This window comes from Poromitra crassiceps (assembly GCF_964638095.1).
Source record: "Poromitra crassiceps genome assembly, chromosome: 21".
Classification (NCBI taxonomy): Eukaryota; Metazoa; Chordata; class Actinopteri; order Beryciformes; family Melamphaidae; genus Poromitra; species Poromitra crassiceps.
The window spans coordinates 5,742,405-5,814,493 of record NC_139638.1 but is presented as its reverse complement, the minus strand read 5'-3'; positions in this window follow the sequence as shown (position 1 = coordinate 5,814,493).

Here is a 72,089-nt window from a genome sequence, read left to right as displayed (position 1 = left end):
GCTAGATAGATAGATAGATGGAGAGAGAGAGAGAAGCAGAGAGAGAGAAGCTTGTACAATACTGTTGTTTGTCTCACCTGTGTCAATGTGACAGGCTCCACTCTCTGCTCTTCTCTTTGGATGGGGTCTTCATCACTTTCCTGAGAGGAACACAAGTCCATTATTCATCAAAGATAGGAGAAAGAGGGGGAGAGATGGGGCAGACCGAGAGATAGTAGTTGGCCAAGTTGGGACCCAAACTAATGTTACAAGTGCAGTTTCATGCTTTATAGAACATTATTTCCACATTGCCTGTACCATGATTTATTATTGTATGGCTGGCATATATATGATGCTAGTCAGCTAACATAAACTTAGAAGACTATAAAAATGGGACCCATTACCTCCCTGCTTGGCACTCAGGAACAAAGGTTTGGAATTGGGGGGTTAGATCCCCATAATCCCTTTAGCGCGGCGCTGCTGCCTCACCGCTCCCCCAGGGGATGGGTCAAATGCGGATAACAAATTTCACACATTGTGTGACAATCAGTGGGTCTTTACCTTTACTTTTATATTGCCGTTAACGCAACACTTAACAGTGCTACACTAACGTTTAACTGTTTCTGTTTGTTAATATTAGCTGATAAGGCAGAGAGCCTACACTTAACGTAATGTAACCTGACCTTACCTGTATTTGCGCAGTGTGTTCTTCCATGTCAGACAAAGTTCTGTTGATTTTCCTAAGAAAACAGTGGACAAACTGGTTAGAAACAATCATTGTTGCATTAGCATTCGGCTAATTGTTGCATAAGGAAATTGATTTAGCATTAAGTTTCGTTAGCACCAACCTTGTTTTCCATCTGGTTCTTGTACGTTTGGGGACATTTTCCCTGAACCAATCACTTCCTTTAAGGTTTACATTGCGTTTTCTTTTAGACATAACGTTAACTAGCGTTAGCTGTTGTAGGGGAGCAACAAGTCAAGCGGGGAAATTATTTAGCTCAAGGAATTAGCTCAAGGCTAAACCACGCAGACCAGACTGATATGGACCCAGAATGCCTTGCGGTCTGAAAAAACTGCCATGGTAACGCGAGCTTTGGAGAAAGCGGCTTCTTTCATGTCGAGCGGCTTCTTTCATGTCGAGCGTCCATCTCGCGAGATCTCATCTCATCAAGCTGTGTTCTCGAATCTGAAGGGACAAGTTGAGGCAAGCGCCTGATAATATCTTGATGGATATTGGTAATATTATGGATTCTGCTACCGCGAAGGTGGACGGAGGTAAGTAAAATAACTCATGCTTCAGCTTAAATTTGACATGGTACAAATAATTACCGTGTGTAACAATAGATTTGATGTCTGGCTAAACTCTTTAAGGACGAACACTTTTAGCTAACTAATGCTGCATGTTACGTTTTAGCGGGATAGCTAACGTTACCTCAACGAGATAACAATAACACAATAACAATTGGACAAGTAACGTGAGGTTTGCATTCGGACCGTTTACATTTGCCATGTTTCTGGTTGTGGAAAATGCACCGAATGATTCGGTGCATTTTCCACAACCAGAAACATGGCCAACGTAAACTTAGGCTCCAACATTAGCTACCATGTGTTTAGGAAATATTAGCACCATCAGAAATATTTGCATCATCAGAAACTATGAACTGAGGGGATTTTACTTCGAAGTGCCGGGGGTAACACGCTACAAATGTAACTCGTTACAAATATAACGCGTTATATTACCTGCAACGCGTTACAAATGTAACGTTATGGGTCATATATTACTTTTCAGCAGTAACGCTAGTAAAACGTTACCCGGAAACAGACGCCGTTTGAATGCAGTTTATTAGCCTGGCCCTAGCTGCTAAGCAGTAGGCTAACTATGATGTTCTTTTGAGATTTTTATGTTCTAGATGAGGCTAGGAGTTGTTGATTATTTGTGTTCAAGAGAATATGGCTGAATTTAATTTGTCTTAGTACTTTCACCTGTAGAACATGAAACCCTGACTTACCCTGATTAAAGGAGAAAAAATAAATGCTTAAAATTAAATATTGTCACTGCTGGTCCCTGTGTTCTTATGCTATTTGCTCAAGACCGTTGCTTTCCCGCTAAACACACTATTTATTAAATTGGTCTTATATTTCTTTGTGTGTGGCATACCAAAAAGTTACTTGCCTAAACCAGTGTAGGAGATTAGTCAGGGGCAAGGGCAAAAATGCCCCAAGAAATCTCTGAATGCCCCTAAAAACTCTGACTGAAGGTCAAAATAGTCCCCCCCCCCCCCCCCCGCCAGATTCAGATAATTGTATATTCATTTAATCCATTTAATTTATATTCCCCTCTCAAACACACACTAGTCATCTGGAAAGTGGTTGCCAGAAGAAGACGTGGAATACACACATAGCCTATTCATATTACGCTTTAGCAACTTTATGCATTAATCACTTTTTTAAGTGCCCCCAAAACTGTTAGACAGTGGGGCAAAAGTTGCACCCCAAAATATTTTCGAATTTTCTACATTAACTGTTAACAAGCTGAATATACACTTCCTGGTATTCCGGACTCAACTTCCCACCATGCAGCACTCACTCACCTCTGACCTCTGTTTCTCTTTGGACCACACTCAGCTGCCCACAATCACTCCTAATCATTCTACACACTGCCTTTAAGAACCCTCTCATTTCACACAATGTTTAGAGCTGGGCTGTAGGCCTTTGGTTAGCATTTGTGCGTGACTAAAGCAAGTAGTAATTTGCCCTTGTGATACTTTGCTTGTTTCTACTAAATCCCAAGATATTTACGGTATGTGTATTTTTAAGTGACCTGTTAATGAGCTCTTTTTGGTGCAGCTGCAGCTGCAGCATGACTTTGGTTGTGTTAGAACCACACACAGTGGATTCCTTTGTGTTACCACGCATCTTTTCTTAAGTCATCCATCCATCCTTCATGCCTGTTTCCAATAAATTGTGAAATGGTCCGTGGCTCTATGATCCACACCTTCCATAAAAAATAATATACTAGTCACTTTATTACATTCAATATAGTTTTTTCGCTGACCTATACCTGCAGATGCCCAGTGTAGTAATGTATTTTTGTTGTCTGATGTTTAGCTTAACATTTTCTATTAACTGGTCATTTATTGATTGCTTGTTTTATTTGATCACTTCCGTATCAGAACCGAGGAAGTTTGCTCTCGTGCGTTGGAGTGAAGGGGAGGATATGGGGACGCTCAGCGACGTAAAGACTGATGCCATAAAGAGGTATGATGATTCCAAGATGGACCAGGATGGGAATCCAATCTCTGAATACCTAGCCCTTATCGAATGGCGCCATGGGAAGAAACCACGAGGAGGGTGGCCGTACTACAGTGGCACTATCATCTTTGTTAATGGTAAGTTTTGTGTGTGTGTGTGTGTGTGTGGGGTGACTTTTACTGATTTTTGAATCGATCCTTTTATGCCTGAATTGATATAATTCGATTGGTTCATTTTTCATTTAAGTCTAGATTTGGAGATATGATGATACAATATTTTGTAATGTTCTTCGTGGAATGTGTTCATCACGATAGCTGTTTGATTGACATCGCTTAACCCTAGTAGTGGGAGAGAAAAAGCCACCACTCCAAATGTCCTTTCACAGGTTTTAATGGCTCCTCAAAACTGGGCAACAACGAACCTTTCAGCCAAAGGACCCAACGCTGAGGAAGGCCTTTGGCTGAAATGTTCCTTGTTGCTGCTGCCTGGTTTTGAGAAACTATTAAAACCTGTGAAAGGACATTTGGAGTGCTGGCTTTTTCTCTCACTACTGAACTTTCTTCCGGGGCAATGACGTCACAAAAAAGTTGACTGTTGAGCTCTATAGTACACTCTCACTCATGCATGTTCTTCGCGCCGCAAACAAAACACTGGCAGCGGCGGCCACAAACATACAGTAAATCCATACTTAATATATTTTTCAATTAATTGCCGGTTCCCCCCCCAAAGTAGGCAATGCAAGCAGTACTTGCGCGCACATAGAACACAACACCAACTCAAAGTTGTAATCTGATCAGTGGAGTATAACTGTCTCCTTTTTGTTCTAGCTTCTCGTTTTGAAGTAACACGTAAAATGAAGTCACTGCTGAAGGAAGATCATCCTGGATCTTCAGGGCTGACAAAGAGGGTGTCGGTGCTCCCACAAAAATATCGGGAGGATTCGAGTGGCTCGAATGAAGAGACTCAGATTCTGACTCAGTCATTGGAAGTCAAGGTGACATGAATTTACTTTTAGCGCCTTTAACATTTGACCATATTTCTCAGTAGTACAGTATATCATGAACAATATAAGCAGAATGTGTAACAGGTGGATTCCACCAGGAATGGCAGCATTTCATTCTGGCAGCTAGAGCTGGTTGCAGCCTCTGGTGAATGCCTGTGAGACTGTCTCCCACTCCTTAAGCATCCCAGAAACGGCTCTCTGCTCAGCTAAAAATAAGCATGGAGTCTGTTTTTGACGCATCCTCTTCGAGTCGCGTAGCACAGAGCAGACTGAGCTGTGTAGGAATTCAGACTGAGGAATAAAATAAAACATCCGGTCAATTTTCAAAATAAAATGCCCCGTGCAGACTTACAATTGTATATCACAAGTATGAGATTACAGGGTTCCCACGGACATGGAAAACCTGGGAAAGTCATGACATTTCAAAATCTAATTTTACAGGCCTGGGCAATTCATGGAAGTGATAAAATCTTAGTTTTGGAAGTCATGGAATTTTGTTTTGTTGTTCGCTATCTTCCATGGATAACCTTCCATGTTGTAACATACATCCAATGTATTTTATGTAGCTGTTGACTTAAAAAAGAAGCCTTACTGTAGAATTTACTATACAGAGAACATCAGACACACCTATTCATATTGGATTTTAGTGCTTCTATTAAGTTTTGCTATTTTTATATTGTCTTCTATTTGTACTAATTTGGTATTTTTTCAGAGTCAACGCCTGACATTACGCTGCTCAATTCCAGCAACAGCTCTTATTGTTTTGTATCAGTGAATTCTCTGTTTCTAATGCCCTTTCTCTTGGCCCACAGAAGTCGGATGCTCCCTCAAGGAAAGATCCTGCACAAGATTTCCTTGTGATGTACGGTTCATCTCAGCCTTCCTCAGATAATCCTAAAAGTCCAAAAGAGAATGTAGGTGAACTTCAACGGGAGATCAAGGAGCTGAAGGAGGAGAACACAAAATTGAAGGACATGGTTTTGCAAGGTATAATTGATTCATATCACTCAATCATCAACTAAAACATTTTTTTCTTTCTAAACGACTGTGTGACTGTTGTAGGCTACTTTGTCATAAAGCTGAGTGATAACAAATTTGTTTGCGGTACTGTCTAGATGTGCCAAAACTCCTACAGAGCATGAAGGAGTTCATTCATGTGGCTCAACAATCTTCATCTCCGAAGAGACCCAGGCTTACCACAACACCGCAGCGCCCCCCAGGGTCACCGCAGCGCCCCTCAGAGTCACCGCAGTCCTCTTCTCGATCTGCGATCTCAACTCCATCCCTCCCCAGATCTACAGTGTCCAGCTGCAGTGTCCAGCTGCATGTCTGCGTCTCCACACACTGCCTCCACATCCTCTAAGGTAGCCTAATTGTTTTTAATTAATAAATACAGCACAAGAAATAGATCTACAGCTTGTCAGACTTGCATTTAATGACTATGGAAGATCAAAATTTCATACAATTCACGAAAAACCTTTAACATGGTCTGAGTGAATATTCTTTTCTGATTGGCCGGCAGGTGTGTATTAAAACAGTTGAATGCACACAGACTGGCTCAAGTCTAATCACGTGTTCTAAATTCATCCACTACCCAGCCTGCACAGCTGTTTAATGAGACTGCACAGCTAACGTTGTTCAACTCACTCTCACTGAGCTGAGCGGACTAGATTCCCTGCATCATACCAGCTCGTATCCAAGGCTCGTCTTATTTACTGGAACTGCGAACAACAACATTCCATTGCATGAGAAGCTGGCGGGATTGTAATGATTGTTCTAGGTATTAATCGGTTTCCCAGGTGTTGACACGGTTATGGCTTGTGAAGAACTTTTGGATAGCTGAACTTGCACAAAAAATAGTGAATGCTTTTTTTATATTGTTGGCAAATGACTGTTATAAGCGGGGTAATCAACTGTGGTGTGCATTAAATGATTGTAATGCAGTTTGTGGGGGCAACGGTTCTTTGCCTCCAGCCCTCCACGTCGTGCATTAACATGGTTCAACGCTCACATAGGAGTTGATTATACATTATTTGACACGTATCCAAAAAGTATGTTTTGCAGACATTCATTCAGGTTGACAGTTGAGTTTTTAGTTAAATGTAGACCAGTGATGTCATCAGAAGGCACTGAATCAACACATATAGTCTTGTGTGATGGCATCACTGATCCACATTTAACCAAAAAACTCCTGTCAAACTAATGGAATGTCTGTCAAAGGTTTACAGTTTAAGGATATGTTAGATTTCTGTCTGTTGGGCTGAACAAATCATACTGTCTAACTTTAATGGTCACCTTGTGTCCTTGTCTAAACAGAAGGAGATCCATCCTGGGACTGGCGTATTGGTAGATAAATTGGCGTGGGCGTATGCCCAAAATGCGGCTACGGCCACAGTGTTTGTAAGGCATCTTCTCACGGCAGTTTTCCCGGTCGAAATACTAGTGGTGAGCAATCTTCGAGGAGGCAACCGAGGTGGAGGAGATTCTCGTCTACCTCTGGACAAAAACAAACTGGATGCCATTTACAGTACGTTTTCAGCTTTTGAATGGGTGTTCCACCTTTGGGCATTTCCTGAAGTCAGGCTACTGTATTGACTTTTTGCATTTTCTTTGTGTTCTTTTGTTCATTTGTAGGCGCAACTCTGAGAAGTGGCCAGCCACTGCGCTTTCCAGCATCGGATGCACAATCAACGCAAAGATTACAGAGCTCCGGAACAAAAGTAAAAATGTTGCAGGGTCTACTCTGCAGTAAACTGTTCTCGTTTTGTTAGAAATCTTGTTATTATACCAGTACCCTTTAATTGATACAGTCCTACTTTTTTAATTTGAGGTCATACTTTTGAATGTTTTGGTGGCATGCCAAACTGCCAACTGGCACATAATACACCATGCTCGACTTCACCAACAGACTGCATGGGTTGTAGGTGCTGCAGCAGTAAGCCACTCACTCACACATTGCATAAAAGGAGAATGTTAGTATTTTTCAACCTGGATCATATGTATAACTAAAATGTGAACACATCTTTGAAATTGTTGCAGTATTGACCAAGATTGCTTCAGTTGGTAGCTGCTTTTCCCACATGTTCCTACTGCACTACCCTGGTTGGAGGCACCAGGGTAGTGCAGTATGGCCATGTAGGAAAAGCAGCTACTAACTGAAGCAATCTTAACAGACTGCATGGATTGTTGGTGCTGCAGCAGTAAGCCACTCACTCACACATTGAATAAAAGGAGAATGTTAGTCATTTTCAACCTGGATCATATATGTATAACTAAAATGTGAACACATCTTTGAAATTGTTGCAGTATTGACCAAGATTGCTTCAGTTGGTAGCTGCTTTTCCCACATGTTCCTACTGCACTACCCTGGTTGGAGGCACCAGGGTAGTGCAGTATGGCCATGTAGGAAAAGCAGCTACCAACTGAAGTGATCTGGGTCAATACTGCACCAATTTCACAGATGCTGCGAACATTAGTTAAACATGAAAATAAGGTCCAGGGTGAAAGATAGACTTTCCAGGTTGAAAAATAGACTTTCTCCTCACTTGCGGTAATTTGCTAGTAAACTAAATCTTTTATTCGTTTTTCCTAGTTCTGTGTACACAAATATTCAATGCTCATCATTTGCCAGAAATTGTACTTGGTTACTGGGTTGTATTCGGTCAATGCCTGACTGTTCAGTTAATAGCACTTTAATAAAGAGCACTTTACTTTAATAAAGAGACTGTTACTCAAAGGTTTACCTAATGCCCATGTTTTCAGTATTACAGATCTATAGACTGCATTTGCTATCACTCTGGTGAAAATGAGTAACCCATGGCCTTCCAGTTTTAAACTCAGCCCCCCCCCCCACCCACCCCCAAGTCTTGAGCATGTATCTGTTTTTTGCCTAATTGATGTGCTCCTGTTTCATTTCAGCTCAGTTTGGGGGTTTCTGTTGTATTTTGCTGTCATGCTAGTTTCTCTCCACTAAGGACAGGCAAGATTATTTTTGCCCCTCCACTGCCCCCCCAAAAGCAACAAACCTAGGGTTAGCGCTGTATGTTTTTTGACTATAGACACATATATGAAATGGTACAAATTCATACATATTAGTATTTTTTTTATACTGCTATGGTAACTTTAATTTGCTGACGTGTAAGGATCATATAAAGAAAGCACAGTTATCATACACTTCACATACAAAAACTTATATATAATCATATATATTATATATAATCATATATAAAATGTATGTTTTTTTTATACCTGTAAGGTTGGCTGACATATAACAATCTTATAAAAATCATCTAAAGAAAGCATACTTCTCTTATAAATTGAATGCACTTTACATACAAAATACATAAATATAATGGTAGTTATTCATGTATGAAAGGATACATCTCATGTAATGAAAAACTACAAACATTATAGGATTCATGTAAGAAACATATGATTCATGTAAGGAAAATATAATTTGCTATGCACTTTACTTATACACTACATACATGTTTTGTACTTTATTCATACATAATTTGCTTAATTTTCTTATATGAAGAGAATATGAAAGGGGCCACTTTCAAGAGTTCACATATAAGACATACAATACATATACAATGTAAAGACTTACTATTGGATGCAATGGGACATCATATATGTTTCTTCTATATATTTTTCCATATGGGCACACAGGACCTCTCAGGGCCTCTCCGTTTCTCACTCAGACAGAAACTGAGAAAATGTCAACATAAAAATAGCCTTCTAAACACACAGCAGCAGCACCCCCCCCCCCCCAAAACTAGAACAAAATAAAGTATTTTAGTAGCTAACACACTGCACTCCCGCATCCCATTAAAGCAATAGCCTATAATAGCGTATAGTTTCATTTGAAACACACAGACAACGAACCAGCTCAGCTCAAATTTAAGGTTATTTATTTATCTATTTGTCTATTTATTTGTTCTTGTTTTTAACTGTTGTGTTTAGCTGTGTGAAAACCTGTGTGAAACCTGTGTAAATCAAAGTCCATTGTCTCACATTTTCGCACGTGCCCCGCCCGTGTGTGGACTGCTACCTACTGTAATCACTGTACTAATTGCTCCTTGAGATTAAGTGCATGTGGCTTGAGATGGGGGTGGAATGTTTCATGGAGGCTTTGTCTGTGAAACAGACAAAGCCTGTGATAAACCTGGGGGGGAAGTGCGGGTTGGTTTTTCAACAGTGCAATGAATAGAGAGGCCTTTGTAGCGGTTGTTCCTGTGTTAGTAGCTCTGAATCTTCTCCCGGATGGTAGCAACTCAAATTCCGAAAATAAAATGTGGGAATTTATTTATTTTGTTATTTATTTTGTTTATAATACTCATTCGAGTTAAAAATAGCCTTCTAAACACACAGCAGCAGCACCCCCCCCCAAAAAAAAAAAACTAGAACAGAATAAAGTATTTTAGTAGCTAACACACTGCACTCCCGCATCCCATTAAAGCAATAGCCTATAATAGCGTATAGTTTCATTTGAAACACACAGACAACGAACCAGCTCAGCTCAAATTTAAGGTTATTTATTTATTTATTTATTTATCTATTTATTTGTCTATTTATGTGTTCTTGTTTTTAACTGTTGTGTTTAGCTGTGTGAAAACCTGTGTGAAACCTGTGTGAAACCTGTGTGAATCAAAGTCCATTGTCTCACATTTGTGTGTGGACTGCTACCTACTGTAATCACTGTACTAATTGCTGGGATGGGGGTGGAATGTTTCATGGAGGCTTTGTCTGTGAAACAGACAAAGCCTGTGATAAACCTGGGGGGGAAGTGCGGGTTGGTTTTTCAACAGTGCAATGAATAGAGAGGCCTTTGTAGCGGTTGTTCCTGTGTTAGTAGCTCTGAATCTTCTCCCGGATGGTAGCAACTCATATTCCGAAAATAAAATGTGGGAATTTATTTATTTTGTTATTTATTTTGTTTATAATACTCATTCGAGTTAAAAATAGCCTTCTAAACACACAGCAGCAGCACCCCCCCCCCCCCCCCAAAAAAAAACTAGAACAGAATAAAGTATTTTAGTAGCTAACACACTGCACTTCCGCATCCCATTAAAGCAATAGCCTATAATAGCGTATAGTTTCATTTGAAACACACAGACAACGAACCAGCTCAGCTCAAATTTAAGGTTATTTATTTATTTATCTATTTATTTGTCTATTTATTTGTCTATTTATGTGTTCTTGTTTTTAACTGTTGTGTTTAGCTGTGTGAAAACCTGTGTGAAACCTGTGTGAAACCTGTGTGAATCAAAGTCCATTGTCTCACATTTGTGTGTGGACTGCTACCTACTGTAATCACTGTACTAATTGCTGGGATGGGGGTGGAATGTTTCATGGAGGCTTTGTCTGTGAAACAGACAAAGCCTGTGATAAACCTGGGGGGGAAGTGCGGGTTGGTTTTTCAACAGTGCAATGAATAGAGAGGCCTTGTAGCGGTTGTTCCTGTGTTAGTAGCTCTGAATCTTCTCCCGGATGGTAGCAACTCATATTCCGAAAATAAAATGTGGGAATTTATTTATTTTGTTATTTATTTTGTTTATAATACTCATTCGAGTTAAAAATAGCCTTCTAAACACACAGCAGCAGCACCCCCCCCCCCAAAAAAAAAACTAGAACAGAATAAAGTATTTTAGTAGCTAACACACTGCACTCCCGCATCCCATTAAAGCAATAGCCTATAATAGCGTATAGTTTCATTTGAAACACACAGACAACGAACCAGCTCAGCTCAAATTTAAGGTTATTTATTTATTTATCTATTTATTTGTCTATTTATGTGTTCTTGTTTTTAACTGTTGTGTTTAGCTGTGTGAAAACCTGTGTGAAACCTGTGTGAAACCTGTGTGAATCAAAGTCCATTGTCTCACATTTGTGTGTGGACTGCTACCTACTGTAATCACTGTACTAATTGCTGGGATGGGGGTGGAATGTTTCATGGAGGCTTTGTCTGTGAAACAGACAAAGCCTGTGATAAACCTGGGGGGGAAGTGCGGGTTGGTTTTTCAACATTGCAATGAATAGAGAGGCCTTGTAGCGGTTGTTCCTGTGTTAGCTCTGAATCTTCTCCCGGATGGTAGCAACTCATATTCCGAAAATAAAATGTGGGAATTTATTTATTTTGTTATTTATTTTGTTTATAATACTCATTCGAGAGAGATAAAATGCAGGACACTTAGTAAAGTGTATAGTGTACAAATATTGGCTTGACACACAGCAGTCTCAATGCAAACACGTTTATTATAAGAAAATGCACGTGAAATACAGTCAAAATATGGCAAAATATAAAAGTGAAAAAAAGGCCTATTAACAAGAAATGTTAATTCTCCATCTGTCCGTTCTCAGTCCGTTTATCTTGTCCGTTTATCTTCCTGTTGCTTCCCCGCCGAGTTCAACCACCAAGGGCAGAACTGTGTCGAGGTGGTCGATGTAACGGTTGCAGTTTTCTCTGGTGAGTTTTGTGGCCCAAAACTCGGTGATAGCCTGCATGAGGGCGTCTTTGGTCTTAGGCTTAGACTTTCGCCGAATGTAGACTTTCATTTCATGCCACACCAATTCAATGGGGTTTAAATCGGGCGACCTATGATATCAATGACAGTCAACAAATGAATAACAATAATAACAATAATAACTATAATAACTATAATAACAATAATAATAACATTAAGAAATACTCACTCTGCTGGTGTCTTCACCCAGTTCAGACCCTGCTCAGCAATACACAGGCGAGCCGCGGTGTGCTTAGGGTCATTATCTGTTGGGAAGTCACCAAAATACTTTAGTATAGGCTACTATAGATTCAATAACTAATTTATTGATATATCTACAGGTATACATGTACATGTAGTGTTTTTACCTTGAAAGAAGCGATGTCCCAAAGGAAAATAACTTTTGACAGCCACTTTTCGAACAATCTCTTCTTCATAGTAGATCCGATCCATAATCCCTACACAGTTAATTTACAACATTAGATGTGATCATACAACATGTGACATGCATGACATTGTCATGACATTATTTGCAGGCACCTACCTTCAAAAATCAGCAGTGGCCCAGGTCCTTGACGACTGATGCAACCCCAAACATGCAGTTTCAACGGATGTTTCGGGGCAGGCTTGGGGATCAAAAGACCTGGCTTATTGTAGCATCTCTTGGCGTATGATTCCATAGCCACCGTGCTTTCATCTGTAAAGATGACGTCATCAAACTTTTCCCCAGAGTCGATCCAGGCTTGGGCTTGTTGCACGCGCAGAATTTTGTTCGCGTCTCGTATCATTGGGACAATCCTGAAACAGGAAGACATTAATAATAATATTATTTTGATAATAATAGTACCTTAATAATAATAATTTCTTAATAGCCTATGCTAATATGCTTACCGAACATCGCCATGTTTCCATTTCAATGTCTTCATAGCCTTCTTTATCGATGTGGTACCAATACGCACATTGTTGAGTATTCTCAAGTTCACTTCGGATCTCCGTCGGATTACGCTCTCCTTTGTGGTCGACCAGGATTTTGTCGATGGCATCATGAACTGAGCTGAAATGAAAGAAAAGTCATTTAACGGTTTACAATACATCAATGAAACGTGTGGTCATTTTCTGTCTTTAGGATATTTGCAATTTCAGTGGGCTACAATCAAAAGCAAACCTTTTCAGTTTGTAGGGTGTGCGGCTCTGTTTAAAAGCTGGCGGTTTCCTGCAGTGACGTCTGATGGTGTCGAGTGTGGCACGGACACCAGCATATTGCAGATAGCTCTGTATTTCTCGTGTGCTACAGCCCTTACGCCACATCTCTCCGATCGATTCACTGGTGTGTTGCTTCAGTTTCCCCATGTTGTGAGAGTCAGAACACTATCCTACATGTATATAATAAATGATAAACACTGTTCTATAAACATTCTTTGCGGACCTAATTGAGGTGAGAGGCACCCGGTTAACCACGCCCCCGGTTAACCATGCCTCCTTGTAGGGGCATAAATAGCCGAGCCAATGCCGGGTCACAAAGCCGGGCCAATGCCATTGATGATGGAGACGACAGATTTCTACAGACAACGCCGAGCCGTGCTTCGCCCATCGCACAATCCTACCCCCCCTCAGAAAATGAAGAAGCGTGCAGCTCGAGGCTTGGAAAACAGACCGCCAGCCGCTCCTTCAGCCAAGCGACCACCGCCCGCTCCTTCAGCCAAGCGACCACCGCCCGCTCCTTCAGCCAGCGAGCGCCACCTTCGGAAAAACGCATGGTGCCGAAAAAAGCGGTATGTTATATAACCTATATAGATGTTTTTCACGGAATGGTCAGTCCTGCACTTGAATGTTTTTGTTTCTTTTATGTCCAGGTTTTATGTTCAATTTAGAATGTTTTTGTTGTCAAGTTAAAACCGTCTATAGCATAGGTTAAATGTTAAATCTTAAAATTAATTTCGTGGCTTTTCTGTTTCCATTCCATAGGGTGCCTCTCTCACGGTGGTCTCAAGCCATCTAATGCCGCCACCGGCAGCAGCAGCAGCAGCAGCAGCAGCAGCAGCAGCACCGGCAGTAGGATGTGACGGTGACGCGTCGACACTGAGTCGGAGAACAGAGGAGCTCAGGGCCGCTAGAGTTAAGGCCACAGCACAGATGGCTCAAGCGACTGCCAGTCACGATGCAGAGATGGCGACCATGCGCGAAGCCATGCGGAAGCAGGTCAATGATCTGATAGAGCAGAGAAGGCAAGACCAGCTGAAGGCGGAAGGGGAGACCAGTGCGCGGATATCCAGGCACGCTTCAGAACTGACAAGCTTGAGAGAGGACATGCGACAAGACACGCGAAATCAGCTCGATGAGATGAGGAGAAGCTTCGAAGGACAGGTCCGACTTCTGCGCGAGGAGAACGCGTCACTTCGGTCGGGGGACCGACAGAGCCCAGACACACCTGCTCAACCCCCCGCCAGGGCAGCATCTCCACCAGCTCCAACCCCCGCCACGGCAGCATCTACACCAGCTCCACCCCCCGCCACGGCCGCCAGGGCAGCATCAGTAAGCCAGTCGCTGTTGGGCCTTCACAAACAACATGCAGAGCTGCGAGCCGTCCCTGTGTTGACGCCACGGCACAAGGAATTCCTCCGCACGAAAAGCCAAGGACGCGTGGACAGATATGGGGCTTTGCTGTTCCGTTTGGTAATCACAGAGGAACAATATCGGGCCTGGGGTTTGACGACCAATTGGGACGGCTGCAGAGGAAAATGGGCGCTGCCGGAGAACCTGCGACGCTTCATTATAGACACCACGACTGAGCAGTATCCCACCATGACCCTTGCCGACGAGAAATGTGTGATCAACCGCATTAATGAACTGCTTCGCACTCCACGGCAATTCAGCTCCTTTTATTTGTTCCCCCTCTAGACAGCAGTATCGCAGCACAGATGGCTCAAGCGACTGCCAGTCACTGAGAACTGATTTTTTTTGTTAATATAGGCCATATTTTTTTCCACTTTTAGCCTACTTTTTTTAGGCCATATTGTTTTTTTGACGTGTTATTCCAATTTATTCACATTGCAATTTGAAAATGGAAATTTCAACATTTTCTGACAATAAACGTGTTTGCATTGTGACTGTGTGTGTGTGTGTGTGCATCTTGTAGCCTACAGTATATACTGGCCGTATTGTGTCATTCTCCCGCCACACATACAGTATCAAGGAACAAAGAGTCTGTCGCCGGCCGCTCAGGGCCTCTCAGCTCCATTTCTCACTCACACAGAAACGGAGAAAATGTCAATATAAAAATAGCCTTCTAAACACACAGCAGCAGCACCCCCCCCCCCCCCCAAACACTATACAGAATAAAGTATTTTAGTAGCTATTCAATAAAGTCAATAAAGGTATTAATAATGGGATACATATACAGTAACACAATAATACTGTATATTGCATGAGACCATTTAAAGGAAGGATGGCTGTTGGTTGGTAAAAATAGAATCGGCTGAGGGCACACCATTAAATCTTCTCCTTAAGGTTAAACCTGTTAAGGAAAACATAAGCACAAGATTCAAAATAAAAAATAAAGTAGCCTGGTAAAAATTTACCAGTAGATATTGCTGTGTAAAATAAATAGACTACAAAACGAATTATGCAATTATCTTAAATAAACGAATTAAGCATGTATCGAACTTCAGTCAGGCCTAATCGCCTGTAGTATTTCTCTCAGTCAGGCGGGCGGACGTGCTGCTGCTCCCCGACGAGAACCGCCACGCTGCGCACACACACACACACACACACACAGTAGCATAACATTAAATTATCAATTCTCCCCGTTTTATGCCAGATATTAAATTCAAAACATACGTTGTTGGTCAGGATCTATTCTGTATGAAACGTTAACGTTGCTTTGTGCCTTTCAATATTGCTGGTATGTTTGTGAATGCATTCGCAGCGGTGCCGGGCCGGAAAGCCAAACAGCACCGCAACGACTTCATAAAATTTAATCAACCCCCCCCTCCTAATAATAGCCATATAAGACAAATAAAAATGTTACTATAATAAACATAGGAATAAAACAAACAACCTATCAAACTTCAGTCAGGCCTAATCGCCTGTAGTATTTCTCTCAGTCGCGATGCTCTCAAGGATGCTCACAGATGACACCTGGTGGTCAACGGTGCAACTACACCTCGATTCGTTTTAATTAGTTTTAATGCCGCCGCGCGTCATTACACAGCTTGCGGTAAGGCACGCTTATTGATCCGTCTACCACTGTAACATAGTCTATAACCTAGTTTTTCGAGATATCAGGTTTGTTTGTTCACCACTCACACAATCTGCTACGGGGTCGGGATCATGAGAGACAAATGACCCCACGCTGGTTCGTCTGTAATGAGATGTAAAAATTAACAGAACACATCTCAAAGCCTTATGACAGACAGACTCATGGGAGGCATCTCTGCCCCCCTCTGTAATTAGATAACTATTTTACTTCACTAAACAACTTTTGAAAACTATGTCAATACCGCAGCAGTTGTGAGATTACAATGGCACTGATCTTTAAATGGACAATTGAAAAGTTTGCTTACATGCCACAATGCAAAAGAAGAGACACCCCACAATAAGTTAAGTTATCCCTTATTTATCCCCATTGGGAAATTCATACCCACAAACTATTGAAACTGACATGATAGCTTACTAAATCATAATGTAGCCTACATGTATCCTGTGTCGTCATTCAAATGTTTTGCTTATAACGCAGTACAGCTCAGTCAGTAAACCATATGTACATGAGAAGGTGCGGTGGACTTTCAACGTATTATTTCCCCAATACTGTCCCCATTAACAAATGATCATTCATCACGTTTTCCCTTTTTACTTTTGTTGTTGCAATAAAGCCACACAACAATGCAGATTTCACAAGACCACGTTCACCAGTTTACAACAAGCCTAATCAGCAGCTAACCCTTTGTACATTTCAACCCTGGGTGCATTATGCTGGGTGCCAAAGCCAGTCTTTTAGTCACTTAAGTCAGGAAGTGAGTATTGGGGGGAGGGACCCAATGTCAAACATTCAAAGCCAGCTGAGAGAGGAGCTGTGTGCAGCCTTAAACCAACATCATTCCAACAGTAGTATTTGGTGGAGCCAGTATTGTAGCATTTGTATCATCATAACACGATTTCTGCTGAAGGCACATACTTTTAAACGTGGCTCGGATGACGCATGTCCTATTGGCTGTTATTGACTTGAACATTTATTATCCACCGCTCCTATGCAATGCTAATGTGATCTAAACATTATGTGTTTGTTTACTGGTGTCAGTCAGAGATCTATACAGAACGTGTAGTGACTCCTACATCCTACTTATGTCCAAAAGTAACCATATAGGTCTACCCCACCTATAAAAATCCATCACCCTGGGCTAGTGCTATAGATTTCCTATAAAAGTACAAAAAAAATGTGTATTTAACTATCAAAGCCCCCATTTTGCAAAGCAGTCTAATGAGCAAACACATCGTATGTCCGTTATTACCTGAAAACAGAGCCTCGGTGAGCAGGCTAGTGAAACTGCACAGCGCCAAAAATTGATCTAAAACCCTCAATCAAATCATTATCGCAACCATAACCAATAATAACGATATTTAGCTGTCACACCCACATACTTTATTCCTATGTAATCTAATTCTCTCATCCCTTAACGCACAATTATTATGTCCCATTGTTGTTCCTACCGGCATTATTTGAACTGTACGCTGTTTTGATGTCGTCTCTTATTTTGCATGTTTATATTATGTCCTGAAGAATGCAGGTGCAAATTAGCCCTTAGCTAAATCCGACATATTTACTGTTATCATATAAATGACCCATTATATCTCCTCATCTAGATCCATGGCGTAACGTAGGCTATTTGTTCCACCTTTCAGCTCCCTTCTATGAGAGATTAAAGGAACAGAGATATTATCTCATATTTTCTGCATCAATCAGAAGTCCACTACCTAGTCAACTGGACAACTAACGTCAATTCAATTACATTATCAATAACTACATCGCAATCCGCCATCCACAAAATAAACCAATGATCAGTATTCAATCAACAATCAGATCAATGAGTTAAATCAACTCAACCAATCAACCGAATTAATCAATCAACAATCACTAGATCAATTAACACAAGCACAAGCAATGATCAATCAAAGCCTATCCCATCAATGCTTTCCCAACCAATCTATACTGAGGCCCTTGTATACTAGTTAAAATGATTGAACTTAAATGAACAGACTAAGAGTTAATCCACTCCTTTAATTTATACAGGCTACTAATTATCAAATTTCAGTTAGTATTACAACCAGCCTGAATAACTTCATAAACCATCTATCTGTGTTTCATACTTTGTTAGCTAACCCAAAATACAATCAGGCCCCAAAGACTCCCAGAAAGACAAACTCACTTCAACATGAACACACACACAAAGAATTTACAACCTCAGTTAATCACCAATGCTCTCCTCTGCAATCGCCCCTTAGCTCATTCACCTCAATAAACAGCATTCTCCGCCCATTTAGTTCCAGCAATAAATCGACTCATCCAACAATTACTCAACACTGATAAACTTCAATCACACCAATATCCACTTAATCCATAAACCCCACTAATCAATCATAAATCCATTAATAACAACCAACTAATCAACCTGTAAATGCAAAGCAAAACAATAGTCTAAATGAATCAAATCAACAGGTCAACCAAGGTCAGTCACAGCCTCATATTTTGATGTAAACAGTGACTCACTCATCGCACCGAGTGCAGGTAATGAGCGTCAAGTGTGACTGACTATCCAGCCATGGGTCACTCTCCGACAAAAGGAGAGAGCCAGGAAGTGTGACTCTGGCCTGGGGAGCGTACAGACATTCGCAGTGGCTTGCAGTGATCAATCATCTCCTCACCTAGCAACCCCAAGCACATTCTAAACTGTTACTTAAAAAATAAAGATTGTCATTTTGTACATGTTACTCCTGGTGATTGCATGTGTATTCTCTGATTCGACACATTATCCCACAAAATAATCTTGATTCTACTAGTAGGCTAGCCCTTGTTGGCTCAAAGCTAAACCAAACAAATATGACAATATGATAAGCTTATTTATGATTACAGCAACCTGTACTTAACAGAACTTTCTTAATTCAACGCTATCACAAGCCAACATCATCCGACCTACATCATATTACACTCGCAGCTGATTTGCAGTCAGAATGAATAGTCTAGTTCCTGCAGCCAAGCCTGCTGCATCGCAAGGTCTTCTGGGGACTGTAGTTGCTTCTAGCCATACGTCAATGGCTATACGCCAGATCGACACTACGTCACTCTGTAGGCGCCTCATAGAGACAGTCCACATGTCCGGGAACACCCACAAATATCAAATAACTTAACTGCATGTTTGGTGTTCCAGAGCAGAACACCAGACGTCTGCTCAGATGCGCGTTCACTGCAATGGTTATTCAACAAATCATAAAAATAGCTGAATCAATCTCGTCTGTCTATGACACAAACTCAACCATGACATGACAATATTCCACAATTCGGCTAAGAACAGAATGCGCAAATCACACCGGAAACGATTACTCTAACCTGTTTTGCGAATGTAAAAATATAGGCCTATATAATTTGCAAACAAAAATGTAGTATCCGCTCAATTCTCCCTGTTTTCATATCATCCGATCATGGCCATTTGAAGGATCAGATCACCATAATATATCAATTAGCCATCACTTTAATTATTATTAGTATTATTCTGATAGAGACCTAGCCTACCCCAATTTAATGGTATCACAGCTTCGTGGGGGAAAACAATAGATCGTAATATATTATTGAATGCAACCTTGATAATAATTTATAAACGTAAATTATGCATTCTATATGAGCAGAAAAAAACATAGGACTGACCCCATGCATTGTCCTTGCAGTCCTTGCTGCCATGTCCATTATGCATAATGCATAATGGCAGTTTCTATTCGCAGAGCAAAAACATACACACACATTAGCTACTCGTAACGCACGCTGTCCTGGTTTTAGTGCCTTGCTCAAGTAGGTTACACCACTCGAGCAGCCCCACCCTTAGGAAAGGGCTGACCTCTTTAACCTCCTAAGGGACAACATTCTTGGACATGCTGGGTTTTTTAGGCACGCCCAGTCCTTGCGCATGCTCAGTTCATTTATCATGTAAACTTTGAACAGAACGGAGCTCTCGACACCTCCATTCACTCCCATGGACCAGCTTTCCACTCTCAAAAGTTCCAGGAAGCAAGGTCCACAAGGCAGTACTGCCGAGTTGCAGCAAAACAGACAGTTTTGTGTTATAGGTTCCTCTGAAAGGGTTTGTTCCCCCTTGGATCGCATTTTGGTCACAAAAGCTAATTTTACTTTGAAAATCAGTTCAGTTAAAACGGAAACAGTTGCATTCTTAATACTGGCTAACTTCACCCCGCAGGCTAAAAACATTGTAGCCTGCCTAGTCTATAGCCTGCCAAACATCAATCAAAGCCAGGAACGGAATATGATTATTATCCAAGCAACAATTTGAAACACATTCGGGACATATTTTACACCGGAAAACGTTAATCAGAGGGACCGCGATAGGAACAGCAAGATTTATTATCATTAACCAAGCGCCCACATCTTATCCAACTCTTTTCCTCCGACTTGGGTTCACAGTGAAGCCGTCTCCATTTCCGCGTCGCAGATTATCTCTTAACAAGTCAATCGTTTACTATTATTACTACAATATTGCGGTGATGATATTCAGACTCGCTTTTATGCATAGCGTGACGTAGGCTATCTCATGCAATAATAATCCCGGCTTCACGGTCTGCGTTTTACTGTGTGAGCTAACTTCACAACGGCCTATTGACGCCCATGTCGCAGGACGGCATAGCCGCAAATTTAGGGTACGGGGCGGAGGCCAGACCGAGGGAAAAGATCCCACGTTTTGGCCAAAAAAAACATGTTATTCACGCAGTTTGATCAAATATCGATTCCTCAGAATTTGCTTGCCAAAGCCTCTCATTTTAAATAACATTACCTCAATAATCATGCGCACGCAGCCAATTGCACCCAGCCAAATATAATCAATAATCTAATATATGGTAACGGCAAGCCTAATGCTCTGTGAAATAGCCAAACGTCGCTTAATACTCGAATTGTTCTCCAATAAATTGCATAATCTGGAGATCACATTCCATGACAAAATTTGCCATTTTACCAATAATAGGCTATCTACAATTCTCCGCTCTGTAGCATAAACTCCGCCAGAGCCCACTCACACAGCAAAAGTGCCAGCAGAACTACACCCGCGACCGTTTGCCCGCAGCCGCTCCCTTGGTTAGAAGCTGCGCGCATCACCTATGGTCTATTTTCTTCCACAAACAGTTTTTCATAAGCGTCAAATTACTGTTGATGTTCTATTAATATACTATACTCTTGCATATTACCGTTTCACTGTGACAGGCGTCCCTGCACACTGAAGGGAAAGGATGTTCCGGTGCCAGGTCCAATCTGGACAGAACTGACCGCACCGGTCAGAAGGTGTTGACAGATGTTAATACCTTTCCAGCGTATCCAATAAATTCCAGATATATGAAAAACCAATATGACAAGCAATTCTGATATTTAGAATATTATTTTATATAGAAAATATTGCATAAATCATGATACAGAGCCAATCAAGTGTGATACAGATTACCAATCAGAGATCTCCGGGTCAGATTCTGGTTGTCTTTCCTAGCAGCTGAAATTGATCAGATGAAGAAAGAGACATTTGAAAAAGACCCTGCTCTCTCCCTGGGTATGAGCTTATATCAACTTTTGAACATGGGTCGATCATCATTTCCTTGGGGGCGTTGTCTTCTGGTAATAGCAGATGTTCCTCCCCGATGGCTCCTCCTCACCACGAGGCCCACGTCACGTGACCTGGCACTTCAGCATGCACTAACCTTTACTGAATACTAGTCACTTATTTTATTTCCTATTTTAACTCCTATAATTTGGGTCAGCTAATTTAGCTATTTTCTCTATTAATATCCTGTAACACATTATCTATGGTTACTTTAGACTAGGTAATCTAATCTACATCCTAGATAGGATCAAATTCAACTATATTAGTCTGAAGCTGGAATAATTGTCATACAGTTCAAACTTACTGCCTCTTGGTCTGTAACCACCCTTATAAGGATGTAACCAGAGTAAGAGGGTATTTCTCACTCGAACCAGAGAAAACCTCACCCTTATTTTAACTAGGATGAGGAAACTCTTATCAATTAGCAATTGCCATTTATCAACTAATTTGACGACCACCTGCCAATTCAGTCGGCAGATGCAACTTTAATATGACTATTATTTTGACTATATATTTATTTTCCCAACCTAAAGTTGCAGCAGTAACAATAAGCTAATATTTATCTAAATATTATATACTGTAGCTCCCTTATTGTATAGCAAGCAATCTTGGCTTTAACTTTATACTTGACTGGAACCACTAAACATAATATGTTTGTAAGAAATAAGTTTATTAAATCAATACACCTAAGGCTTATAATATATATTTGTGGGGAGGAAGATCAATATTTCATGGCTGTGGAAAAAGTTAGTTATACATGCTTTTAATATTTAATCACATCAGATATGGGACTTGTTCAAGGCACACATGAGAGAGAGGCTGACTCCCTCTCAGCAACGACCTGCTGCCTGTCTCTCTAGGCAGGAAGCGACACCTACCACAGCTCCTTTCCTGTCTGGCTTCAAAGAGCTTACAGACGTCTTTTTCTGCAGAGACGTTTCTGCAAGAAGCGCTGTTGCCATGACGTTAAAACCACATCAAATACATAATCGGCACCTGTCCTGCCTCGATGGAAAAAATACACATCACTGAACTTTGGGTAAGAGCTTAATGTTCCATTCTGCACAGGGTGCAGAAATGTACAAAGGTCATGGTTTTTTGGGGAAAGTTCATCGTACAGGGTGTATGGTTTATTGAACAGGTTTTAAAGTTCATTTTATAAAAGATGTCAAAAACACTTATTTAATCAGTAGGATATATAAGCACAATATGCATTTCAAGATGAAACAAGAATAAATGATAGGATATTAAAATCATTAATAACATATTTGTAACATAAGTATTGCTTTAAAATTTCATTTTGCTAAACCCTCTACTGTGGATTCTTAACTTTCTTTGTTCTGGAATAATAACATTATTTCCAGGAGCTTTAAACCTTCGAGTATCCACAGTTTTTCCATATAAGCAAAAGCTATGAGCAAAAGATTCAAAGAAACATGTGGTGGCTGTGTGTGTGTGTGTGTGCAGCCCGCTCCTATTTTTAGTTTCATTTTCACGTATGCTTTCTCAACACACAGGCCTTCAATGAGGAAATGCTTGTAAGTCACTGACAGGCAGAGAGAGAACTGTTATCAATTTAGGCTTTCATTGTTAGGTGCTTAAATGAGGAAATGTTTGGCTATCAATAAAAAGGGGGAAATCTTATCAACACTGAAACCTCTTTTTTTCAAATAGCACTCACTTTACAAATCAAGGAGTGTGACTAATTATACAACCTATTTATCCCTTTCTATTATATAGAAAATGTTCCCCTATATCTAAGGATCAATTACATTCATTTTCTCTTCTTCTCAAACTTACAGCAAAGTTAAATATGAATCATAAAGCAGTGTAACACATTTGTTACTAACAAAGGAATACTAACCCAAAGTGACCTCATCTTATCTTACATGGGGTTCACCGTGTTGTTCAAATTCATAGCATTCACCTTTATCTCTAATTTACATGGCAACACAAATTGGAAGAATCTGAAATTCAACTCAAAATATGGATATTGATATTACCATAATTAGACAATTCTGTGTTATTTATTCCCCATTTTACAGCATCACCCCTATTATAGTTCACAGCACTTTTAGCCTGTTTTATCATTCGGCGATATATAGTCATTCCACTATTACTATCTTATCAAACTAGTCGCCATATTTATATACAAAGTTTATTCATTTATATATATTTATTTATTTGTAAGATCTTACCATAGATAATACATTTTATTTAAACATATCACTCAACTCTCCGGGATCCCCATTTTCCTCTAACTTGGCCAGCAAAACTCAGGCATCATTTTAACACTTTAACTTCTAATTTCCTGCCTGGCCCATGCTTCAATTTAACGTGGGCTTATTACCTTCCTTTAAACAAACTTCTTATACATCAAAGCAGTATTGATCAGTGCAAATCCATTTAATCTGCCTTACTTAAGACCCGAGAAAACTCAAAAGGCCCCCGCATTGTATATAATGAAAAAACAACGTAATCATCAGACTACTCCGTGCATTAAAACACTAATTAACTATATCTATTGCTTAGCTACGTTAATGATTAGCGCGCCTCCATACAAACTGTCTCACAAGACCCGATTACTTCTCAAAAGGCCAACGCATTGTTGTGAAATGAAGACACAGACCTAATCACAATAGCCTACTCTATTAAACCATTAACCATAAATTATATCTATACATTTGCATCCCACTCTGTTCTCAATATAAACCTTTAAGCTACTTTTTAGTCCTAGGCTACATGACAATCATGTCATTCCCTCTCTTTTTCATCTGGGCCAATTAAGCCTCTAAACCACTTTAGTTACCCCTGGGGGACTCCCCCCTTTTAAAAAATCCTTTTTTAACATCCCCATGGCACAATTCGACAGTGTCAGATTTGTCATCACCCCCAAGCTGACGCTACCCGCAGTATCGTTCAGAATGTTGTTGTTATTACGCAATGTCAATAATCCGTTTTTACAACCACAGACTGGACTCTCCACTTGAGAGACCAGTGGCTATTAATAATCAGTCAGTCCTGTGCCAGCCATTTCCTAAAAAATACCCCCATCTATCCCAAATTTAAACCAGAGCCTCATCAAAACATCCCCAAACTCAGCTCGCCCCGCAAAAGGCACTTTTTCAGGTGCGGATCAGCACAGCGGGAGCTCCAGGCACACAGCGGCCGGTTCAAATGAGGTAATGACTCACCTCTGGGCCCTTTGAAGTGGGCGCAGTGCCAGGAGATCCTTCCGCTGCCGTATCGCGCATTGCCAGTCCGAAATCGTGACGCCATAATGTAGTTTAATTCAATGCTGAGTCCTGGAAATGAAATGACAAAGTCGGCAATACCAAGCTCTTGAACAGAATCATTTATTCAAGTACAGCAAATGGCATTTAACACAGGGCCTGCGCAGTGCCCTGGAGAAGGACCAGTCAAAATGTCGTTCTGCCCGTCAGCCCAAGAGACAAAGGTTTTATACCCCAGCATGATGATCTCCTCGCATTCCTCTTCAGAGGAGCTCCTTGAAACCTCGGGGTCACCTTGAAACCTTTCCTTAACTAATATTAAAGCCATAATCAGTAAGATTTTTGACATTTTTGACAGTAATATAAGAGCTTTTTAATCACAGGACATGGTAGATTGGCTTGTAATAGGGAGACCCTCGTCTTTATTTATCCCACACCGCCCTCCATTGGCCAACACTGGGACTAAGCAAGTTGTCTGCCACGTCCCGCAGCAAGAAAAAAGAAAAAAAAAACAGGACGCGCGCATGCGCTGTACAGCGGAAGCGCTGTCTGAATGAATACAAGGAAGTAACTCGATTCGGATTTTCTACGAAAATGATGTTTCACGGGACTATGCATTATTATTTCATCACGTGGTGAGTACCCGATGTCACAACATGTACATAGAGCTTTCTGGCACTGTGTTTTGTTGACTTTGAACGGCGATATCGTTATCGATACTGCACGCAGAGGGCGCAGTGGAAAACTTACTGAATGGGGCTTTAACTTTACCAGCTGTCAATAAATGGTCACCCTCCTTTGTCTGGAGAATGGCTGGCGCCAGCTCTGACAGCTGGATCTTCATCAATCACCAGTATCTAACTTAGAGATAACAAACCACCATCTGGAAATTATCCTGACCGTGCAGTGGACTCCTATCCTGGCTGACCTGCTCAGATTACTGAGAGCAGAGGTCACTGAGGTCAGCCCCCGCTCCTCCTGGTGGGAACATTCCTATATGGCCTGAGTGGTCAAGAGTGGCCTTTCTTCAGTCAAATGCTAAAATAGTTTATTCAGAATTTAATATACTCTAACTATATTTCACATAGTCATATTTCATAATTAGTATGAAATATACCGCACAATAACGAAAAAAATAATATCCTAATGAAAATAGAAGTCTAATCAAGTAAATAGACTTCAGAAAGCATCAGTAAAAGCCCAGTTCTAATAGGCTACTGCTGTGCTGCTGAGACGCACAGTGTGCGACTGAAATGTCTGCACTTGTGTGCCATATTCCACAATATCCAAACTTCGGAATGGCGGATCATTTAGAAAAAAGAGGAAGGGCCGACATTTTGAATAATGAAGGCAGGAATTTTCGTAATGGTGGGACCTATGAAAAAAAGGTGAAGGACCGCCAGTCCGAATAATGGAAGTTAACGTTCGGAGTGGCAGGGTTTCGGAAAGGCAGACAGTTACCGCTCGGAAGCGGCTGCGACTGTGTGTCGGGCAGGTCCTTTGGAGCTCCCTTGCCCGGCATGGTGGCTGCTTCAGTCTTTGTCTTTCTTCGTCTTGGTTCTAGTTGAAGCGTAGGTGGTGCTTGAGTGCCTTATTTACTTTGTTTGTCCACGGGCATTACTTCATGGGAGGTTATAGAACTTCATTCTTACTTTCCAGTTTAGACGTGATAAATGGAGCTTATAGTTTGAAACAGCGGGAGCCACCCCTCCGCGCGTCCTCTCTCTTTCACATCAGACCGGAAGTCCACACCAGGGACACCCTAATAACAGGGAATTGGCCATCTAAAGCGGCCATTTATCTCTTTGGGATTAGTCAGCAGGGTGCCCATCTTTGAGGATTGACCTAGAGGCCCTTGAGCCAAGAGCCGCTCGGCTTTATCTCCCAATTCAAATTGCTTTTGTCTTCGTTTTAAAAGAGAGTATTTATTTGACCACCCAGGATGCAGTTATATTCATAGTTTAGCTTCAATATCTTGTTATAATCTTCAGATGATTTTTAGACCTGGTATGCCATTTCAAGGGCAGGGAGAGCATTTTCAATCTCCAATAGTCGCCTTTCTCTTTCCTTCTTGGCAGCAGACTCAAATTAAATTATATCGTGAATGACAACCTTTAATGTTTCCCATAGTATGGAGTGAGATACTTTATCCGTTATCATCGAATCCCATCAAATGTTTTAATTTGGTGGTAATATATTCTATGAATTTCCCTTCAGCGAGTAAGGGGGGTTTGAAACGGCAAGAGTAAATTTGTTTGGGAAGAGAGAGACTTAGCAACAACAAGAAGGGGCTATGGTCAGAAATCAACATGTTGTAGTATTTTGTATCGGTGAAATGGGAGATTAGTTGAGTCTATCAGAAAGTAGTCTATTTGTGGACATGGGAGTAGAATGAGTATTATTTGTATGTAGGGTGTTGAATCCTCCAAACATCCACTAAATTCCTGGATCTAATCAAGTTGTTCAGGACCTGCAATGATGAGATGTTTGGGGGCATGGATACTTCAGATTCTGCTTTAGGTCTATAAGTTCCTGGTCACTTGATGTAGCCTTGGACAGAAAACCAAAGGAAACAAAATGGTCATTGAAACAGTTTAACATTACAGCTCTATCATAGACCATTTCATCACCCTTTGTAATGTGTGGTGGTAATTCAAGATTGTTTTCAAAATTCATGTGGATTCTTTAAATGTTTAGTTGTATTTGATACATAGTAATCAGATTTGTGTTTCCTAATGAGGTGTGTACACCTATTTCTTAAAAACTTTCAAATGGTCCTAACCCTACCCTAAGCCTAACACAGCCACATCCCCACATACACTCCCCTTACCCACCCATTAATCCCAAGCTCTCTACTCTCAACTTTTCTATCCCTAGCTACGGCCCCTTTTCCCCAGCCCCACGCCCTCCCTTGACCTCTCTCCACCTCCTCCTACCACCCACATCCCCTTAGCCAACCCCTGAACCCTGACTCTCTACGATCTTCCTATCCGTAGCTACATTCGTTTCCCCTTAGCCCCGCCCTTTACTAAATGTCAATGAGTGACTGACAGACCGAGTGAGTGAGTGTCCTGACTTTGGCATTTTCTGACCCCAGCCTGGCCTGCTGCCACCACCGTGGGAAAATAAGGGAGCTACTCAGGAAATGTAATATCTCTTTTGATTTTAATTCGTAGATTCCATCACCTGTGAGCGATGCCATCCTGAAGTCTGGTCAAACGAGAAAAGAGATGACTGTGAAAAGAAGGACACAGAGTTTCTATCATATGAAGAGATTATGGGGGCACTGCTAACGGCGGCGTCCCTGTTAGGAACTTGCATGACTGCTATGGTGGCTTTCATTTTCTTCAGATACAGGAGCAGCCCCATAGTCAAGGCCAACAACTCTGAGCTGAGCTTCCTGCTGCTCTTCTCCCTGGCTCTGTGTTTCCTGTGTTCTCTGACCTTCATCGGCCGGCCCTCTGAGTGGTCCTGCATGCTGCAACACACAGCATTTGGTATCACCTTTGTCCTCTGCATGTCTTGTGTTCTGGGGAAAACTATAGTGGTGTTACTGGCCTTCAGGGCTACACTTCCAGGGAGTAATATCATGAAATGGTTTGGCCCTGCTCAGCAGAGACTCAGTGTTCTGGCTTTCACTCTCATACAGGCTCTGATTTGCATACTTTGGCTTACTATCTCTCCTCCTTTTCCTTTCAAGAATTTTAAACTCTTTAAAAACTAAATCATCTTGGAATGTGCATTAGGCTCAGCTGTAGGCTTCTGGGCTGTGTTGGGGTATATAGGAGTCCTGGCTATGTTATGTTTCTTTCTAGCTTTTTTGGCTCGGAACCTGCCTGATAATTTCAATGAAGCCAAATTTATCACCTTCAGCATGCTGATATTCTGTGCTGTCTGGATCACCTTTATCCCTGCGTATGTCAGCTCTCCAGGGAAGTTCAGTGTTGCTGTGGAGATATTTGCTATTCTGGCCTCCAGTTTTGCACTGCTAATCTGTATTTTTATTCCAAAATGTTACATAATCTTATTGAAGCCAGAAAAGAATACAAAAAAGAACATGCTGGGTAAAATGCCATCAAAATCATCATGATGAGTGAATATAATAGGCGTAGTAGAATAACAAGAACGTGTTTCATTAAAAATACATTTCATTCATGAATGCAATAGGGTACTCTTATAATTAACTGTGGTTGCTGTCATTGACATTAAACCAAATAATTTATACAGTATACTACGTGTTGTTGTTGAGGTTCATTTCTCACACTGGCAAACTCACTCTTGCAAACCCAATGCCCTTTTCTTCTTATTATTTTTCTTCATTCTTTTGAAGAACAAATGTTCTATCTTACACTTGAATCGGAATGTCAGCCATTGAGACACTACAGTTTCTTCATTCACAAATGCATTGTCTTTTTGGAACAATAAATTATTGTATTTATGGTATTGTACTATTTTATCCTTACAAAATTGCCTAGGCAGCCCCTCCCCCCCCCCCCCCCCCCACACACACACACACTCACACACACACACACACACACACACACACACACACACACGGGGACACCTCGCCATTCCGAAGTGTCGGCATTCCGATCATTGACTTCTATGCTTTCGGAGAGGCGGCCCTTTTTATCACCAAAAAATGTTTCGCCGAGAGGTTAGGTTCTGGGGGAGGTTAGGCTTAGGCGTGGGGGGTGGGAGAGGTTAGGTTTAGGGTTAGGGTCTGGGGGAGGGTTCTTTCGCAATGGCGAGACAGATCTCAATTTTGTCTGAATGCCGGTATTTCGGAGTGCCGACATTTCGGAATGCCGAGGTGTCCCCCCCCCCACACACACACACACAGACAGACACACCAGCCCACACACACACACAGCTACCACACACAGACACCCCCCCTCTCTCAAAGCCTTTATTTTTTGTATTGAGTGATACACTTTAATAAAACACTCATCATATTATATCAGAAGTTCTTTCTTTTGTGTTCACAATCAGTGGCGCTGGAAGTACTTTTAGGTAGGGGGTGCTGCAAGGCCGTAGCCACCGATTCAACATTGGGGGGGACGGCTACCGGCGCCCATAGGGCGGCGGAAAATTTTGGCCACTTTGTCGCCAGATTAGAGGAATATTAACATTAAGATTAGACTGTTGTGTCATTATTCAGTCACCTTTTCTCACTCACCTCCATGTCACCACTTGCTCCCTCTGCTGTGTTGGAATCCTCATTCTCTCTCCCACCCTTTTTGGACTTTTAGCCATATTTAGAGGAATATTAAATTTTAAATTAACATTAGGATTATACTGTTGTGATGTCATTATTCAGTTTCTTCTCCTCTTCTCTGCAGCATTACTCAATTTACCCTCAGGACTCAGGGACAGTGATAGCCTACCTGCTATTCCTCCCATATATCCAGGGCCGGATTAATAGTAGCATGGGCCCCCGGGGCTGTTCATTTTCTAAGCTATTCATTTAGCCTTTTAGTCATAAAGATTATATCTTCCAGACTGAAATGTTATAACATAAGTGGAGTATTGGCCAGAATTACATGAACATTTGGACACTTATTCAGCTGGTATTTTGCATGTTGCGTTCAGGTGCACTGTAAAAAAACAAAAAACAAAAACAATAGTGATGTCAGTTAGATTTGGTTAGGTCAGAGCTCTGGAATATTAGTTAAATCATCCATCTTTGCTCACTACATCTGCCTTTCTTACTGTCATGTTACTGGCAAAGCTGTAATGGAAGTCTGTCCGACTATAAACCATTAGGCTATCTGTCTGTGTTTCCACCTGATTAAAGAAAATACATTATGTGATGTTGACTGATGTTACTGATGATTACATAAAATCACATGTTTTCTTTAATCAGGAAGCGTTTTTCAATCAAAGGTGAAACAACACAGATATTATGGTTTATAGAGGGACTTACCCCACACGCAATTTAACGTTAGCTCCGGTTAGCCACTGTAACGTTAGCCAGCTCTTCTAGAGCTACCGACCGACACAAAATCTGGACGTTTAATTTCGGGTAAAACAATATGTCTTGCAATGTTCAAATGTATTAGGTATATGTCTCGAATATATAGCCTAATGCAGCACCATCAACTGGTTGCATTTTCACGATTCAAGCTGGCAGATGGAGGAAATTAAACGATTAAACTTGTACTTGTTTACTCACCAATTTGGCTCTCTTCCAAATAATCAGCCAGGTAACTACGTCCATTCATGAAACTAAATAGCACGGGGACATTAAAGGAAGGCTATGCCCATTTTCAACCTGCTTTGTAGCATTATAACCTCGGTAATATAAAGCACATGGATAGTGCTTACCTTCGTACAGGATGTTTGAATGCCTGCAGAAACTCCGCCCCCACCAGCTGGTATGGGTCATTAATGCTTGTTAAGGCTTTCATGTGACTTTAATGGTTTGTAAAAGTGCCATTCATCAACACGCCCAACATCATCATCAAGCCCCACCTGCTCACTCAGTGTCCATGCTCTGGACATGAGCCTGACACCTTCTAAACAAGAGCTGTTCTACACGTACATAGTAGGCTACTTGGGGCTTGGGTGGCTAAGAGCCGTGTCCACGGCACTCACAACGGACAATTGTGTCTATACCTACAGGCCATCCGAGTGATGTCTGGATATCTTCAGCAGTTCGCTGCATGTTAAGAAAGGGCTTCAGTAGGCACCGCCTGGCCATTGAAATAGGCCGGTACAAACAATCATGGCTGCCCATAGATGAGCGCTTCTGCCTGCTGGCCAAAGAAAGTGGGGACACAGCTGCACTTTCTGACATATATCTTCAAATACAAACATACTAATTTGCACCACATCACCAACACAGACAAAATACTAATCCTGTTGGAGAGAACAGAGAGCACTGCAGTCTAGTGCTATATTAGGAGATATGTCTTTACGTGCCAAACTGTGAGGAACAGCTGAGTATCTAGAACTATGTTTTCGCTTGTGTGTGTGTGTTTGTGTGAGTGTGGGAGTCTGTGTGTTCTTCCCTGTTGCTCTGCGCAGGGAGGCGGGGTGAAGCTGGGCAGCTCTACACCACAGAGGAGCCAGTCACCACTCAGACAGGCTGTTGTATACCTATGCGACCATTATTTTAGTGTGCGGGTACAAATTGCACACTGCCACATTGCGAGCGCATGCAGGTTGAGCCGCTGTTGTGTGAGTCCATACTGCAGTGCTTCCCACACTTGTGTCGTTATTCTTGTTACAGGTTCTCCCTGTACAACATCCGCAAAATCCGTCCGTTTCTCACAAGGGAAGCGACACAACTCCTGGTCCAGGCACTTGTCATCTCTCGCCTGGACTACTGCAATGTTCTTCTGGCTGGGCTACCTGCTGTAGCCATCCGACCGCTTCAGCTCATTCAGAACGCTGCAGCCCATCTGGTATTCAACCAACCCAAATTCTCTCATGTCACTCCCCTCTTCTGGGACCTTCACTGGCTTCCCATCTCGGCACGCATTCATTTCAAAACCCTAGTTCTGGCCTACAGGGCAGTACACCAGACAGCCCCTCGGTACTTACAATCTATGGTCAGGCTCCAAATCTCTCACCGTTCCCTTCGCTCCTCCACCAGCGCAGGTCGCCTCACCCCTCCTTCACTACGGGGGCTCAAAAGTCGCTCATCCCGTTCGCGACTCTTCTCGTCCCTGGCACCTCAATGGTGGAATGAGCTTCCACCTTCGGTCAGGACGGCCGAATCACTGCCGATCTTTCGGAAAAGACTAAAGACACACCTTTTCAGGCTCCATCTGGGCCCTTCTTGATCTAACTTCTTTCTCTCTGTTAACTCATTCAGTGCCAGCCACTTTTGGAGAACGGATGCTCCCAGTGCCAGAGTTTTCAGAGCGTTTTCAGTGATTTCTCGAGGCCCACAGAATATTGTGTGATATTACTATGTAAACACCGAACACGCACAAGAACGAGCTGGCTCTATTGTATCATCAGCAAAAAAAAGTTTATTGATACCATTTTCCGTTCTTTAGTTATGAGCCGGAGAAGATAGGTTGTTTTCAGCGTTTTCAGGCTTTTCAAATTATTAGCTGAGATAATCCGCCTTTTGTGAAATGCAGCATTTCAAGCACATTCACTGAGTCTGAAGATAATATTTTCTGATGTAGTGACGTAGTTGTTGTGTGATGCCCTGCGTGCACCACCCCCCTCCCCCCCTCCCCCCGTAAACTCCTCCCCACACTGCACACAGCCTCACGCAACCATTATATTTTCGGAGTGCTGCGTTTGTGTGCTGCTGTCGGCTCTCAGCGCCACAGCAGGGAAGAGCCAACCCGGATTGCTGAATGGTTTGGCGTCAGGGGCTGCTTTCCTGTCTGCTAATCGGGTGGAGAAACTATACAGACAGACAGACAGACAGACAGGGACAGAGGGGCTCAGTTGTGAGCGCGGATTGACTCCTGTTCGGAGCCAATGTCAGCTCCCGCGACAGAGCAAATGGCTCTGGGAGCATGCATCGGGTTGTCTTTGATCCACAGCTTTTAGGCTGTTTCTCGGACCTGTCTCTAATCTGGACTGCACCGAGCAAGCACTGTCGCCACCTAATGAGTCCGTAAAATAGGTTATACACCTCCAATAGCTACTATAGTTGTACAGGAGCTGCGGAAGGCTTTGATCGACGTCCCACCGTCAAAAAACGCATTGGACGTCGAAGGACGTCCGTGGCATTCTACGTCACTATTTAATTGGACGTCGAAGGACGTCCATGGCATTCAATGAGTTAAAAAAAAAAAAAAAAAAAAACTTAACACGTATTAACAATGACATGTTAATACGTCAAAAAAAATCAAACGGTTGACTGCCAATGACGTGTTAATACGTCAAAAAAAAAAAAAAAAAATTGACGGTGGGACGTGGATCAACGTGGATCAACCACGTCTCCTATAAAAATATTGGAGCCACCCAATACAACCCATTCCACCGACCCACTAAGTGGCGACAGTGCTCTCCAGACTAGAAAAAGCAGAGCCAAAACTGCAGGGGAACGCGCGAGGAAACCATTCTCTCATACTGTAAAATGGATTGGCGAAAACGCTTTCGCTTTCGCGCATTATCGCGCTGGGAGCTGGCGGTGGGGGATTGCAAATTTGCATAATAGATTATGCGTGCAACACACTTTGAAACACCCGCAGAAAGCCCACAATCGCACGCAGCTTCATTCCAGCTGAGCTGCAACCGAAACGACTCATGCAGACTCGCCCAAAGAGCAGCCGCCAGCAGCCAGGCAGCACAGACAGGCAGAGCCTCGCTTGTGACAAACGCTGCAAAGCCACTAGAGACACACCCACGGAGGGAGGAGTTTGAATGAGAGGGGGGTTTCCTGCTGCTATGGAGGAAATTACTGTTCAAAACTATTGTTTAGATGTCTGACGTCTTACGCCAAAAATAAATGGTTAAAGTGACTGTTCTATCGAATTTCACAAAAAGCCATTTATCTCAGAATAAATTTTCAGACGCTGAAACCATGCTGTATTCTAATGCTAATGCCTACATAACTACTAACTCTACAAACTAACTCTTTTAGACAGAGAAAGCACACATTCTATTAGTTCTTTTGAGATCATTTGTGTTCACAAAATCTTAGCAGAAAAGAATCCTCGGGTCTTGAAAGATGAGCCAGAATCCTCAAAAAAACCCTCTGGCAGAAGCTACCTACAGTAAAAAAAAAATGGCTGGCAGTGAATGTGTTAACTTGTACCACTGTTCCTTCAGAAGTTGTAGTTATCATAGAATGTTACATAGTGGATTGCTCTATTGCGGACAAAAATGTGTTATTGTAAGTCGCTTTTGATAAAAGCGTCTGCCAAATGACGTAATGTAATGTAATGTAATGTATTCAATCTCCCGTGTGTGCGCGTGTGCGTGCGTGCATACACTTCAGTAGAATCGATGTGGACAACTCGCTGGCTGCTTGAAACATGACGTGTGAATTGTTTAAACTATGGTCTAAACACTGAGTGAACAAAGTGAAAGTAAAAAATGCGCTGAGCTGTTCTTCGGAAATTCAGTTTGTTTCAGAGCAGAGGGCAGATAGTGATTTGGGGTTGCGCCGCTGCAGGTGTGTCTGTTCACCGTTTGTCTAAATGACTGTTAATAATGGCAGTGGTACCCGGTTTTCTGGAGACTCTCCCATTTAAATTGGCTAGGGACCACCTCACCTATCTTGGCTTGACCATACCCAGAGATCCTAAATTAGTATTTAAGTTGAATTTGGGTGATTTTGTTTTAAGACTAGGGTTAGAAAGGGCTAGTTTCCATCAAAGACCTATACATAGATGGTCACTCTGCATCCTTTGATCTGCTGCTAGTGTGAGGTTTAAGGACTACTAGTTCAGATGTTTACCAACATATTGAATGTAGATTAATAGTTGCAGTTGGTTGTGGCAGTTCACTGCAACATAGTAGGCCTACATATACTGTATATTTATTTTATTATTATTTATTATTTATTTACACTTATTTATTTGTTTTCAATTATATCTCAAATCCACAGACATCCCATGTTAAAAAGAAAAGCCAGTGTCAATGTTCAATAAATTCATGATGTCAATGTCAATGAGTAATCGTGTTAAATAATCGTGATCTCAATATCAATCAAAATAATCGTGATAATGGTTTTTGCCATAATCGAGCAGCCCTAGTCTGTGGTATGACAGACCACACTAACAACACAGGGAATATCCGCGTTTCAGCTGAAGGACTATGCCAAAATGGTGCCTCTCAAAAAGGAATGAGTAACATAACATGAAAAAAGCAATGTTGAGGAATTTAATATATAGGTGCAAATAGGCCAACGTTTAGATACAGAGTATCTTCCTCAGAGTCAAACAGAGACATGGCATAGATGACAGATTTAAATACTATTGCTCCTAGTGGGCTATTTAAACCTGCCTTGATGTGCCATCTATGCCACGTCTATCACATCTATGCCACGTCTCTGACCACGTCTCTGACTAAGACACTGACGAAACCACAATAAGTGTACAGACGCACTGACCATGCATTAAGAGGAGAAGAAACACTGACGGACCACGTAGCCTGCGTGACAGACGACACTGACCACCTGACCGACCACACACTAAGTGGTCCGGACCATGGTCAGAGCGTCTGTACGCTGACTGACGATGCATTAAGAGAAGAATTAACACTGACGGACTACGTAGCCTACGTGACAGACCACACTGACCACCTGACCAACCACGCACTAAGTGGTCCGGACCATGGTCAGAGCGTCTGTACGCTGACTGATGCTTTTTGATGAGAAGGAACACTGACGGACCACGTGACAGACCACACTGACCACCTGACCGACCACACACTAAGTGGTCCGGACCATGGCCAGAGTGTCTGTACGCTGACTGACGATGCATTAAGAGGAGAATGAACACTGACGGACCACGTAGCCTACGTGACAGACCACACTGTCCACCTGACCGACCACACACTAAGTGGTCCCGACCATGGTCAGAGCATCTGTACGCTGACTGATGCATTGTGATGAGAAGGAACACTGGCGGACCACGTGACAGACCACACTGACCAGCTGACCGACCACACACTAAGTGGTCCGGACCATGGTCAGAGCGTCTGTGCTGACTGACCATGCATTAACTCATTCATGGCCAGTTTAGGACTGCCAATATTTAGCACAGGCCAAAGATTTTCATAATTGTTGGTCATCTTTCAAGACCCACAGTAAATGATCTATTAGCACCAAAGTGATTTGCAATACCTCAAAATGAAGATGTACGTCTCTGGGTTCACCAGGAAAAAAAAAGTGAGCTTTTAGCATGTTCTGTACTCTACTTATAGCCATTTATATACACCCTGTTTTAACCAAAAAGGTCTCTCTGAGAAGAGAAATTGCAGAAAATGGCATTTTTGTAAAGCACACAATCTCAGGCAGAACTCGCTCTCAATTCTTTTATTTTGAACTGTATTGACATCAGACATGTAAATATTATTTGTTATGACACAAATGACAAAAAAAAGAATATATATATATATATATATATATATATATATACATGAAGTGCTTTTTTTACATTCAACAATACAGTTTACTCAGTGTGAGTGAGTGTGCAGACACACACACACACACACACACACACACACAGAGAGAGAGAGTTCTGTCCACAGCTGCTGCTGGATCGCACCTCTTCCCAGGGAACACTACTGATCGCCCCGCAAATTAGCATAGGAGGGGAACACCAAACTGGTCTGATATCAGCGTCTAGCCTCCTCTGCCTCTGCATCGTTTTCCTCCTCTCGTTCGGGCTGGGACGAATGCTGCGACACAGGAACGGGGTCGGCTTGGCTTTGGGACCAGGCGCTGGAACCGGATCGATCATGTTGGTTTGACTACCGTGAACAACTCAATCCAGGTTCGCCCTGCAGCAAGGCGACCAGCGCAGCGCGCAGAGGGGTGTTTCAATGGCGTTTCTCCTCTATGCAACAGGCAGCGTTTCTCCGTTTTCTCCTCCTCTTCCATTTCAAAACAACAGCTGCGGTATGTGTTTGATAACGTGTTGTCGGCTTTGTCTTTGAGGCTAGGGACCTGATAACATGTCACAAGCTGGGGAAGTCTTTGAACTACGCGCTGCACTAATAAAAACAAAAACACGTCAAACACGTCTTTGGCGTGGATGGCTATTCCTGATAACACGTCAAAGACGTCTTTGGCGGTGAATGAGTTAAGATGAGAAGGAACACTGACGGACCACGTGACAGCCTACACTGACCACCTGACCGACCACACACCAGTGGTCCGCGGTACAGTGACGGACCACACCAACTGGTCCGGACCATTCGCTTTAGCACCCCCTAGTGGTACAGACCAATGGTCTGTACAGACCACTGAAATGGCAACAACCCCCTCTCCTAATTTTCTCCATGTCTTTGAGCAGCCTTGGAGCCCAGAGCAACAACCACAGTTTATCACATGCTGGTGTACCTGTAAATTTTTTTTGAAGGTGTTATGACATTAAACCCATGACCATGTTATTTCATAAATGAAGACTGAATAAAAAAAAAAAAATTATAAACATACTTGGCTTTAGCCAATTCCTGGCTTGGTTGCCGACAAGAGGCTCGTGCAAGCAGGTGGGAAAGATGTCAGAGTCGTGTGTATGGACGTCCTGTATGTGGTTGCTGACAGATTTCCATTTAGCGAGTCTCCTGTGGTGAGCGTGATGTTGATGCTGACCAGTAAAGGTGATTGGTCACACTCTTCCTCCAAGCACCAACATCCTTGCAATTCTTCATCTTTGACAAGGCATCCATTTTCTTTCCCAAACCTTAACACATGATTCAAAATAATTTGGCATCAGAGAATATCAGAACAGGGTCAGGGTCATAACGGTGAGCAATGTGAGACTTGGGGCGGTATCTTCGTACGGCGCTATCATTTGCGTTGCGTTTGCGCGCCTCTTATTGCTATCTTCCCAGCATCTAAGCTATTGTCTGCCTCCACCGTCCAGTTTTGCACTGGGATGACACAGGAGTAGGCGTGGCCCAGGCGTGTCCATGGCCTATAGCCTATCATCTGTCTCGCGCAAGTGGGCGTTGCCCATTCCAAAATAGGCGTTCCAGCGCAATGTGTTAGAAAAAAGGGGCCTGGTTGCTCTCAATTTTAACGCCAGCAAATAGCTGGTCTTAGCACAAACAACCCCACTACGCCAGGCATACGCCTGAGCGCAGACAGCATTCTCTGTGCAGTACAGGAAATCCTTGCTTGGATACATTTACGCATGGCATCGATGTCACTCTCCTCGCGCCTGCACACACTCTTCTCTCCTCGGAATGCCACGTTGAGTTTCAACTATAGCCTGCATTGCAGAAAAAACACACCTTGATTTAAAAATAAGAATTTGTTTGTCATGGTTTTATTAGGCTACATAATTCCCGACCATACAGGTCTGTGGTGTAACATTAGATTACTTTAGGTAGGAGCGGGTAGGAGAAAATAAAAAGCAAATGTTGATCTTTTTCTTTCCATTATACGTTTAATAGCACCGTCCGCAATAGCCCTCTCCACTTCCCTCGTCGGGGGGAGAGAGAGACACGGGGCATACCTCACCTCGTAATAGCCAGTAACCTATAGGCCTAGCTGCAAAAGTTAACTGTTGAAAATTCGATGTCTGGTTTTGTCACGAGTAGCCTACAGTGAAGTCCCTCTCGCCATCAAGCAGACAGTGACGGAAGCATGTCTTTATGTGCGCCAAGGGGAAAATGACGGGCTAAATTGGTGGGATTCGATGTATATATATTAATAGAAATGAATAGAAAATAGCTGATTAATAAAATGTGTGCTGGTGGAACGAAATTCAACTTCAAATAGAGCAGCATCACTCATCGCGGCTCTCAGTACGCTGCGCAATTACGCATCCAGTATAGGCCCGCAGCGGAGATGCAGGAGAAGAGAGCTGGAAAAGGAATAAGCATACGTCCATACAGTCAGACGTTTGGGCAGCAGCCCTTTTTAGCGTGTGAAATGGCAATAATACACAGGTGATTCACAGGTGGGCATGAGCACGTTATTTGATTTCTATGCATGACAGCCTCACATCTCTCTCTCTCTCCCTCTCCCCATCTAGGCTATAGTATATTTTCTCTCTCTCTCTTTCTCTCTCTCATTCTAGTCCCTCTGAGTGAGGAGGAATGGGCATGACGACACCTCCACAATGCTTTTGGGCATAAACACGCCTATACGGAGATGTGCGCCGAGATGACGTGAAGCGCAGCGGGCCGACACCCCCACAGGGCTTTGCGCGGTGATATTCCAGCGCAAACCGGGCGCTAACGCAAAATTACCGTCGGGAAGATAGAGCCCTTTGATTCTCTCATGAACTTTTGCACCCCGCCATCCATGTCTGTCGGTTAGCATGGTTGCTATGTTCACACCTTTGCCCTCCAGGGACTCAAGGCCTCGCACAAAGCCTTCCTTTTCCATTCTGAGGCTGTTTCCGACCTCATTGCTCTGCGGAAAAACAGCTTATGTCAGTACATTATGATGGTGCTCCACTTTTTGCAAATGAGGAGCGACCACGTTGACACTCCATCTCCAGAAGTGACCTCCTACCACAATCCATTGCATGGCTGCCGTCATACCTGAACCAATTGTAAGTCCAGGACTTTGTTGACCTTGAGATCCTTGTGTAACTCCCCATTTTAGCACAACATCCTACAATTACAAAGAGATAATTCAAAGTATGTTACGTTGTGAATTATTTTGCTATTAGTTCGTGTAACACGCCACATGCCCACACCATCACAAATAACTACCTGGTGTGTCAGCTCGCATATCACCACCAAGAACCACATCCCACACATTGGCAACTGTGGCTTGGATCAGGTCTGTTTGAGCTTTCTTCCACTGCGCGTTGAGGGTAGGGAACAGCGGGGTTCCTTTGTCTTTCCGACATGCTGCCACTCCGAACGTTAACTTCCATCATTCGGACTGGCGGTCGTTCACCTTAGAAGCCGCAATGCCGACCTTAGGTTTAGGCGTGGGGGTGGGAGAGGTTAGGTTTTGGGTTAGGGTCTGGGGGAGGTTAGGTTTAGGCATAGGGGGAGGTTAGGTTTGGCGTGGGGGTTGGGAGAGGTTAGTGAAAAACGGGGAATATAGACCCCCTTTCGGAGTGCCGATATTTCGGAGTGGCAGAACGTCGGAGTGGCAGCACGTCGGAGTGGCAGCATGTAACCGGGAACAGCAGGTTGCTCTGATGCTTGTGGTAGGTCTGTTGACTGATTCCTTGAATGCTGAAGGCCTTCAAGAACTAGAGGACATATTATGCAGTGGGTCAACACAGTGACACAGTGCACTGATAAAATCATAAAATATTGCTTTTACTTTGGAATTATTCTTGTGGATCCATATCTCACCTCTGCGACCTTCAGAAAAGAGGACCCTGTGAACAGCACTGCTGCAGCCAGCTGAAGGTTATCAGCTGGGATCCTGTTCACATAGGGCTGGCTATCCCACTGGAAATGAAATTGACTTGGTGCATCTCTGGTCAACATGCAGCAGGGAACCAACGGTCCTGGTGTTGACAACGCAACTTCTGTTGCATGTCGGACAGTGATGAAAGAGTCGCATCAGGTCGTCTTCATAGACAATGAATTTCTTCTGCCTGTGAGACTTGGTAGAGCCTTGTAGATATGACACATAAAAAAAATGAAAAGCACAATTAATTTTAATTTAGCTAATTTTAGACAAATCCGGCCTTTCTTAACAGTTGATGCAGCTAAAACATATCTCCACTGCATGATTTTCTCTCACATTGAATACTGCTTCACAAACTGGTCGTTTGCAGGTGCCACTGTCATAAAACCTATTGAACAGCTTTATCACCGAGCCATCAAGGCATTTGCTAGAAAACCTTTGTCATACCACCACTGTAACATTCTGGAACAGCATCTCTTACTGAGCTTTGAGAATCTCAAGGTCTTGAAGAGTGCCTGTTTTTTCTACAAGTGCCTACATGGACTAGCTCCCCCTCCTTTACAGGAATTCATCCATAAAAATAGAATCACTGGACTTGGCACCAGGTCAGAAACCAGAGGTGACTGCAAGGTCAATCGTAGACAGACCACGTTTGGTCAGAATGTCCTGTCTATAAAAGGCAGCCAAATATGGAACAGTCTCCCCGTCTCCATAAGGGACAGCCCCACCCTTGCCACTTTCAAAGGCAGTCTAAAAAAATGGCTGAAAACAAACCAGTCATGTACTCACAGGTAGTATGTTTTTCTTCTCTTTCTTTTTGCGTATTATGTAATTTTATTTTTACAAGAGTAATTGCTGCCATGTATTTTGTATTGTTATACAGTGTATATATAGTGTATTGCTGCTACTTATGTTTCACGTAGTTTTAGAGTGTACTGCTGCTACCTATGTTTTATGTATGTTTTATTATGTTTTATATTTTATGTTTATTGTGTTTTATGTTTTATGGGGACAACGGATGGAAATTAGCCTTGTGCTAAATCCGGCAATTTTTACACTTTTACTATGTTCCAGGTTTTATTATCTGTTCTATGGTTTCTGTGTTCATTAATTTAGCACTGTCCCGTCCAAATAAACAAATAAATAAATTCCATTGCAATATATAAAGCTATAAAACAATACCTTTCCCCATCAATGCTAGTGTCAAAACAGAAGCTCGAGTCATCCATGTAGGCATCACGCCAGGACCTTTTCACTGGGGTTGGTCTTGGGGGAGATGCTGGGGTTGAAGCTAGCACAGGCAGAGGGTGGAGTGGAGCAGCATCCATGCCTAGAGAAGCGGTGTCACACGCAACACTTTTGCTCCAATGTCTTCTCTTCTTGACCTGAATGGCTGTTACATAACATTACATCATTTTGTAACGCCCAGGCCATGGTGTGGCCTGCTATGTGTGATTGTGTGTGATTATTCCTGAGGAGCTAAACTCAGGGGACTATTAGTATTCTACTGTAGAGAAAGGAGTTATGTTATGTTTATTCCTTGTGTAGTCTCTGTCTTCTCCCCACCTGTTGCCCATGTTCCCTTGTTAGTCTGCCCCATTACCTGAGTTCTCCCCACCAATCAGCTCTCCCGTTTTGCCCTCTGTGTTCCTGCCTTCCCCAGCTGTACCTCATGTTTCATTAGTTACCTGTTTATATATTGTCTTAGTCTGTTGTCCTTGTCGAGTCATTGTCTATCTGTCTCTGGTTTGGTATGTATCGTCTACCCTGTCCTAGTGCTCTGAGTTATTTTGGCTTTAGTCTAGCTGTGTGCTAGCCTTGTTTTTGTTCTTTTGTATTTAAAGTTTGAAGTAAACCTTTGATGCTCCTGGAAACCTTGCCTGCTGCTTATCTTTGTTCTGCATTTGGGTCCACACACCACTACACCATGACAGAATGACTCAACCAGTCATGGACCCAGCAGAACTTCATAGAGTGCACTCCGCAATCCAACACCAGGGCGGAACCATGTCTGGTGGGTTGGAGATCATGATGCAGTTCGCCCACTTTGCCCGGCAGGCAGCCTTGTCGGCTGGCAAACAACCTCCTTCTCTCCAGTCTGACTTTGCCCGCCTCACCATCGCCCACCAGCAGCTACAAACTGCACAGATGTTGCCCGCGGTGAAGCCGGATTTGGCCCCCTGTCTGACCTTGCTGAGGTCCAAATCCAAGCCCCAGCGTCAGCGTTTACAAGGGTAAGCCCTCACTGCCCAGTGCCATAAAGCCCTCACTGCCCAGTGCCATAGAGCCCTCACTGCCCAGTGCCATAGAGCCCTCACTGCCCAGTGCCATAGAGCCCTCACGGCCCAGTGCCATAGAGCCCTCACGGCCCAGTGCCACAGAGCCCTCCTTGCCCAGTGCCACAGAGCCCTCGCTGCCCAGTCCCATAGAGCCCTCACTGCCCAGTGCCATAGAGCCCTCACTGCCCAGTGCCACACAGCCCTCACTGCCCAGTGCCACAGAGCCCTCACTGCCCAGTGCTACAGAGCCCTCACTGCCCAGTGCCGCAGAGCCCTCACGGCCTCGTCCCCGTGGTCTCCTGGTCCTGGTGCGGCCTGTTCCTGGGCTGCAGGGGCCACCGGTTCCGACACCCCGCAAACTTTTTGTTCCTGTGTTGTGGGAGCCACCGGTTCCGGCGCCCCGCAGGCTTCCTGTGTTGCGGGAGCCACCGGTTCCTGCGCCCTGCAAGCTTCCTGTGCTAAGGGAGCCACCGGTTCCTGCACCCCGCAAGCTTTCTGTTCCTGTGCTACGGGAGCCACCGGTTCCTGCGCCTCGCAAGCTTCCTGTTCCGGTGCTGCAGGGATCACCGGTTCCGGCACCCCGCAAGCTTCCGGTTCCTGTGCTGCGGGAGCCACTGGTTCCTGCGCCCCGCAGACTTCCTGTTCCTGTGCTGCGGGAGCCACCGGTTCCGGCACCCCGTATACTTCCTGTTTATGTGCTGCAGAGGCCACCGATTCCGGCACCCCGCAAGCTTCCTGTGGTGCGGGAACTTCCTGTGCTGTGTGTGCCACTGGTCCCGGCATCTCGCAGGTACTCTGGTCTTATGTTTCCCAGCTCCAGCCCTGGCCTTCCGCCTCCTGGCTCCGGTCCTGGTCCTCCACCCTCTGGCTCCGGTCCTGGCGTTCCGCCTCCTGGCTCCGGTCCTGGTGTTCCGCCTCCTGGCTCCGGTTCTGGCGTTCCGCCTCCTGGCTCCAGTCCAGGTCTTCCGCCTCCTGGCTCCGGTACTGGCGTTCCGCCTCCTGGCTCCGGCCCGGGTGTTCCGCCCCCTGGCTCCGGTCCTGGTCTTTCGCCTCCTGGCTCTGGTCCTGGTCTTCCGCCTCCTTGCTCCGGTCCTGGTCCTCCGCGTCCTGGCTCTGGTCCTGGTCTTCCGCCTCCTGGCTCCGGTCCTGGTCCTCCGCCTCCTGGCTCCGGTCCTGGTCTTCCTCCTCCTGGCTCTGGTCCTGGTCCTCCGCCTCCTGGCTCCAGTCCTGGTCCTCTGCCGCCCGGGTCCGGTCCTGGTCCTCCGCCTCCTGGCTCCGGTCCTGGTCCTCCGCCTCCTGGCTCTGGTCCTGGTCTTCCGCCTCCTGGCTCTGGTCCTGGTCCTCCGCCTCCTGGCTCCAGTCCTGGTCCTCCGCCGCCCGGGTCCGGTCCTGGTCGTCCGCCTCCTGGGTCCGGTCCTGGCCTTCCGCCTCCTGGCTGGCTCCGGTCCTGGTCTTCCGCCTTCTGGCTCTGGTCCTCCGCCTGCTGGCTCCAGTCCTGGTCCTCCACAGCCCAGGTCCGGTCCTGGTCGTCCGCCTCCTGGGTCCGGTCCTGGCCTTCCGCCTCCTGGGTCCGGTCCTGGCGTTCCGCCTCCTGGGTCCGGTCCTGGTGTTCCGCCTCCTGGGTCCGGTCCTGGCGTTCCGCCTCCTGGCTCCGGTCCTGGTGTTCCGCCTCCTGGCTCCGGTTCTGGCATTCTGCCTCCTGGCTCCGGTCCTGGCCTTCCGCCTCCTGGCTCTGGACCGGGTCTTTCACCTCCTGGCTCCGGTCCTGGCGTTCCGCCTCCTGGCTCCGGTCCTGGTCTTCCTCCAGGGTCTGGTTTTCCTGGCCGTACCCCTGACCTTCTCTGTCGGCCTGGCAGTCCGCCTGGCTGTCCGCCAGACCTGCTCCGCCAGTTTGGCCTGCCCCCAGGTCGTCCACCTGAGGTTGCCGGCTCTGCCCTTTCCCCATCCGGGTCTCTGGTTCTTGTGTCCTGCCTCCAGGTCCCCCTCCGCCCACCCTGCTCAGTGTTTCAGGGGCACGTCTGGAAGCCGTTCCTAAGGAGGGGGCAGTGTAACGCCCAGGCCATGGTGTGGCCTGCTATGTGTGATTGTGTGTGATTATTCCTGAGGAGCTAAACTCACGGGACTATTAGTATTCTACTTCTAGGAGTTATGTTATGTTTATTCATTGTGTAGTCTCTGTCTTCTCCCCACCTGTTGTCCATGTTCCCTTAGTCTGCCTTAATTCCTCCCACCTGTTGCCTACGTGTCTCGTTAGTCTGCCCCTTTACCTGCATTCTCCCCACCAATCAGCTCTCCCGTTTTGCCCTCTGTGTTCCTGCCTTCCCCAGCTGTACCTCATGTTTCATTAGTTACCTGTCTACATATTGTCTCAGTCTGTGTGTTGTCCTTGTCGAGTCATTGTCTATCTGTCTCTGGTTTGGTATGTATCGTCTACCCTGTCCTAGTGCTCTGAGTGATTTTGGCTTTAGTCTAGCTGTGTGCTAGCCTTGTTTTTGTTCTTTTGTATTTAAAGTTTGAAGTAAACCTTTGATGCTCCTGGAAACATTGCCTGCTGCTTCTCTTTGTTCTGCATTTGGGTCCACACACCACTACACCATGACACATTTAGCAGACGCTTTTGTCCAAAGCAACATTTTTGTCAGAAATAGAGAAATCAACTATGCAACACACTCTATGACAGCTACAACTTCTGAAGGAATAGTGGTAAAGGTTTGTGTGTGTGTGTGTGTGTGTGTGTGTGTGTGTGTGTGTGTGTTTTAGTGTTTTAGTGTTTTTTTTCCTGTTATACAAATACATAAATACATAACAATATGGGCTCTATCTTCCCACTGGCCTTAGGTGCTAAACTGCCATTAAACGCAAAAAAACACGCTTTGCACCTGCCTGTTTTTTGGCCCCGAAAAATGCGCTTCACGCCAAAGAGGCGTGGCTCAGTGCCAGAATAGGCCAGAATGGGTTTTTCGGCCTCAAAAACCGGCCTAACACTATCTTCCCCCCTGGCATTAATTTAGCGCTTAGCGCTTTTCAAAACCAGGCCTTATTCACTGCGCTGGCTCCCCTACCCCTACGGGTTCCCAACAAAACCCTGGACAGGCTCTAATATGTACAAAACTCAGCTGCCAGGGTTCTGACCCGCACCAAACCCTGGCAGCACATCACTCCCACCCTCATCAACCTCCACTGGCTCCCGGTCAAGTCCCGTATCCTGTATAAAATCCTACTCGTCACATACAAATCCCTCCACGCCCTCACCCCTCAGTACCTGTCTGACCTCCTGCAACCCTACACCCCGTCCTGGAGGTCCTCCAACTCGGGTCTCCTCTCCATCCCCCACTCCCGCCTGCGGACCTTTGGGGCCAGAGCCTTCAGCGTGGCGGCCCCCACCCTTTGGAACTCTCTCCCAGCTGAAATCCGCAACGCCCCATCACTGCAAGACTCTACTCAAGACCCACCTGTTCAACACAGCCTTCTGCATCTAGTCTCTTCTGTTCCTTGTTATGAAGCCTGCGTTAGTTCATTCAAGACATGATGTCATAGGCTACGCCCCAGCTGTACCAGCTGACAGCCTCTGTTTGGTTCACCGTTTAACCAATTCTCCAATCACAGTCATTCTCACAACAAGGCGGTCCGTTTAAATATGGCAGCCTCTCACTCACTGATCTGTTCCCCACCTTGCTGGATCGTGCGGCTGCTGGCAACGCTTTGCCACCTCCACCCCAGCCTCCACCTTTTAGATCAAATGCTATCATGTATTGTAGCTCTGGAGTCTGCATGGCTCAAAAAATGAACATGTTTCCATGTCTTGCTTTTAGGCTCCCTCTTTTACTTTCTATGGTTTAAATGTATCTGGAATATTTATTCCCATGGGGGATTCTGCTTGCTCTCCCTGCTCGGCGTAGCATGCTGCTGAGCCGAGTTCAGGGAGAATTAAATTAATTAAATATTAAATTAAATATTAAATGAATTCTAAGAGCGGAGCCTTCAACGCCAAACATAATTGTATGCATTGTATTCATTTATGCAATAAATGGTTAATTCTATGACTTGAGTGTTCTTGAATGAAATCTTTGCTATCTTCTTTGTGTGTCCGTCATCTTTTTCGTACTTTTGTAAAGCGGCCTTGGTTTCCTTGAAAGGCGCTATATAAATCCAAGCTATTATTATTATTACTACAATCTCAATTGCTGTCTCTTCTCCTAAATGTTTTGAATGTATTGTGTTGGATGTCTGTGTGGGAGGTGATACACACATGTCCGTTTCTGGTGTCTATCGCCCCCCTCAGCACCGAGTTCAGCCTTAATCGAACTCGGAAAGATTTTAGCTACTTTCAATTCTTCTGAACTGGTAATTCCCGGAGTTTTGAATCAGGACTGGCTCACTGAGTCCTCCTCTTCTCTGAAGCAGCTCTGCTTAGAACTGGATCTAACACAGCTTATATTACATCCCACAAGACCAAACACAAAAAATCCCACCAAATCCACATTGATAGACATCATATTAACCAATAGACCAGCTAAATACCCCCAATCTGGAGTTTTCGCTCTAGGTGTCAGCGACCACTGTTCCATCGCGTGTGTCAGGCTTTTAAACCCAAAACACACTTCATAAAGAAACGTAATTTAAAACATTTCACAGACCAAGGCTTTCTTCATGACCTCTATCATTCCGACCTAGATAGATTATGCCTAGTCCCGGACCCCGAATTAGCAACACAACACTTTTCTCTTGTTTTTAACTCAATAGCTGATAAGCACGCGCCGTACAAAAATCTCAGAGTAAAAAAATGCTCCAGTCGCTGGTTCAATGACGGTGTTAAGTCGGCTATACGACTCAAAGACTTAGCCTGGTCCAAGGCCAGAGCCACGGGCAACTCTGTCGACTGGTCAGAATTCAGGAAGTTGAGAAATACATGCATTAGATCAATCAGAACAGCCAAATCAGACTTTTATTTAGCTTCCTTGCAAAACATGCAGGGAAATGTAACTACCTTTTGGAAAACGGTTAAGTCACTTAAGTCCACGTCAAGCTCTGCCCTTCCTGCACAGATTTCGGGTATAAACGGTATAACTTCCAATAAATCAGAAATATGTGAAGCCTTCAACCAACATTTCATTTCAGCTGGCCATCTATTTGATAGGCTCCATACAAATCAGATTTCTCCTGTTGCAGCTCCATCTCCTCCTGCGAAGGGCCTCCCAACCGTCCTTCCGCTACCTGACCTCTTCTCTTTCAGGCCGATCAGTGTACATGAAGTACGTAAATCTCTTTTAAAATTAAATGTAAATAAATCCAAGGGGGAGGATGGAATTTCCCCATTCTTCTTGCGCCTTAGCGCCCATCTAATCGCAGCTCAGATTGCACACATATTCAATTTGACTTTCATCTCAGGTGAGATTCCTTCCGTATGGAAAACAGCCCAAGTCCTGCCTCTTTTCAAAGGTGGCGACCAAACAGATTTGAACAATTTTCATCCCATTTCTAAATTATGCTGTTTGGCAAAGGTACTTGAAACCCTGGCCAACCACCAATTACGTGCTTTCTTAGATTCTTATAACATACTTCAATCTAATCAGGATTCAGACCCGGACACAGTACTGTCACAGCCACATCCCTAGTTGTTAATGACATTTTAAATGGCCTCGATACCCGCCAACACTGTGCGACTTTGTTCATTGATCTATCGAAAGCCTTCGACACGGTAGATCATGACATTCTGTTAACCAAATTATCCCACAGCGGCCTGGACGGGCCTTCCATCAGGTGGTTTACCAATTACCTGGCCGGAAGAAAACAGGCCGTTGTAGCCAGCGACATCAAATCTAGCTCCCTGTGTATTGACAAGGGCCGCAAGGATCCATTTTTGGTCCAGTATTATTTACCATTTATATTAATAACATTGTCTTTCCCTCCGGGCTTAACAAAGTCCATTATTATGCCGACAACACGGTCCTATACTGCTTTGGCTCCACTCCGGCTCAGGCAGTTGGGGGTCTTCAGACAGCTTCCAACAGTCCCTGACTGAGCTCAAATTAGTCCTGAATCCGAAGAAAACCAAATGGATGCTGTTTTCTAGAACACTTAGTGTCACCAACAATTTTAGCATTTGCACTTTTCAATAATGTCCTATAAATATCTTGGTATCTGGCTGGACACCAAACTCTCCTTTCAATCACACATTGACCACCTCACAAAGAAATTGAGAAGAATTCTCGGGTTCCTATACAGGAATAAAGCTTGTTTTTCATTTCATTCGAGGAAAGCTATTGTTCAATCATTGATAATGTCTGTTCTCGATTATGGTGACATTGTTTATATGCATGCTTCATCTTCCATCCTGAAGCTACTTGATGCCGTTTATCACAATGCCTTACGTTTTGTAACAGGTGATGGTTTTCTCACGCACCACTGTACTTTGTATGAAAAGGTAGGCTGGCCCTCCCTGACAACACGCAGAGAACTACATTGTCTGACTTTCATTTATAAAGCACTTCTCAGGGAGCTCCCATCATATCTATCTTCACTCATTTCTCTCAATAACATAAATTACCAAACACATTCACAGTCCCACATCCGTCTGTTTGTTCCACGTATAAGGACTGAACAAGGAAAAACTGCATTTTCTTTCTATGCCTCCAGTAAATGGAATATGCTCCAGAACAATCTGAAACTGGATCATTTAATCTCTCTCGAGTCATTTAAACAACTCTTAAAGGGTACTCTACAGGAGAAATGCTCTTGTTTTATTTAAAATGTGTTTTACTATTTTCTTTTCATCTTTATTCTAATTGCTGCTCCATCTTGTCTGTCTGCAACTGAAACTTCTTGTATGTGTTCTATGTAATCATGGCACTCTTGAAAATGAGAGCTTGCTCTCAAGAGATTTCCCTGTATAAATAAATGCAAAATAAAAATAAATAAATTATTATTACCAAAGTCACACACAGACACACATGTGAAATCTCCCAGCATGCATAGAGGCTAATACATTTAGACAAGAAATAGCAACCAAATCAGCCTAAGTAGGCTAAGTGGAAGATAGAAATAATATTTATATTAACACAACATGCAATTCTAGAACATTTCTATATTGGACAAAATAAAACCTAAAAATCAAAACACAACCCTATGTGAAACATACATGTAATCCAGGTGGCATATACTGTATATCCGTTGCAAATACAGCGTGATATATATGAGTAACACGGTTGTACTGTGATGTCCGCTCCAACAAGACTTAGCTTACTTGACACATACTTTTTCCAATAAAAACACATTTATGCCATGACTTTACATAATGTAGGCTATATTTATGTCGCATCATTTAGCCTGTGCTGTGATGTGCAGGAGCAGCAGGTAGCCTACAAGTTATACAACTAAGCCTGTCCTGAATGAGCCGAGTGGGGGTGCCTGTTCACTATTGTGAAAGTTATGTGTTTACAACATAAATATCATGGAATTGGATGCTATCAGGAATGTCACCGATAGTTAACGTTCTATATTGGAGGCTACAGGGAGACCGCATCAGCCCTGCTGAACAGATCTGTATTTGCCTGGCTGTAGGTTGAATTATTTTATTCAGGCTATGATCTGTGATGTGCTGAGATATCCAAATTGACATGAAGAGATGACAGCATGCAGCCAAAACCCGGACATGGATGGAGTGGATCGAAGCTTCGAAAGGAAGAATGTCATTGCATAATTGCAGTTCACCAATGACCAGAGTTGTGCATAATTATACGTGTAACCTGTAGGTTAGGTCACGCCCTGGCATGCCCATAGGTTATTACCCTCACGACACAACCAATCCAGTTAGATCCCATATCAGCCCCCGGAAATAAATACCGGTAACGTAGGTGCCTCCACCTTTCATTCCCCCGGTTGGAGCGTTGCTGTCTGGGCTGCTGAGCGTGTCCTCACACTCCCTGGTTGAGGTAGGCTGAAGTGATTGTTTGGTGCGCGCACATTGCCCACTTGCTCAAATGGCTCGTTAAAGCCTGTAACTGTCTTTTAGACGTATCCGTGTGCGGCTGCTGCTGGTCTGGAGACCTGTGTCCCGTCCGACGGGTTGGTACAGCAAGCAAGGTATTGACACTGATTGATCTTTTACCGCACTTGTAACCAATTGATATCCAAACTAATGCATGTGTGTATCCTTGTGCTCTGTGATCAGAAGACGGCGCGTGAAACCCAACGTGTGTGTGGCCACAAAACGGCGTGTGAAACCCAGCGTGTGTGTGTGTCCAGCGTGTGGTATCATTCACAGCCAAGGTACAATGTTTGGTAATGGTTACTGTAGTGCATTCGAGGTGTAATTATCATTCATGTATTAATGCTTGTTTTTGTATTTCTTTGTACAGCAGAGACTGCCGCTGCTGTTTTGCCTATAGCAACTCTTTTGTAAAACAAGCCACTTGAGGTGTCTTTTTATTTCTTTGTTTTATTCTCCCAGTGTTTTATAACTAGAAAGGTCATTTAATCTAACTTTATTACCAAACCTTGTTTGAGGATAGATACATCCTATTGAGGTGCCCGGCCACCTTTTATACAGGAGGACAGCAGAGTGGTCCTTTTGGTTTTCAATGTGCATTTGTTTGACAGTGTGCTTTTGTCATATTTTATTGTAGTGTTTGGACTCCTCGTATACTGTAGGTGGGCTAAGTCCCTCGTATCATCGATATATCCTCCATTCCTAATAACTTGTGTTTGGTTAGTTAGTATTGGCCATTCTACCGACTGAACATTTCTTATGCTGTTCCCATCTTTTTATCAGATTTGTTTTATTGCATAAAATAAATCTATCTTGTATTTGGTATCTCTCTCCCGTCTCTGATTTAACTTGTGGATTCCTGTGCGGGGTGAAACCATATTGGGGGTTACTCTGGTTTAATACCAGTCTTGATTTCATACCAGGTATTCTTTGGGTGAAAGTCCTAAGGTGGCGTTGTCGACATTGTAATACAATTGGCCGAGTTACACTCTGGCTCGGTTACATACGCTTAAAAGGCGTGGTTAAGTGGTTAACGCCGGGTGTAGCGCCGAGTGGAAAATATGGAATGCGCTGACCACGGCCACTAAATATCGCTTGGCCTGGCGCTAAATGATATTTTAAGGCCAGTGGGCCGATAGAGCCCTACAGTATATGTCTGGAAGACAACATTTGGTGGTACATAAACTGCTTATATTACTACACACCTTTGCTCCTCATTGCAGGCCGCTTTGGTTTCAAGTTGATCTGCAAACCAAAATCCGTTTTGCTGACTTCATCGGTCTGGCAGCCACCCTCTATGGTCCGTTTAGGCTGAAACTAAACGTAATTCTGTTTCACAATTCAGCTTTTACCACACTCGTGTTCCCCCATTCCACATGTTACAGCATAGCCTTCCAACCAACGACAAACTATAAACTTCAAAACTAGCGAGCTAGCAAGTTGCACGTTATGTTAGTGCGCGTCCAGTATGTCTTGTGATGGTATTCACTCATCACAGTTGCCGAGGTTTTATTGTTGACATAACGTCCTGCACGCACAGTGCTGCAGTGTCGTTTCTGTTGCGTTAAGGTCTAATACAAAATAGCGATGGTGATGACAGCAATAAAAACATGCAGCATAGCTGCAGCGCTATGTGCACAACATGGTCACAGCGACCGCGATGATGCTGATCAAACTATCATTGTGAAAGTTAGAACAATAGTGAGGGTTCCAAAATGTCACCGATACGCAGGGATGTGTTCACAACATAGTATGTCTAAATGTCATGGAAGTGTCTGGGTCAATGTGGACCATAAGCTATAAGCTAATTTAGCCAAAAGTTAGCGGCGTTAAGCTGTGTTTTTCGATGGACCTCTGATGGCTAATGTTGGAGTTAGCAAAGTTAGCTAGTATCAGCTAAGGCTAATAATAGCATTGGCTAATAATAGCATTGGCCTACGTTTTGCAATGAAAGCTAGATCAGATCCTTGAAATGCATTCTAACCAGCTGTGATATTCACATAAAACAACTAATACCGGTATGCATTTTAGATTGTATTAACTGAATTTAATTTATAGTGACTTGACTCCTATATTCCTTTGTGGTGTTGGATACATTGTACTCAGGGATCCTTGCTTTATCAGTGTCATGTATTGTGTTGTTTCTTGTTTTGCCTTGGATGTGTACAAAGTACAGCTTGTTTGCAGTATTCGCCTTAAATTGCCCCTTGCGGGACTAATAACGTTTTTTGAATTGAATTGAATTGAAAAACGCAATACATACGCTAACGCTACGCCTACGCTATAACGCTATATTCATCACATCATCAGGTTAAAGGGATACACCACTTTTTTGGAAGTTCAGCTCATTTGCCACATCCCCCCCACATAACCAAGATACACCATGCCTTACCGGCACTGTCCGCTCAGTTTACAGTGAGCTACAGTTGTGAAGTTAGTAATTATCGCCATAGAATGGAGGCTAATGGTATAGCTGTTAAAAATCTGCCAAAACACGCAGATGTAGGTAGGCCTCCTATGCAGGTGGAGCGAATGATTGAATCCAGGCGGAGCAAGGGATTGACTGATTGAATGATTGAATGAGTGGTTAGTTGTGGCATGGCCTTGTTCCCAAACTTTAGTTATAATGGTATTATAACTTCATTTCACTCTCTTCAACCTTTATATGCTCCTAATTATGCAAAAAAACAAAGTAGCCTATTAGTTAGCTGCAAATATGGTTTGACCCCAAAAAATTGGAACAAAAGGTTTCTCAATGGTTTATTGTAGTATCAGGTGTACTTATTAACATATCAAAAGTCTACCAAAATCTGACCACTAGAAAGGTCTAATTTTCAAGATGGCCGCTGCCAGTTCCTTAAAAGACCATTACTCCTTCATTATTCATCCTAGACAAGTAATTTTGGTGCCTAACCCTATGTTTTGGTGATCTAGGAATCCAATTAGCATATATAAATTATAGTGAAGTGATTACAAGTACAAGTATATATTAAAGCAATTCGTTATAACCATATTTATGTTAAAAGTGAAGAAAATGTTCCAATATAATTGGACATTTCTCCTTTTTCCACGTGCCATAATGCACGTCACAGCAATAAAAGGTGGATTGTTAAATACTGATTTCTGATTTATTGACCTTGTTGATTTGAAAGATAATCTTCCAGAGTAAGTTATAAATGCAAGTCTATATTGAGTGAAATCTAATTCTGTACATTTTCATCTTGTGGAGTTAAATATAAACAGTACTGAATAGAGTATAAATTACTCTGAAAAATGAACTCTGTGACAAGATCTATCTTGTTGCCCATGAAAATATTGAACTGAATTCGCTGCATGCTGATAGTTGGAACTGCATGGTTTACAAGAACTGGCATGCCATGCAGTGATCTCTTGCATTTGACAAGCATGATATTATCAAATGAACATTAAAAATCCCATTTTCAAAAGGCTAATAGCCTATTGTGTCATTGTATTCTGTATAGTTATTAGGGGTCCAAGCACGAAGTGCGTGGATCCCTATTGTATCTGTTCCGATTTTTTTTTTTTTATTATTATTATTCTCCGGTAAAACTGTAAGTACAGCAGAAACTGTAATGCTCAGCGTAGCCAGACTGGGCACATAGATTGTAAATGTGCCTCACTACTCAGAAACAAAAAATGACCCATATCGGCCAGATGGTGGCGCTATAACAGACCATTTCGCGTTATGGTCCATATCTTCTGAACCGTGAGGCGTAGAATCAAAATTCCACTTCGGCTGTATTCCCTGGATCAATACGCATCTATCCATATAGGCCACGCCCATTTGCGTGTGCCTAGATTTTCTGCCATTTAGAATTTTATCAAAAACCTACTTTTGCGAACTCCTCCTAGACCGTTTGGCCAAATCACACGGAAATTCTTCTGGGTCATCTATGGACTACCCCGACCTAAAGGATTTTGGATACGTGAAACCGTTTTGAAATAATAAATCTCGAAACTTTTAATGAAACACACGCCAACACTAAATTGCCCACAACTCATTAACCCGTCAATTACAACTACTGCTGCTACTACTGCTACCACTCCCACTACTACCAACACTACTACTACTACTATTACTACTTCTGCTACTATTACTACTACTACTACTACTACTACTACTACTACTACTGGAAGTTGGAATGTAGCATTTTGGGTGGGGTTAATGTGTTTTGGGGTTCTGCATCTGCTGTAGCATAATACATAGTTGGTTTAGATGTCACACAGTAATGCCCGATCCACAAAGACTTGACACCCACGTTTGAATAAAAACAAGTTTATGCCATAATAAGGTTACATCCGTGCCTTGTCATTGCTGTGGAAGGATGGTGTAGGGGTAGAGTAGCAGACACCAAAGCTGGAGGTCCTGGGTTCAAACCACGGCCAGTTAACTGTTTTATTTTTTGAAAATGTAGAATAAAGGTTAATCTGGATATAATTATGTATAACGCTGCTGAATACACTGTGTACATAGCAGAATAACTGAATATGCCTATTCATGGTAACGTCATATTTCGACGTCATCTTGACATTCCTGTGTAGATGTCTAAATGATCCCCAAATCGGCTGTGATTTGGCCTAGTCCTGGACGTCACTGAAAGATGATATCAGAACATCATCATGATGTAATTGTGTTTGCTGGGAGCCTTCTTTCAGATATATGAGAGGAAAAACATTCCAATACATTATTGTGTCTTCACATGTGAAAGGTCCAAAAAGAGAATTCAATCTGAATTATCCTTGTCACTCGTGTGCTCATTGTAACAGCACAACCCACACCAATTATTTCAAACACCTCCATTCAGGGCAGACTTTTAATGTAAAGTGGTGCATTATGTGTGTAATACAAAAATGTCCTTAATGGTAAATGGACTGCATAACAAGCTGCCATGCAGGGTGCTGGCTATAGTCACCAAAAGCAATTTCAGGGATAAAACCCATCAACCTTCTGTAGTGGACGCCACTACGCCCTATGGTTTGATGTGTGTGTGGGAAAGACACAATGACAACTGAAAATTCTGATTTCAGAACACAAAAGCTCCATCATGAGACAAGAACTAACCTCTCCTGTTGTAAAACACGTTCTTGAACACAGCCACGCAAACTCCAGCTAACATTTCCAAGATATTGAAAAAGCAAAATAAGGAGGCAACATGTGGGGTTTTAATTACTGTTACTGACTTAACTGTCTGAAGTTGAAAGTTGTTCATCCCACGTGGGGTTTGAACTTTGAGCCGCAATGGTCTTTAGTTAGCATAAGTCATGAGCTTTACCAAGTGAGCTATCCAGACTGTTGTATTTAACTTTGTAGACCATGGCCCCTATCGTTGCATCGGCCTAGTTTCTACGCTGAGCGCCTGGCGCAGTGGGCGCCGCGTGGACCAGCGCACTTGATATCTTGGTCTTGGCGCTACACGCAGCCTAAACCATTACAACCACGCCTTTTAAGCGTAAAATTATGCACCGTCATGCTCATTGGATAAGTGCAATAAACGAATTGCACGCTTGCCTTTTAAGCTCCAATTCCAGTGGTCCAGCAAAACCAGACAAAAGCCAGCGCTCTGCCCCCTCCTCTCTTCATCCAGTCTGTCTGTCTCCATATATAGGCTATTATTCCATATTATTATGCTTCTCAAACCAATCTAACTGCAGTTTAAATACTGCAAGCATGTAAATACGCTACACTATAGCAAGATCAAAGTGAAAAGAATGTTCTAAAGGCATCAGCTAGAAAAATATAGCCTATCCCTATATGATGAGATTAATTTTATATTGGTGAAAGTTTGTCCAGAAAGATATCGTTTTCTCTCCCCTGCTGCAGGTAGAATGATGCACATAAATATACCCTACATTATGTAAAGTCATTGCATAAATGTGTTTTTATTGTAAAACTAAATGTGAAGTAGGGCCAAGTTATTGGAGCGGACATCACAGTATAGCACATGACAGTAGAAGCGCGTTCCGCAGCGCGTTCCGCTGTCACTTATCTAAATCACGTTAAATCCACAAGAGATATATATAGGCCCAGGAGGACATATATGTTTCACATAGGGTGGTGTATTCATTTCGATGTGTTATTTGGTCCAATATTGAAATGTGTACAATTGCAGGTTGTGTTACCATTACACATTAATTTAGATCAACCTTTTATATCTATTTCGCCTCATTTGGTTGCTATTTAGTAGCGAAATGGAGAAGCACAATGCATGCTGGGACATGCCAGGCAACTTACAACTTATTTTTCCTATATGGGAAGTGTGTTGTGCCTGTCTAAGCGAGGGAATCAGAGAGAGAGAGAGAAGGGTGACAGAGAAGAGGCAGAAGAGCACTGGCGCACTGAATAGGCCTGGTTTCAGAGAGAGACATAGAAGGGTGACAGGGGAGAGGCAGAAGAGCGCTCCTTGCAACTGGCGCACTGAATAGGCCTGGTTTTCAAAAGCGCAAAGCGCTAAATTTACGCCAGGTGGGAAGATATCATTACGCCGAGATTTAAGGCCGACACGCCCATTCTGGCCCATTCTGGGACTGCGCCACGCCCATTCGGCCTAAAGTGCATTTGGCAGCGTAAAGCCATATTGATATCTTCCCGAAGCAGGCGCAAGGCACGTTTTTTTGCGTTTAAGGCCCGTTTTAGCGCCGAAGGCATGTGGGAGAATAGGGGCCCATATCTGCAGAGCCAGAGAAGTACTTGTCGTATTGACAGTATGTTCTACCCAAATACCACTTTCTGTCCAGATACTTAAAGGGATATTGTACACAAAAACTGCTTTCTATCCAAGTACTACTTCAAGTCACAAGTACTTATGTGACCACAACACCCTGACTGACCCCATCACCCATACTGACCACTACACCCTTACTGACCATGCTTGGACCCCGTCATCGCCGCTTGCGGCTATATTTATGATTATTCTTATTATTTATTATGTCGCGGGTGCACGTGTGGGTGTGTGTGTGTGTGTGTGTGTGTGTGTGTATAGTTAATGAAAAGCTGTATGTACATTCCTCGTACACTACTAAGACAATACACATTATGCAGTTACAACAAATAACGAGGAACACATTTGCTATGTTATACTGTAGTAAGTTTTATTAAAACGTAAGATAAAAAAATTGTAGGACAGTACAGTACAATTGAGTACAGTAGGCCTATCACAAAAAAATTGGCTCTGTACCCATACGGAAGAGGCACATATACACATATATGGACATACATCCGACACAAGGTCCACATATATGTCACCATACATGTACATGTATGCACTTTGCATACAAACCCACCTGAGATATATGCATATATATGTGAGGATCATATATGTGATCCAAATATAAATTGACATGTATGATCATATAGGCAATTAACATATATGAGTACTCCCATACATGTGATCATATATGCTCATGTAAGTAATGGACATATAGGATTATTCTAGCATATGTTTAGATATATGTACATATAAGCAATTAACATATAAGAATATTTCTACATATTTCCGCATATATGCAAATACAAGCAACACACATATATGTTATTCTCTTGCATATCAATATATGTGTGCATATGAGCATTAAACATATATGATTATTATTACGTATGTCAACATATATGCTCATATAATCAATTAACATATGCGGATGTTCGCATACATGTAATCATATATGTTTGTGTAAGCATTGAACATATAGGGTTAAACTTACATATGTCTACACATATGTGCATATCAGCAATTAACATATAAGAATGTACTTACATATGTAAGCATGTATGCTCATATAAGCAATTAACATATATGAGTATTCTCATACATGTGATCATATATGTTCATGCAAGTAATGGACATACAGGGTTATTCTTGCATATGTTTAGATATATGTACATATAAGCAATTAACATATAAGAATATTTCTACATATTTCCGCATATATGCAAATGCAAGCAACACACATATATGTTATTCTCTTGCATATCAACATATGTGTGCATATGAGCATTCAACATATATGATTATTATTACGTATGTCAACATATATGCTCATATAATCAATTAACATATGCGGATGTTCGCATACATGTAATCATATATGTTTGTGTAAGCATTGAACATATAGGGTTAAACTTACATATGTCTACACATATGTGCATATCAGCAATTAACATATAAGAATTTACTTACATATGTAAGCATGTATGCTCATATAAGCAATTAACATATATGAGTATTCTCATACATGTGATCATATATGTTCATACAAGTAATGGACATACAGGGTTATTCTCGCATATGTTTAGATATATGTACCTATAAGCAATTAACATATAAGAATATTTCTACATATTTCCGCATATATGCAAATACAAGCAACACACATATATGTTATTCTCTTGCATATCAACATATGTGTGCATATAAGCATTAAACATATATGATTATTATTACGTATGTCAACATATATGCTCATATAATCAATTAACATATGCGGATGTTCGCATACATGTAATCATATATGTTTGTGTAAGCATTGAACATATAGGGTTAAACTTACATATGTCTACATATATGTGCATATCAGCAATTACCATATAAGAATTTACTTACATATGTAAGCATGTATGCTCATATAAGCAATTAACATATATGAGTATTGTCATACATGTGATCATATATGTTCATGCAAGTAATGGACATACAGGGTTATTCTATTATGTTTAGATATATGTACATATAAGCAATTAACATATAAGAATGTTTCTACATATTTCTGCGTATATGCAAATACAAGCAACACACATATATGTTATTCTCTTGCATATCAAAATATGTGTGCATTTAAGCATTAAACATATATGATTATTATTACGTATGTCAACATATATGCTCATATAATCAATTAACATATGCGGATGTTCGCATACATGTAATCATATATGTTTGTGTAAGCATTAAACATATATGGTTAAACTTACATATGTCTACACATATGTGCATATCAGCAATTAACATATAAGAATGTACTTACATATGTAAGCATGTATGCTCATATAAGCAATTAACATATGAGTATTCTCATACAAGTGATCATATATGTCCATGCAAGTAATGGACATACAGGGTTATTCTTGCATATGTTTATATATATGTACATATAAGCAATTAACATATAAGAATATTTCTACATATTTCCGCATATATGCAAATACAAGCAACACACATATCTGTTATTCTCTTGCATATCAAAATATGTGTGCATATAAGCATTAAACATATATGATCATTATTACGTATGTCAACATATATGCTCATATAATCAATTAACATATGCGGATGTTCGCATACATGTAATCATATATGTTTGTGTAAGCATTGAACATATAGGGTTAAACTTACATATGTCTACATATATGTGCATATCAGCAATTAACATATAAGAATTTACTTACATATGTAAGCATGTATGCTCATATAAGCAATTAACAAATATGAGTATTCTCATACATGTGATCATATATGTTCATACAAGTAATGGACATACAGGGTTATTCTCGCATATGTTTAGATATATGTACATATAAGCAATTAACATATAAGAATATTTCTACATATTTCTGCATATATGCAAATACAAGCAACACACATATATGTTATTCTCTTGCATATCAAAATATGTGTGCATATAAGCATTAAACATATATGATCATTATTACGTATGTCAACATATATGCTCATATAATCAATTAACATATGCGGATGTTCGCATACATGTAATCATATATGTTCGTGTAAGCATTGAACATATAGGGTTAAACTTACATATGTCTACATATATGTGCATATCAGCAATTAACATATAAGAATTTACTTACATATGCAAGCATGTTTGCTCATATAAGCAATTAACATATGAGTATTCTCATACATGTGATCATATATGTTCATACAAGTAATGGACATACAGGGTTATTCTCGCATATGTTTAGATATATGTACATATAAGCAATTAACATATAAGAATATTTCTACATATTTCCGCATATATGCAAATACAAGCAACACACATATATGTTATTCTCTTCCATATCAAAATATGTGTTCGTATAAGCATTAAACATATATGATTACTATTATGTATGTCAACATATATGCTCATATAATCAGTTAACATATGCGGATATTCTCATACGTGTAATCATATATGTTTGTCTACGCATTGAACATATAGGGTTAAACTTACATATGTCTACATATATGTGTAAATCAGCAATTAACATAGAAGACTTTACTTACATGTCAGCAGGTATGCTCATATAAGCAATTAACATTGAGTATTCTCATACATGTGATCATCTATGTTCATGTAAGTAATCCAGGGTGCAGCAGAGAGACTGGTTGGAGGGGGCGTGAACATTTCTCCAGAATTTGCATGGAAGTCCCATGATGCATTTGGGGCAGAGATTAGGGATCTAATATGGTTAATAACTCCACAGGATTTAATTTATGAAGCTTTTAAATTATATATTTGGAATCAGCTTTACGATGAGCTTCTAAATCATATATAATATATAATGTTTACACTAAAACCATAATATAGACTATGGGGCATTTTAATGACTCCACTGTCAAAAAACCCTTATTTTTCAATCTCATGCACACTGGACAAACCTTGAAAATATCCAGTAGTGCTGGAAGTCTTGCACAAAACTAACCATTTTTATGGTGGGTTTCACTTCTGAGATGTTGTTCAATCAAAAATAATTTGGAAAATTATATTTCTTTTAATTAAGAGATATGTGTTTTGATTCCATACATGTTCATATATTGTGATATATATGCACATATATCCTGGATATACAAAATAAAACATATATCTATGTATAGTTATTATTCATATATAGTTTTATATGTATTAACCATATATGCCCGTATAGTGTCAATGCATACAAATGTACATATAATTAATTGCCATATGTGTCCATATACAATCTATACATGTATGCACATATATAATTATATAGGACAAACATATATGGACCATATATGAAACGTTCCAATTCCATACATGTTCATATATTGTGATATATATGCACATATATGCACATCTATCCTGGATATATAGGTGGATATATGTCGAATACAGATAAATACATACAGTTATACACAGGTAATAGTCATATATGTTCATATAAAATAAAACATATGTATGTATAGTTATTATTCATATATAGTTATATATGTATTAACCATATATGCCCGTATACTGTCAATGCATACAAATGTACATATAATTAATTGCCATATGTGTCCATATACAATCTATACATCTATGCACATATATAATTATAAAGGACAAACATATATGGACCATATATGAAACGTTCCAATTCCATACATGTTCATATATTGTGATATATATGCACATATATGCACGCATATCCTGGATATATAGGTGGATATATGTCGAATACAGGTAAATACATACAGTTATACACAGGTAATAGTCATATGTGTTCATATAAAATAAAACATATATGTATGTATAGTTATTATTCATATATAGTTTTATATGTATTAAGCATATATGTCCGTATAGTGTCAATGCATACAAATGTACATATAATTAATTACCATATGTGTCCATATACAATCTATACATGTATGCACATATATAATTATATAGGACTAACATATATGGACCATATATGAAACGTTCCAATTCCATACATGTTCATATATTGTGATACATATGCACATATATGCACATATATCCTGGATATATATGTGGATATATGTCGAATACTTATATGAACATATACTACATGTATGTTTACTACATATATGTGTATATATGCCTCTTCCGTATGGGTAGGCCTACCTGTTTGGCCTCTAAAAAAAATGCCATGTGTAAAAGACTATCAAAAGTCTTCTCAGGCTGTATAAAAAAGCATAAAAAAAAACTACAGTACAGTATGTCCCCTCTGCACACACAAGGACCACAATGGAAACAAGCCCTCGGGCTTTATTGTGTTTTATTCCTTTTGAGCAATATGTTGATGTTGTGTTTGTCTTGTACATACCTGCTATTATTGTTTCAATAAAGTTATCAATCAATCAATCAATCAATGCCAGAATCACTTTCCACTGTGGCATCCCTTGTTCTTGACAATCAGAACTTTAGCTAAACCATTAATCAGATTCTTGCATGTTTGAGGGGACAGTTTGTTGTTCCAAAAGTCGCTGATGCCAGAAATCAGCGAGTCTTTGCTCTTGGGTTTGATCACTTTTCGTATGTGATCTTTCAGAAGATGCCAAACGATCTCGATTGGATTCAAATCAGGAAAGTCTATATTGAGTGAAATCTAATTCTGTACTGTGTGTGTGTGTGCGTGCCCTTTGTGCGGGGGGTGATGAGTGATGCATCTAATTAGCTGATCACTGTATGCTGTTAGAATAGTAGTCAAACCGATTCTGAAAGGTAACACAGTAACACAGGTCTTGTCCTGCTTGTCCTGCTTCCCCCCACAAATTTCATTCTTGAGGCTGGCAAGAGGATGATCATTGTCCATGTAAATTAACCACTCAACAGTTGATGTCACAATGTGCATGCACGTGGTCTAAATACGCTGCGCTGATTTGCTCAATGGATTTTTCGGCTTCCGCAAACAAACAGCTGTGGTGCTTGTTGCTTGTTGTCTAGGAAACATGAACTTTGAGCGCTTCCTGAATGGGATATATCGGCCTTTGCTACAAAATTTATTTGATATTCGAAAACAACGCTAACTTAAGCATTATTTAGAATTCAGCTCATTTTTTCCAAAATGGCGTTTACCTGCTTTTGCAAACGAACTCTTCAATTATATATATGCATACATACTGTGTGTATATGTAGGCTATAACAAATCAGAATGGGGTACTCAATTGTACTGTACTGTACTAAAAACAAAATGATCTTACGTTTTAATAAAACGTACTATAACATAGCAAATGTGTTCCTCGTTATTTATTCTAACTGCATAATGTGTATTAATGTCTAGTAGTGTGTACGAGCAATGTACATACAGATTTGTATTAACTGACACACACACACACACACACACACACACACACACACACATATGCACCCGCGACATAATAAATAATAAGAATAATCATAAGAATAATAACAATAACAATAATTATAATAGTAATAGTAATAATAATAATAAATAAATGTTTGTTTCAACATAACCACTACAGATGGATAACCCAGTCCTTTATTAACAACTGAGACATGTCTCAACAAATGAAAATAAAACTGTTGCCCCTTGTATTTTCTGATCATATTTTGTGATCGCTAACTCTGTCAATTTGCATTTTCTCCGGTAAAGAGAGCAGACAGCTATGTTTGGGTCTGACATGCATGACGTATTTGTAGTTATCATCCAATAGCGGGCTTGGAAAAGTATCACGTGGTTCACGTTGCTCATGTACTTCCTGCGTTCTGTCAAAACCAAACACCACAACATCACTCGCTGTTAACTTTTTGGAATGATTTTCAGTGACACTTTACTATGATTTGCATTCATTTATATAATATTAACTTAGCCAGCAATTTGGTGTTAAGACGTGACGTCAGTCGTGAAAGTTCGGCAGCTTCTGGTGGCAAGCGGGGCCTTGTTTCCGCTATCATGATGTAGCCTATACTGTCTGGGTCTTCAAATGTAATTAGAACCTCAGTTTAAATATAAAATCACTTCTTTGCTTAATTGTCATAGTTTATAGATCTGCACGGTCAACCAAGGAGCAGGCAAAAGTGGCTTTGCATGTTTTGTAGTGTGTTCTAAGTTGTAAACAAAGGAAACACAGACTGCACACTCATAACTCCTATGCAAGCAAATGTCCATCTGTTTAAATGAATTGTGTATGATTTTTTTTTGCAGGAACACTGACAATAGCAGATGGTATTACAGTTCATGCAAAACATCTCAACCAAAGAAGAACAACTCTGCAAAATTAAAACAATGACAGAGCTTTAAAGACATTGGAATATCTATCAAGATGGCTGATGTTAGATAATGTATAATCCTCTAACAACCTGGAAATATATTTGGCAGATAACAGACAACAGCGTAGTCACTAATGGTAAGAGTGACCCGATACAGTAAGCTGGTCATTCTGGAGACACCTCAAAACCTACTTCGATACTTGATATCTGAAAGTCTATCAACCTAGATCAGGGGTGGGATTTTTTTTTCTTCCAGAGGGCCATACTGACTTACATATAAAGTAAGCGAAGGTCAACACATTGGACTGATAACTGCCAACACTCCTGATTTTTGTGCGGGTCTCTCTATTTGTAACCCTCTCTCCCGCTGTGATTGGTAATTTCTCCTGTTAATCTCCTGATATCATAGTGATACAAATCAAATGGATGTAGCAGATTAGATTTATTAATGTGATGCTGTCTTTTATTGACTTTTTGTGGGTGGTTCTGTTTTCCTTTGAGGACGTTGGATGCCGGATTGATGCCGCATTTTGCCCACGTGTGACCTAGATGGTTCTGTATTGCAGGACACTGCAGCAGTTGAGGGTTCTCACAGGACACAGATCCATTGGAATTGGTGGAAATATACCTGCAAAGAAAACAGGGTGCCGCATCTATGTGCCGACAGGCCGCAGTGCCGACAGGCCACAATGCCGATAGCCCACAAGCAGAACCAGCTGAGCGAGGCGGCGTGCAGCGTGTCGGTGTGGACCGGCTGGAGCTAAGCTCTCCCAGTCCCCACGCCTAAACATAACCTCCCCCAGCGCCTAAACCTAACCTCCCCCAGACCCTAACCCTGACCCTAACCTCTCCCACCCCCACGCCTAAACCTAAGGTCGGCATTGCGGGTGGTCGGCATAGCGGGTGGACCCCAGAAAACAGAAGAAGTCACTTTTTAATCTCATACACTGCAGTGTCTAGCAGAGCCCTGTCCAGGGCCCACATAAGTTTAGTTAAACTCTGGGTCACAATATTATACTTATTTTAACTATTGTAGGAATGTAATTATTTTAGGATCAGAGATCACAGCCATCTTTATTTATCAACATTTATAGATTCTCTTTCACATTTGAGCTATTTGGTGTAGGCCTATCTGCTTGTATGTTAACACGTTCACTGCCAATGACGTATTAATACGTCAAAAATAATCCAACGGTTGACTGCCAATGACGTATTAATACGTCAAAAAAATGATTATTTTTTTTTTGACCGTGGGATGTGCATCTAACCCTTTTACATCTCTTATATAATTATTGGAGCCACCGAACGTTTACAACCCATTCCACCGAGCCACTAAGTGGCGACAGTGCTCTGAGGAAGGCAAGCAAGCAACTAAGCCTCACAGTGCTCTGAGGAAGGCAAGCAAAAAGCAGCCATTCTCATGAAAATGGATGGGGGAAAACGCTTTCGTTTTCGCGCTGATTGCTGGCGATGCGGGATTGCAAATTTGCATAATAGATTACAGGTGGAACACACTTTGAAACACGCAGCATAAATATGACCAGAATCGCAAAAGCTTCTCTCAACCAAAACTCCAAGAAGCGAGCGAGTCCATCCAGACTTCCTCAAACAGCGGCCGCGCAGACAGGCAGCAGCAGCAGCAAAGCAGTGAGACTGGTGACAAGCTTGTGACGGCCGCTGCAGCCAAGAAGAACGCCCACGGAGGGAGGAGTTGGAAGCAGAGGGGGGTTTCCTGCTGTTATGGAGGAAATTACTGTTCAAAACTATTGTTTAGATGTCTGACGTCTTACTGATGCCAAAAATGAATGGTTAAAGTGACTGTTCTATCGAATTTCACAAAAAGCCGTTTATCTCTGAATAATTTTTCTGACGCTGAAACCATGCTGTATTCAACTGCTAATGCTTACATAACTACTAACTCTACAAACTAACTCTTTTAGACAGAGAAAGCACACATTCTATTAGTTCTTTTGAGATATTGTGTGTTCACAAAATCTTAGCAGAAAAGAATCCTCGGGTCTTGAAAGATGAGCCAGAATCCTCAAAAAAACCCTCTGGCAGAAGCTAACTACAGTAAAAAAAAAACGTCTGGCAGTGAATGTGTTAATATTTGTTACATCAACAAACTATTCAAAACGAATTTCCCTGAGTTGGATTAATAAAGTTGTTGATCAATTGATTGACTGACTGACTGAATGATGGTGGTTCATGTATGCATAGGCTAGTGACAATGAACAACAAATCACAATGATGTAACAAGGTGTTAAACTCAATAACGAGACAATTTTTTTATTGTTAATACTAGACAAAAATTCTGATGATTTCTTGTCATCAGAAGTTTTGGTGCAGTGATCCATGAATCTATATTCAGGGATGGAAAGTCATGGAGAGTGAAAAAGGTGACAGATACCAGGGCAGAAATCAAACTACTCATAAATCCTCCTATTTTAGGGTGAAAAGTTTGGCTGTCACCTAAAGGTGAGTTTGCAGCCTGCATACAGTATTGTGACTAGCTTTACGGATGTTAGGTAGTAAAGATCTGAAGGTTTAGTGTCAACCTAAAAGCTAACATCTCCCCACTGTCATAACGAGATGGGTCCATGCTACTGTAACTGTTGGAGAAAAATATAAGTTCCATGCCATTTCCTAATCAAAACTACAACAAGACATCTGACACATTAATCAATAAGCTATAAGCTATAATTGCATACACATAATTGATACTATGAGTCATTGCATATTTGCTGGCCCATGACATCTCACCCATAGCCCCATAGCAGAGGACTGCTGCTTTTGCTGAGACCTTGGTCAGTGCATCGTGTACCAATAACAACTGATACAGACAGGCAGCCCTGTAGGCTCCAAGTCAAGTCATCACCTCCCTCCTCCCTGCCTTTTCCTCTTCTCCTCCTCTGAGTATAAATCTATGTTACACTGTCGGCCATTTGCTGAATATTTGACTCTGTACATTGAGCAGAATTGTGTACATTGAGGTTCAGCCCTCTGACAATATACATATTGCAGAGAATGTATGGTAATAAATATACTTTTATGATACATCTTCCTAGACTCATTGGCTTCAATTTATTTGGTAGATAAGCTGTTAATTATCACATTTAGCGGAGATGTAGAATTTTATTCTCTATCAGTAACGTTATATCAATTCGAGAAATACTAGCTAGTTAGAAATGGCTAGACACAGGCCAATTCTATTCTATTAGCTAGCGCTAAGCTAACACTGATTCAATGTCACCATATGTTTGAACCAAATGCTGTACAACACAAACAAGTTGCAAACCATTAATACTTACGCTCACGCGTATAGTGATGCAGCTGCTGCTATCATGTTGTTTTATTTGTTGTATCCAACTCGTCACGGGGAGGAAGACCAGAGCGGTATAGCAACGTAACAAACTCTGATAGGGCACATAGGTTGCGCCAGGCGTAACCTATGTGGGATTCGAAATAACGCATCAGAGATATAAACGTTATGAATATAGCCACGTTATAAACAACAAACTAACGCTGGTGATCTGTATGGAAACATTGTTACTCGAAATGTTTAAAAGTTATATCAATTTGGTCATTCAGTGGCATTTTACTGCCATATAACATAACTAACTAGCGGCTATAATAGTAGCCACAGCAGTAGGGATGGGCACCGAGACCCGGTACCAAACGGGCCCCGGGGCCGGATTTCGGGATACCGGAGGATCAATAAGCTTTCACGTTAACGGTTCTCTTATCGGTACTGTCTGGAGTGGAGAAATTAAGAAAATAGATTTCCTATAGGCTATATAATTGCTAAATAAACGTTACGTTATCTTGCACATTTTATCTCACCAACTCCGTAAGACAGGCCTATGATGTGTTTTTTGCGATTTCCGAACAAGAAAAGGGATAATCTTTTCCGCGTTGCTCGTCAGACGAGAGAGACACAGCTGTTGCACTGCCAGCCAAGACGAGAGGAGTAGGACTGAGAGAGGGGAGGGGAGGGGCTGGGGGCGTGCCTGAGAGCACCCACCACACACATGCACAGCTGAGCACAGGGAACAGGGAACCGGCAAGCAGGCAGATAGACTAGACATGCAACTGAGCAGCAGAGCACACGTTAAGAATGGCTGAAAGAACGAAGCGATCAGATTCTAAAGTGTGGTTGTACTTCCCTCGAGTCGATGGTGACAATTCACGTTGTCACAAGTACAATAAAACCTTCGCTAGTAAAAGGTGGAAACGCGAGCAATTTGTCTAAACACTTACCAAAGTGCATCACATTCAAACGGAGAAATGCACAGTTTTTGACAAGCTAGCTCGCCCTCCATCATCTCCTGTCAATGATGCCACGGTTGCGTTACCCAGTCTACCTCATCAGGTAACTATGTGAACGTGGTAATGATTAAGACGAGAGTAGTAAACATTTCCCTGCTGTTTGGGTGTGTTTATCATCATAAATACAGTCTGATATAAATTGTCAGGTGACGGGCATCATCTCAGTTGTCCTTCAGAAATTTTACTTTCAGAGCAGGGGGGGATTTTTATTTAGTGATTTGGGGGGAAGTACAGCAGACAGATACTGTCTTGTTTTATTTTTATTGTGCTTTCAGTTTCCCTAGCTGAATGTTGCTATTGGCACAGTGTGGTAGAAGGATATTTTATGATATTTAAATTAATAATAAAAACGCACCCATTAAGATTTTGCAAATTTTTTGGTTAAAGCTGAGCCTGCAGCTACAATGAACCAGCCCACTCCCACTCCCACCCCTCCTCCCTCTACTGCTGGTCCAAGCAGAAACCCCTTCACCATGGCAGCTAGTGGGAGAATGACTGAGGAAAGGATAAATGAGTGCCACCTAACTGTGACCAGGTTAATTTGTCTCTTTTTTCCCCCCTTTCTCCTCTTAAAAATAACAAAAAGAACCGACAACAACCAGTCCCATTTGTTTCGTGTTTTTTTTCTCGTAAAAATAACAAAAAGTACCGATAAGAGTACCGTTAAAGTACCGGATCGATAAGCAGTATCGATAAGAGTACTAGTATCGTTAATTCCTTAGCGATACCCATCCCTACACAGCAGGCAACTAGCGCTGAACCGGAAGAACAAATACGTTTGCGTGGACGGTGACCCCGCAGCTGGAAGCTGCTGCAACAGTGAGAGACACATTATGGACTATGTGGGCCCCTAGTGGTTGAATGCCATTATTCACATCTCAAACCATCTCAAAAACGCCACCGCATCAGCAAGCACAAAGTACTGAAAAAAATCTGTCACGACAGGAATGACTGCATCTGTAGGGTGTTTTCTGCCATTGCTTACTGTAAAAACGCCTATATGCTATTCTCAACCACTGGGCCTTGGCCCGCCCCACTGGTGGGCCTCAGAGCACCGTGTAGTGCAGGGCCACAGAGGCAGTGGTATTGCCAAATATATTAATACAAATAAAATAAAAAAGTGTGATTACAGCTAGTTATTTATTTATTTTTATATCTAAATGTGCTCAAGAATTATATAGATCAAAAACTTCCAATTAAAATGCATAATTTCTATGACTTTTTTCTCTCTCTCTTTCATTTATCTGGGAAGGTGACTTCGAACTGTTTTAACAATCAGAAGTGGGCCTTAAGTTACAAAAGGTTGAGAACAGCTCGGACTGCTGCTGTAGTTTGTTGCATACATCCTGTCTGTGTTTTGCTGTAATTTTGATGTCTGTAATGCTGTGGTATCTTTTGCGATGACACGTTACATGTATATTTCAGTTTGTGCGTTGAATGAATGTAATGAGTGATTGTTTTGATATTTATTGGGGACTACGGATGTAAATTAGAATTAGCTAACTCCGGCATATTTACATGTTTTCGTATATAGAGGCTTCTGTATTTCTGAACATGTCCATTAATGTGCATTGTCCCGTCACAATAAACCAATAAAGTAAAGTAAAGTAAAGTAAACTATTCTATTATATTCTATTATTCTTCCATTTTGACTAAATACTTTGGTTAATCTATTTAGTTGACCTTTTGATTGAAAATCATGCATCAAAGAGTTTGCTCACACACACACACACACACACACACACACACACACACACACACACACACACACACACACACCCCTACCTGCTATCAATTGGTATTTTTTTCAGTATAGGCTACAGTAAATTGTTGCAGCTGCACATTGAAGGGTGGAAATGAGAATGTTTGGTGAAAAAATCGATACTGACAATTCTCTAATGAATTTCTGAATGAATCAGTTCGGGTTTAATTGAGAATACATACTTAGAAACAAATGTACAAAGCTGATAACAAATGTTTGTGGTGGGGGAACGGTATTCCATTTGAAGTAGATCAGAGGCCTCACCCTCGGCTGCACTAATCACGCAGGCTGCAGCAGAGATCGAGAGAGAAAGGCCGAAAAACATTTATGGCAGGCAGGCACACACACACACACACACACACACACACACACACACACACACACACACACACCTCCTGCCGTTTCCCTCCACTCCCGCCTAGTGTCATCCACTGGTCCGCCCAGGGATAGAACATGAGAAGGCTTAGTATGGTGTATTGTTTGTTTATTTTAGGGCTGGGACTTTAACTGTTAATTTCGATTAATTAATTACAGGAAAAATGACGCGTTAAAAAAATTAACGCATTTTAATCACACTTTATTTTTGCACTCCAGAGACCAGGGAGCGTTTCTCAATGGACGAATTCCAGGCATACCAATCATACCGATGCAGTACATTGACAGACAACAAAGACCCACATGTGGGAAGTGCGCAGTAATGACAAACATTTGCATATCAGCACTTCAAGCCTCCATTATCACCTCAATGCTTAACGTGTTGCAGCTAGCGTGGAAGCCAGAGCTAACCTACATGTATCGTTAACTTAGCCGCTGATCAAGTAGCGTCACCAACCCACACTCGACCAGATGACGGGTTTCATTGCCAAGATGAGTAAGTCCACGTCTGACAAGTACAGCATGTCTGTTCTAAATGAACA